The following is a 72,089-nucleotide window of genomic DNA, read 5'->3' as shown; positions in this document are numbered from 1 at the left end:
CTTGGAGCACTAGTCGTCCCCTGTTTTACTGAAAAGTACAGTTTCAGCCCCTCTAATTTGAAAATCTCGCAATTTGGGCTTTATTGGGCCGAAAAATTCATTTTTGGCCCATTATGCTTAAAAATTCACATTTTAATCCTTCAAAAGAGTAAATTTCCAGAAAATACATTTTTGAAACTGTTTTGACTCATCTCAACCATCAGAATTTTCATTTTGTCATTTTGGGCCCCTTTGAATTTATATTTTCAACATTTTGAGCCCAAAAATGGGTTTTTAGCCCAAAAATGTTCATATTGACCAACTTGGTTATTTTTATAGAAATGATTTGTGTGTAATAATATGATTTATACTTGTTTCATACAACCTAATGTAAATCTCGGTTTTAAGGACTTTTTTACTAGATCCAACACCACAATCACATAAGAACATATATATGAACATAGAAATCACACAAGGCATATATATACTCATAGATCTACACATTTGATTGTATTCCCCCCCCCCCCACAAAACTTATAAAAACCGAAAAATAGGGGGTATGAAGCTCACCTTGAGTTGGATTTCGGTTTTGGAGGAGTTTGGAAGAAGTTTGATGTTGTTTTCGGCTCTAGCAACTTCTTGAGGAGGTTTCCGAACTTAGATGGTTCTATGGAGTTAGACCATAAATTTACATGCGTTAACATGAGATGTTTGATATAACAAGGAACCTAGATCATAGATTTAAGTATAAACTTACCTTCGATGATGATTCTTGTGGAAAATCTCTTTGAAAAGCTCTTAAAGCTCGAAAATTAGATGAAGAAAGGTGAGGGTGTTCCTTGAAGGAGTTTGCTACACAAAAAGTGGATGAAGTGTGTGTGTTTGGGAGCTCTGGGCCGAGAATCAAGAAGAAGAAGAGAGAGAGATTTGAGATGACTAACCTAGACGCATGTTGGTCCATGCATGGAGGTATGGGATGTATTAATGAGGTGGCAATCTCACAAGTCAACTCTTCATCCCTTGAGTTTCGGCTTGGGCCGAGATTTGGAGAGGAAAAAAAAAGATTTTTGGGCTTTATTGCCCCTAAGCCCATATTAGAGTTAGGTTGAGTTGTTGTTGCCCCTATAAAATATATAAGTGTGATTTTTATACTTTGTTATGCTAGTTTAGGTCAATTATGGTCCATAATGGTTCATAATATTTAATTTATTTCATTCTAGGCCCAATATGGCCCAAAATGTTGAAATAAATGAAAGTGGATCCAATTAGAGCCCATTTAAGGATTCTAAGCCCAAGATAGTCAAATTGGAAGCTTATTGGTCCATTGGGCCCAATAAGGAAGTCCTAGTCCAAAATAGACCCAAACAAGAACTTCTAGGGTTTCCCATTTGCTTGTTAACTATTTGTAATGCTTGTATGGTGTATTTGATTGCAATTTTTGATGTCATAAAGTAAGCATCATACATGCTCTTAAGTTTTTGATTCAAAATTTTACTTATGTGTTGTAGTTACAAGGCATGAAATTTCTAGTTGTGACATCCCCCCATGCACTCGGCGAGTTCATCAGGCAGACAACAAAAAATCGACTTTTTTTAAATATATTGCATCAAGTAACAAACAAACAAGCCTTGGCTTTGATACCACTGATGGGTTTTGAGCATTCTAACACTTCTTAAGTGTACATGCAACCCTAATAAACCTTGGATCTATGTTTGACTAAGATACATGCAAATAGTCATTTTTCCAAGGTTCTTATCCTATCTAGCATGTCATGGGGAACTTGAATCAAATAAAGCTAGTAGAATTACTTACCTTGTAGTTGTAGTTGATTGCTTGGAGTTTTAGAGCCTAACACCAATAGTGTGGATGCCTCAAATGGAAATCACAAATCACCACAAACTTGGAACTTTGAGAGAATAGTAACTCTTCTTGAAATCGACCCTCTTGCTTTACTCACCACAACTAGTGTGATTTCAAGAACCAAAGCCTCCATTATATAGTGTGGTGGATTAGGGTTACATCCATGTAAACCCTAATACCCATGTCTCTTCATTTCCATGAGATCCATGGGTTAAAGCTCCATGGAGTATCCATGGACTTTCCATGCAAGCCTAGCCCATTCCAAATAAGCACTTGCCTACACTATATAAATATAGGAGCCCATATTTAATTAGTAATACTTTTGATCTCTAAATTTATCCTAGATTAATTATAGATCAATACTAATTAAATAATATGATCTTATATTAATATATTAGAACTTATAATATATTAAAAACTCATAACTTATACTATTCTCCAAAGATTATCCATAAATTGTTCGGGTGAAGTGCAACCCAAATGGACCATGCAGGGTCGGGTCAAGTACATACCAAATATAGTTATGGACTTCGACACTATATCCAACATGTCCGCCTGTTGAATTTTTCGAATACACTATTTGTTTCATATAAGTAAATAAACATGCAAAATCGAACAAAGTAATGCACTAATGAATATAATTGTTTCCAAAATATATTAAGATTTCAACATAAAGATAATTATATCAGATAAAATACATATTGTATAAATTCCAACACATTAAAACAAGTAAATTAAATGCAAACAAATTGATTTCTAGTCTAATATAACTCTATAATAATACCAAGATGTTATCAGCTCTACTGATAATACCTCTTCCTCTTGATACCTCATTGAATGATAGTTGTGTTTAAAGGTTTGGATTTCTCATGTGAAACTTCATCGTATTTAGTATGCCATCTAATCTCAAGATATATAGAGAATTGAAAGGTAAGTTTTGTAACAATTTTGCTCAGTTGACAAAATCAAAGAAATTGGAATTCTTGAGATTTCATTAAAGTTTTTTGTCAAGACGAATTGGTCATTCATGATTAAACATAGGTTTTATGTTTCATTTTGTATTTTTATTATAATGAAAAAAAATATCATCTACTTCCTCCTTATTTTAATCATGATTCATTATATCAAAACATATTATCATCATTTGTCTCATACCACACCCATCCCCCAACACTAACACACATAGACTAGTATACCCACACATATACACTTTTGGCCCTTTGAAAAGGATGATTATTATAAAAACTCATTTTTATACGAATGTGACCTTTTTGATCGTTATAAAACCGAAAGTGTCACAATTGTCTCAAACGTTTGTTCATTTTTCAAAAATGATCCATATACAAGATTTTTGTTTTGTTTTTCACATCTTAAGCATGTATAACACTTTTATTCTTTGTAGTATGATGACTAGAGTATTTTAGTTTAAGAATCTCACCCATTTTTGTTAAAGTTTTCGAGATTTATCAAGTTTTATATCATAATCACAACATAAACCAAGAAAATCACTCATAACATGCATAAATACATAGATCTACACATAAACACTTGTATTCTCCCCCAAAAACATGTAAAAACCGAAAACAAGGGGGTATGAACTCACCTTGATTTATTGTTCTCTGTTTTTGGTGAAGATGTGAATAGATTTTGGTCCTAGCAAGCTTCTGGAAGTACTTTAGAACTTAGATGGCTCTAAGATGCATTATTCACGAAATGACATGAGTTAATAGGAGATTTTTCAAGAAAATCAAGAATCTAAACCATGGATCTAAGCAAAAACTTATCAAGGATGATGATATTGGTGAAGAATCCTCTTGAAAGCACCCACAATCTCAAAATTTTGATGGAAGAAGGAAGAGTTTTTGAGACGGTATTTGAGAAGGTTTGAAAGTGGAAGTGTGTGTGTTGGTGTTCTTTTGGGCCGAGAGGATAAGAGGGGAGAAGAAGGGGAGTTTGTCTTATGAAAGAAATGATAAGAGTTGCCTAGATACATGATATTTTGCATGGATGTATGAAGAATAATACTTAGATGCATGGTGGGTAATCTTGAGTTGTCATCTTCTCCTTAATCCTCCCGTAATCTTTTTTTTACACATGGGCCGAGAATGGCCAAATGGAATGAAGGAAAAATAATTTTGGGCTCAAATCCTTGGCTTTGATCGAATTTCATAGGCCCAAAATTATTTTTCGGTCCATTAGGCTCTTGAGGTGGTTAACGGCCCATTATGGTATAAAGGAATGGGTTTATGTTTCATTTGGGCTAATTAATTCATTTATGGCCTAACGAGGCCCATTAAGGTTATTGAAATTCGTTGTGGTCCAACTTGGCCTATTAGAGGTAAGATGAACCATTTTAGGCCCACATGGTCCAAAATGTTAATTTTTTATGAACGTGGGTCAATTTAGAGCCCATTTAAGGGTTCTAAGCCCAAGAAAGTCAAATTGAATGCTTATTGGTCCATTACGCCCAATAAGAAAACCCTAGTCCATAATGAACTTGAACCGGGATTTTTAGGGTTTTCAACTCCCAATTGACTTTTTGAAATGTTTTGTATCGAGTTTTGAACTTTATCGGGTGAACCTTGATTGAATTTCTTGTCATTAAAATGGACATAATACATATCATCAAGTGAGAGTTACAAGTATCATCAAAGATAGTGTTTACATGAGCACATAATTTCCTAGCAAATTGCTAGTTGTGACACCATAGCCCCTCTTTGTTCCATTCTTGGTGATGTTGAAAACATTTTTGTGAGTCTTGAAAAAGAAGAAGAAGAAGAAGAAGAAAAAGAAGAAGAAGAAGAAGAAGAAGAAGAAGAAGAAGAAGAAGAAGATGAAGAAGAAGAGGAAGAAGAAGAAGAAGAAGAAGAAGAAGAATCAAGTGGATTTATAGCAAAAGAAGCTAGGTCAAGTGAAGTTTAAGTCATCTTGTCACTTCATAGCCCTATATAAGTTATAAAGTTTGGATCTTTATGGTTACATGCTTCTAGATCTAGGTTTAAAACATCTTTTGGTCCCTATTGATGATGTTCTTAGAGTTTGGAGGACTCCATAACAATATGTTTTTATTAGAATGATTTATGGACATTTTGATGATACATAAATGAGTGTTCATATACTCTCCTTGATCCGTACATGGGATTTTGCTCTTAATGCCCATATTTTGAGTTAGGTTTAGAATTATTGGTTGATTACGCTATAGATCTGGATAAAGATGGAAAATTTATCCTTTAAGATTCTTGTGTGGTTCAAATCTGGAAATTTTAGCTCTTGTTTGAAGGGATTAAGAACTTTAGGATATATGTTCTAAATAGAAGTGTGGTGTATCTTTTGGAGGTCATGGCTAGTCTCTTGAAGCCTTTCTCGACTATTTGGTCTTCTAGTGGATGTAGTGTGTCCATGAGATATGCTGCGTGTGGTGTGTTGACCTGTTGACTTTGACTTGAATTTGACTTTGACCGTTGACTTTTTTACCAGAATATGTCAAAGCATACATATGTTGAATTAAATAAATCCATGGTTGAGAAAACCAACTAAAATTTTGGGGTGAGAAATATATGGCGAATGGTGTTGAAGTTTATTGATAAGCATCGAAGTCTTTGTTACAGAGGTCACTTAGAGGGAATACTGATACTTAGAAGTGACCCCGCAACTCTTAAGGATACCAATTGTAGAAGAAAAGAAAAGTTGGTGATAGAAAAGATCACCTGATTCCTAAATTTGAAGAGACTATGCCTTAGTGTCAATGTAGAGTTCTGAACCAATGTAAGGTTAAACAATTCCTTTTAGCATGTGTTTACTTTTTGCACAAAATGTTGTATCTATTGTCACACTCCAAAACCGAGAACGACCGAATATGTTCTATGGTGGAGGACGTCATGTAAAGTATCATAGCAATGCATAATAGTAAAAGCAAGCAACAACATCCATTGCATTAATGTAATAATTATAATACAAGCGTGTTCTTTACAGTTTGTTAGACACCAAAAGTATAATTAAAATAAAAGATGAGTCTTGTATATACTCCATCTTCTCAAAAGCTTCATCTGTACCTGTCTATTGATGTCTTGAGAATACAAGTTATTTTGAAAACGAGTATCAGCATAAAGCTGGTGAGTTCATAAGTATTTACTGTCTTTGGTTGTATAAAAGTGTTTACAATCATATAATATAAAAGTTGTTATCAAAGTTTGAAAATAGTGTGAAACCCTAGAAAATCCTATATTTTCTAGTAAAAGTAGTCTTCTACCAAGACTTGGTTATTTTTGTAAGTTTGATTCTTTGAGTGTGTAAAAGTTTTCCCAATGAGACTATACTCTATAAAAATCTAGTTTTAGATTTGATTCATGTAAAGTAAATGGGTAAATAATGTTTTATCCCAGCAGTTTTACTGCCGGCTGAATTAAATAGAAATGCAGACTCCAAGTAGTGATAAGTGTACAATACACCTCTGGGAGTCTTTTTTACCTTTAATTCTATATTTATTAATTAGAGGTGCGAATGTGAACTCGTTGTAACCATGCTGATAGACGATCGTGTGGCTGATGACCCTCCAGGTCACATGTAGTGTGGTGACATTTTGTCATCCGTAGGCCTAGTCGGCTCGGACTATAGCTAGCAGTCGGGATGTGGGAGTGTCTGTCCTGTATAGATCTATACACATAATGCCCATTCTCCCTCCAGAAGACTCTGGTTACACGGTAAAGGTATAGTAGAGTGCTGTATAGAGGAATAGTGTGTCACATTCTATTCTAGTGTATTCTCTTGTATTATAGTATAATGTACCTTTTAGTATAGTGTATTGAGTGTTCTCTTCTATAGTATATAGTATTCTCCTTATATAGTATTTAACATGTAGAGACTCGTAAAAGTACTAGCTATATTAAGTGTCATAGTAATGGTAGAAATGAGCGGTAGACCTTAACTATACCTATTATAGTTAAATAGCATGTTGGTTGCATGCCTTTGATACACAAAGGTATTGAACTGAGTGAAGATTTTCATATATAACACAAATATATACAATATATAACTAAGAATTCAACGACAGTCGGACATATAACAATATACCCTAAGTCCACCATCAAACAAGAACAGGAAGTAAGGCGAGCTATCAGTCCTAAGTCCTTCAAGTGCTACTTATATAAATATATTGGTGTAGATATAGTCTGGGAACAAAAGAAGATTATAAAAAAATAGTTTGGAAATAGTTTTATAACAATTTAACATGAAGATGAGTTTGAAAAACATTTAAAGCAAATTTTGTTGATAAAGCAGTTAAAAGTATAGTAAATCCTTTTTGGTTGCAAGTTATAAATCACATGTGATTGATACTATAACTTGTTAGATTCAACTTGTATTCCCCCAGTAAAAGCATTTAAAAACATTTGAAAGGTTAATTAAGGGGTATGAACTCACCTGCAGTGAGTGGAGTGGATGAAAATGCTGGGTAGGATGCTAGGTGTCAAGTGAGGACTTGAACACACACACACACGGATCTTATATGAAGCTTGTAAGAGGGTTTTAAGACCCAAAAACACTAGTGTGTTCTTGGTGATTTGAAAATGCTTGAAGATCTAAGTAAAAATCAAAATCCATGGATGAAATGATGTATAAACACTAGATTTAGTGTTGTATAAACGAATTTAGAGAGGAAACACTTACATTTGGCGGATTTGGAAGGATGAATTTATGATAGTTGAGTGAAAAGTCTTGTGTTCTTGAGTGGAAAGTGTAGAAATGAAGGCAAGGGGAGTAAACTCATGCTATATGCATGAGTCTTGGGGAAGAGGGTGTTTACGGCCCAAACACCCCTTGTTTGGCCGTAAACACCTAGCTAAGGTGTTGGGTTGTTTTACTCGTCACACTACACTAATAAAGACCCCACTTTTAGGTAATCGTTTGTCGAAAAATGAAATTAAACACCAAATGGACTTAAATCCGGCCAAAAATGTATTAAAAATATTTTTGACTAATATTTGAAATGTTTGGATGCGGGAATTTTACAAATGTAAATTTCAGGTAGTCACATCATCCCCCCGTTAGAGGGAATTTCGTCCCGAAATTAGAGTTCAACAACTAAGTTATTACACAAAACTAAGCAAAAAGATGGGGATATTTAATATTCATTTGATCCTCGCATTCCCAAGTGTATTCCGGTCCTCGCTTGGCGTTCGAACGAACCTTCACAATTGGGATGCGGCTTAGTTTCGTTTGTTTGACCTCCCGATCCATAATTTCCATAGGTTCTTCCATGAAGGTGAGGCTCTCATTGATCTCGATCTCGTCTAGTGGGATTACCAGAGTCTCGTCGGATAGGCACTTTTTCAAGTTCGAGACGTGGAAGCTAGGATGTATGTTAATGAGTTCGTGGGGTAGGTTAAGTTTGTAAGCTATGGGGCTGATTCTAACGAGAATCTCGAAAGGACCTATGTATCTTGGATTCAGCTTTCCATGCTTTCCAAAGCGTATCGTGCCCTTCCAGGGTGAGACTTTCAAAAGGACTCGGTTTCCCACCTGGAACTCCAAGGGTTTTCTTCGTTTGTCTGCGTAGCTTTTCTGTCGATCTCTAGCGGCTTTTAATCGTTCACGAATCTGTACAATCTTCTCGGTCGTTTCTCGAATGATCTCCGGACCCATGAGAGCGCTGTCAGGAACGCGTCCTTTAGCTAACTGAGTGTCACCCACCTCAGCCCAGCACAGAGGGGATCTGCATTTTCGGCCGTAGAGGGCTTCGAATGGAGCTGCCTTGATGCTCGTGTGATAACTGTTGTTGTAGGAAAACTCGACAAGGGGTAGGTAGGTATCCCATTCCTTACCAAAGTCGATCACACAGGCTCGCAGCATATCTTCTAGGGTTTGGATAGTCCTCTCACTTTGTCCATCGGTCTATGGATGGTAGGCTGTACTCATGTCCAGCCTCGTCCCTAAGGCGTTTTGCAGTGATTGCCAAAATCTCGAAGTAAACTTACTATCTCTTTCGGAGATAATAGATATAGGGACACCATGCGGTCGTACGATCTCCCTAATGTATGTTCTTGTGAGTTTCTCCATCTTGTCTATTTCCTTGATGGGCAGGAGGTGCACGGACTTGGTCAATCTGTTGACGATGACCCATATGGTATCAAGCCCGCCCGTTGTCTTGGGTAGCTTGGTTATGAAATCCATAGTGATCCACTCCCACTTCCATTCAGGTATCTCCGGCTTCTGCAATAGACCTGATGGTTTCTGGTATTCGACTTTGACCTTGGCACAAGTAAGGCATTTACTCACGAAGGTAGCAATCTTTGCTTTCATGTTAGGCCACCAATATGACTTTTTAAGATCCAGATACATCTTATCTAAACCAGTGTGAATGGAATATCGAGTTTTGTGGACTTCCTTCATGACCAAGTCTTTGAAACCACCGCGTCGCAGTGTCCAGATTTGGTCCATGAGATATAAGGCTCCGTCACCCTTGACTTCCAAGTTCTTATCCTTTCCTCGCAGGGATTCTCCCGCCACATTTTCAGGTTTCAAGGCTTCGAGCCGAGCTTCCTTAATCTGTGCGGATAGATCTGAATGGATAGTCATTGTTAATAACTTGACTCTTCGACCAGAATGTTCTTTCCGACTTAGGGCGTCTGCTACTACATTGGCTTTACCCGGATGATAACAAATTTAGCATTCGTAATCATTGAGTAGCTCGACCCACCATCGTTGTATCATATTGAGCTCCTTCTAGTTGAATATGTGTTGTAGGCTTTTGTGGTCGGTGTATATCGTGCTCTTCGTACCGTACATGTAGTGACTCCAGATCTTTAGGGCGAACACAACCTCTCCTAATTCGAGATTGTGTGTGGTGTAGTTTACCTCGTGTGTCTTCAGCTGTCTTGAGGCGTAGGCAATGACCTTATCTCATTGCATCAGAACACAACCGAGCCCCTGATTGGATGCATCGCAGTATACCATGAAATCTTCTGTCCCTTCGGGGAGGGATAGTATTGGTGCGGTGCATAAGGCTCGTTTCAGGGTTTCAAATGACTTCTCCTGTTTCTCTCCCCAGTCAAAGGTCACACCTTTCTGGGTCAATGTGATAAGTGTGACATCCCCATTTTCACGGCCAGAAAAGACCGATTTTGTTTATACTTTATAAAAATCAGAGTACTTCTTTTAATAAAAATGTTGCGGAATTTGTTCCCAGAAAAACATGATAAATACGTTGTCAAAACATTTTCGAACAAGCGTATTTTATTCATTTTAAAATGTTTGGGATGTCATCATTAATACAGAAACATAAGCATAAACAGAACTTACATTTATTTACACTAGTGATCTACATCTCTTTAAATCTCTCAGTGTAATGTGGCTTCATATCAACACCTGTGATATAAATAAACTGAGTGGGTCAGGTTGGGTAACCTGGTGAGTAAATAGTGTTTTCAACCCACAATAATATAATTATTATGTTCAAACAATCAAACAATCAACCCATTTACCCATCCCCATTATCTTCTTTACTCTTAAGGATCTACCCTAAGAATCAACCGTTCCTCGTTCATACATTCCTAAGGATTATCCTAAGGAATCGGCACGAAGTCCATCGTCACCGGGGTTTAGGCACTAAGTCTGCATAGTCGCCAGAATTTATACAACAGGCACGAAGTCGGCATAGTCGCCAGGGTTTTTGGCACCAAGTGTGCATGATCACCAGGGTCTAGGCATCAAGTCTGCATGATCACCAAGGTTTAGAGTACACCGAGTGAACACATCGTTCACAACACTTACAGGTTGCGAGCCTGCTAGTGTTCCACTGGACTATCTAGAATAGTCCGTGGTTGTCATCCATACTCTGCTGAATGACGGGGACATCGTTTGGGAAAAAGGCTTCTCACATCGTACACCTCTCACCAATACCTCAAGGTCTATATCACCTCTCAACTCATCGTCCAACTCATATTTCATCTACTATAGCTACCCATGTTTTACCCCAACATTTTCTTAGATATAAAATACATATATAGTTTAAATTATTTAAAACATGTATTAAATCTTTCATCGAGCATAGACAACAAATAAACAGACAATATGCACACATAGTACGTAGTAAATACTTCATATTTATGTGTAAGTTGAAGGGGACCATGCACTCACTTGAAAAGTGGTGACTCAACACTCAGACAACGCTTCGATACTCTCAAAACAATTTCCTTCGATAAAACCTAGTACCAATACCACTAGGGTTTAGTCTAATGATAACCGCGGCAAATTAATAGTCTCACTATTATTATTATTATATAAGCGTTAAATAACACTCAATATAACTCATAATAATAGCCTAAATAATTATTTTAAGGACCTAATAACATTCCTATAATTATTTGAAAGCTATATTAAAAATGGCGTAAGCGTAGCTCACTTACAGCGGATTTTAACGAAAACCGGAACTTTATTTGGGGCAGCGTTTCGAAACCGTAAGACTCTTTTTCTTGAGACTCTGGGAGCCTCGGGGCTTCCCTCGGGAGCTAGGGGTTTATCTAGGGTTTAGGGGGGGTTTAAAGGAGCTACAGAGAGAAACTAGTGAGAGAAAGAATGAATTTTGGTGTGAAAAACTCGGAAAGGCTTGCACCTTATTTATAGTCCGGAGGACCTCGGATTACGCTGGGCGTACTCCTCGACTAAGACCACCAGCTCGGACCCAGCTGTCTTGCACTCCATCAGACGGATAAGAACCGAAGTACGCGGTGCGTACTTGGCCTCGAACGCGGGGCGTAATGCGAGACGACGTGTCAAGATCCGAAGTGAGGCTTTCTTTAGTGATGGACGGTTCAGAACGCGCCACGTCATCGATCAGCTTCGCAAATTCACTTTCCAACTTTAAAAATTCGTAACTTTTGCGTACGACCTCCGCTTTCGAGGTTCTTTATATCCACGCGAAGGTGGGAACGTACTCTCCAACTTTTGTTTAGACTCCGTCGACTAATTTTGAGTAGATTTTAAATTTTATATTATTAACATGCCGGGACAAGATTGGTCCGTTAAATCCTCATAACTTCTTCACCTGACGTCCGTTTTCGCCCATATTTTTCTCGTTACGCTACTCTTAACGAGATCTTCGATTCTCGTTAAGGTCGTGTCGGCTAAAAGTCATTCGATCTAATATTTGAATTTCGGGTTGTACACTACTAATCCGAAATTTCGAAAAATCATAACTTCTTCATACGAAGTCAGATTTGGACGTCTTTTTATCGATGTTCTTATTTTAACATACTATACGAATTTCGTTTAGATTGCTAAGGCTAAATCTCGCTTAGTCGTAATTTCACGATTTACGCTTCCCGGTGCTGTGCCGGTTCCGTCGTGAAACTTCAACGAGTCATAACTTCTTCGTTATAACTCGGATTTTGGCGTTCTTTATATGTACGGGAACCTTGTGACATATACTACAACTTGGTTAAGATTATTTATTCTAAATAATCTTTTGTCGAAAAGTCGTTTTCGACCCCTATTATCTCTAAATTAACTAGCCCGGATCTACGGGCGTTACAGTAAGGGGTTTCGCGATCCGAGAGAAGTTCTGAATGAATCTACGGTAGTAGCTAGCGAGGCCTAGAAATTGACGAATTTATGTAGGCGTCTTTGGTGCTGACCAGTTCTCAATAGCTTTAATCTTGGATGGATCCACGTGGATCCCTTCTTTGCTAACCACGTGCCCTAAGAATTCGACTCTTCGGATCCAAAATTCGCACTTAAAGAACTTTGCGTATAGCCTCTCCGATCGTAGGTGATGTGTGTGAAACAAACTAGTTTTAATCGTACTAAATTAGATACAAAATAAACACACGAAAGGCAGTGTACCTATCGATTAGTAATATAGTTCAAGCAAGTAGGGTATCGATCACAGGGAACGGTAAACAATTAAAATAAATGTTAGTATTATCTAAATAAAACAAGTAATAGAAAATGGATTTTCTCTAGTTTTGCAAGACTAGAAACTTAAACAATTAACTAAAATTTAAACTAAGAAACTAAGAACTAGATAAACAAAGATTCAACTAAATTCAATAACGAAGGGAACTTCTGTTTAGTTCAACTCAATTGATCCTATGGTTTATATTATGGTAATAGTGCAATGTATTAATTCTTCTATTGGCTACCGATTCAAGTGATTAGATTCACGTTCGCTGCACTAATCCTTAGAGAACAAACTAACACAAACAGTGGCCAGTTGTCTAATTTAATTCAATTTACTAGGTTATTTATTCGGGTCAATTTAGACTTGTAGTGGTTAACTAATTTGGTCCTTTAGTTAACCTCTTGTTAATGGTCATCACACAAGCTCACACATGAATTTACCTATTTTTCTTATTAATTCTAGTTTCATGTTTATTAATCCTAGACATATGATAAAGTGGTCACATAGACATATGAGGTTAACAACTAAGAGATGTTCATGTAGCTCAATTATCTTCCTATTAATAGAAAAATTGTTATCATTCATACATAAGGTTCTTTAACAAGCTAAAATCAACAAAATCACCAATATTAAATCAATCCTACCATAAAATCAAACCATAATCACAAACTCATCTTTCCTAAACAAAAGTTATGAGTTTTTAGCTCATATCTAAAGCAAATAACAAACTAAAAACATAATCTAATGATTGAAACATGCTTTATGCAAAAGATTAAGATAAAAGTAGTGTGTTATTGCCTTTGATCTTCTTCCAAGTTGATATCTAGGTTGAAATCTCGAAAGCCATAGCTTCTAAGAACCCTTCTGGCCTCCAAAAATCGTCCTAAACTTCCCCCATTCATTCGGGTTCGAATATATATATATATATATATATATATATATATATATATATATATATATATATATATATATATATATATATATTCTGAAAACAAGGGCTACTCGGCAAGTTCAGTGACCTACTCGTCGAGTCCATCACTTAAAATCCCGTGTACGACAAGGCAAAGTCAAGAATCGCGAAACTTCTGACCAACTCGTCGATTTGATGGCCTACTTGCCGAGTCCGTTTGGAATCATCATTTTCTGAAAACACGAAAGTCGTCCGGAATTGTGTCTAGTTTGCAGAACATTTTGAATCTTTTCAATCGGAGTTACGGTTCATGAGATATGGCCAAAACACTGGCAAAGGGTCAACCTATACAACAACATCCTTCTTTCTTCAAAATCCAAGATCCAAGCCTCCAATCGCCAATTCCGCTTCCTTTTCCATTCGAGCATGTCATTGTTGCTGAAAAATGAAATTACAAACTAATTAATCACCTTTTGTTCATTAAATGAGACAACAACAACATAAAGTATTAAGATAATGCATGAATTATATGACTAAATATGCCCATATCAAAATACCCCACACTTGACCTTTGCTTGCCCCCAAGCAAAACTGAATTTTAGCACACCAATATCACATACGATAATCCCAATCAAACCCAGCCATTATGCCAAGACCGCAACACATGCATTTGTGTCTAAATTTTTTCCTAAGGACCCCCCTCAATTCTAAATACTCACAATCCTCATAAACACTCACCCACTTCTTTTGAACAACGCTCATTTTATGCATCCCTCCAAATCCATCCCTAGAAAACTTTCTTATCCTCAAGTCATTTTTGGTTAAATCCCCAAGCATACATACGATAAAATAACCTAGAAAAGAAAATTACAAATATAACTTTTGATTGAATCTTTTATACTTTGTAGCTTTTCTTCATGATATTCTTCTTTGTCTTCATAGCTTTGTAGATTCTTTATTCAAACATTTCATCACTCTTTTTTTTCAACTTTTATTTTCTTTTTATTTTCTTTTTTTTCTTCTTTTTTTTCAACACACTTTTTCCATTCAAAACTAAAAACCTAGAAAAACATATGATTAAGCAAGGGAATTTAACTTCATCCGTTATTGGTTAAAGGCATTAGTCTAGTGTGCAATCACTACTTAAGCTTTCCTAGATACATGTCTGGTACACGATGCTAAACATGTTGCGATCCTCAAACTAAGCGAGGTTGTGTTTTTGTCCCATGATTTCAATAGAATAAAGGGGGCCACAAATGCACTATAACGTATATAGGCTCAACTAAACATTTGGGTCTTCATAGAATCATCAAATAGAATACTAGCATGATCCCTAATTGCTTTACCAAAATTTTCTAAATTAATGCTAGCAAATTTTATGCAAAGTTTTAAAATTTAACTAGTGTAACCAACCAACCCCCTACCCCACACTTAATTTATGCAATGTTCCCATTGCATGTCATGCATGATAAAGAACAATAAAAATAAGGAGAGAATTGGAACAAACTCCCATGGGATAGTAGTGGCAAGGTTGACATATCTTCTCTTCAGCTCCATCTTCAATTGACTTTAGACATGGGAACAGCTCATCCATGTCTTGGGTGTCAAAATCCCGTGTGGTATAGTCTTTATAAAAGCTCCAAATATAAGGGATAAACTCTTGGAAATGCTCGGAAAATGATCTTCAAAGAATAGAACCAATGCCCATATCAAATGTCATCAAATCTTCAGCTCAAAAGTAAGAAGAATGAGCGACTCGTCGAGTAAGTATGTAGACTCGCCGAGTTGAAGCGTAAATGGCAGAAGAATCGTGGATTTTCACATGGACTCGGCGAGTCTATAAGATGAACTCGACAAGTAGACCGCTGTGTGACAAAATTTTATTCTGCCCAAGTCCGTTTCTAATGTATGGGGGTTATATAAACTAATAATTTCCCTCATTTTTCTTCAGGTAATAAACACTCTATAACCTTTCTATCAATTGGACTCATAGCTTGACTCAAAACTTTGTTTCCTCTCTCGCCTAGACTCGATTTCTCGCTTCGTCAGCCTTGACTCTAGACCCTCACATGCAATCCTAAGTTTCAAACTGAAAAGATCAAAACAAAACACAAGTAATAGAAAAAGGAAAACAAAGATCAAAATTAAATTCCTAAATTACCCTAATAAACTAGAAGTTTAAAAAGAAAAAGAAAAGCAAACTCTAATAACGGGTTGCCTCCCGCAAGCACTTCTTTTTGTGCGAGTCTTGAGCTGGACTCTCAACTTAATAAACTTCTAATAAACTCAATGCCAATCCATCCGTTGCATTAAATATTTTCTTTGGACCAAATTGAAAAATTTGGCTCTTTGCTTCAAAAATTGGCCAAAGTAGCTTGAATTCATAAAACCCAAGAATATTGACAAGGGTTGGAACCGGTTGGATACTAATCATAAATGGATCATGATTTAGAACTTTCTCCAAAGTTAGAATCGTCACCCCATGCTTCGAAACACAAACCGGAAATACAGGGGGCCATGTCGTCGTAATGGTCAAACCACAGCTTGGTTCCTGCAACTCAGCTTGTTCTTGTTCTTCATCTGACCCCTCTGCCAGCAACCTTTCCAGCTCCTCCAAATCTCTTTCTGGATTAAATTCTTCATCTTGTAACTTTAGCTCTTGTGACTCAAATTGTTCTTGATCGTTAGACAAGATGTTATCTAACCATCTATCAAATTTCTTCAAATCATCATCTGAGTCATAGTCCTTATCTTTTTGCTCAATTTCCTATACTACTTCCTCAAGAAAAGCATCAAAAGCATCGAGATTTGGAAAATACATAATAAATAAAAATTAAACTATATAAAAAAAATAAAAATATATGATAACAATTAGCAAATAAAATTAACTATTTAGAACCGTTCCCCAGCAACGGCGCCAAAAACTTGATGTGTGTGAAACAAACTAGTTTTAATCCTACTCACTTAGACACAAAATAAACACACGAAAGGCAGTGTACCTATCGATTAGTAATATAGTTCAAGCAAGTAGGGTATCGATCATAGGGAACGGCAAACAATTAAAATAAATGCTAATATTATCTAAATAAAACAAGTAATAGAAAATGGGTTTTCTCTAGTTTTGCAAGACTAGAAACTTAAACAATTAACTAAAATTTAAACTAAGAAACTAAGAACTAGATAAACAAAGATTCAAAATTCAATAACGAAGGGAACTTCTGTTTAGTTCAACTCAATTGATCCTATGATTGATATTATGGTAATAGTGCAATGTATTAATTCTTCTATTGGCTATTGATTCAAGTGATTAGATTCACGTTCGCTGCATTAATCCTTAGAGAACAAACTAACTCAAGCAGTGGCCAGTTGTCTAATTTAATTCAATTCACTAGGTTATTTATTCGGGTTAATTTAGACTTGTAATGGTTAACTAATGTGGTCCTTTAGTTAACCTCTTGTTGATGGTCATCACACAAGCTCACACATGAATTTACCTATTTTTCTTATTAATTCTAGTTTCATGTTCATTAATCCTAGACATATGATAAAGTAGTCAAATAAACATATGAGGTTAACAACTAAGAGATGTTCATGCAACTCAATTATCTTCCTATTAACAGAAAAATAGTTATCATTCATACATAAGGTTTTTTAACATGCTAAAATCAACAAAATCACCAATATTAAATCAATCCTACCATAAAATCAAACCATAATCACAAACTCATCTTTCCTAAACAGGAGTTATGAGGTTTTAGCTCATATCTAAAGCAAATAACAAACTAGAAACATAATCTAATGATTGAAACATGGTTTATGCAAAAGATTAAGATAAAAGTAGTGTGTTATTGCCTTTGATCTTCTTCCAAGTTGATATCTAGGTTGAAATCTCGAAAACCATAGCTTCTAAGAACCCTTCTGGACTCCAAAAATCGTTCTAAACTTCCCCCATTTGTTAGGGTTCGAATGAGAAGTGTTTCTATGTATATTCTGAAAACAAGGGCTACTCGGTGAGTCCAGTTACCTACTCGCCGAGTCCATCACTTAAAATCCCGTGTACGACAAGGCAAAGTCAAGAATCGCGAAACTTCTGACCAACTCGTCGAGTTGATGGCCTACTCGCCGAGTCCGTTTGGAATTAGCATTTTCTGAAAACACGAAGGGTCAACCTGTCCAGCAACATTCTTCTTTCTTCAAAATCCAAGATCCAAGCCTCCAATCGCCAATTCCGCTTCCTTTTCCATCCGAGCATGTCATTGTTGCTGAAAAATGAAATTACAAACTAATAAAGCACGTTTTGTTCATTAATTGAGACAACAACAACATAAAGTATTAAGATAATGCATGAATTATATGACTAAATATGCCCATATCAGTAGGGTTTCTAGGACTCGTCGTAAATGATGGCTATGCTCCTCCTTACTTCGTGAGTAGACAAGTATGTCATCAATGAAAACAATGACAAACTGGTCAAAGTAAGGACATCACACCCTATTCATTAAATCGATGAATACCGCGGGCACGTTGGTCATTCCGAACGGCATCACTACGAACTCGTAGTGTCCGTAACGAGTTCGGAAGACTGTTTTCGGGACATCCTCCTCAAGCACTCCTAACTGGTGATACTCGAACCTAAGATAAATCTTGGAAAAGTAACTCGCCCCTTGCACATATGGAACGATCCGTCCTTCTTCTTTACGAACAAGACCAATGCTCCCTAAGGTGAGAAACTTGGTCTTATGAAGCCCTTGCTGAGCAACTCGTTAAGTTAATCGGACACTTCTTGCATTTCAGTAGGCGCTAGACGGTAGGGCGATTTGGCTACTGGGGTAGCTCCTGGAATTAAGTCGATCCTGAACTCGACCTTACATTGGGGAGGTAGACCTGGTAGCTCTTCTGGAAAGACGTCGGGGAAGTCGCATACTACGGGGAAGTCTTTTAGGTCTTTTGTTTTCTGGCTTGCATCGACGACGTGTGCAAGGAATGCACAATATTCCTTACGCAAGTAATTTTGGGCTTGTATACTAGAGATGATATGAAGACTCGTACTGGGTTTGTCTCTGTAGATTAACAAAGTTTCTTTATTCGGTAGATTTAGAAGGATTGCTTTGTCGAAGCATAGGATATCAACACGATGGAGACTCAACCAATCCATGCCCACAATGACATCAAAACTCTTGATCGATACTGGTATGAGGTCGATTGGGAATGAATGATTATCTAGCGTGAGGGTACAGCCTATGTAGATCTCGTTAGAACTCTCTGTCTTTCCGTTAGCCATTTCTACGACGAATGTTTCTTTTAGTGGTTATGGGGATTGCTTAAGTAAGTGTTTAAAGTTTTGGTTTACAAAGCTTCTTTCTGCTCCACTATCGAATAGGATACAAGCATAAGAGTTATCGAGAAGGAACTTACCCGTGACTACTATGGGGATCATGTTAGGGCACATAGTTACCAGGTCGCAGAACCTGGCCGTATAAGCCACTATGTCGGTCCCCTTCATTTTGAGGTTCCAGAATTCCTCCTCGAGTTTCTGAACTTCGCCCCTAGGGCAGTACTCTCTCATTAACAGGCCCTTCAGTGTGTCCCAGCCCATGGCGTTGGCTGTTACCAAGGAGAGTGATTTGACATGACCATTCCACCATGTCAAGGCCCTTTCGGTGAAGGTGCAGGCAGCGAACTTAATCTTGCTTTCCTCGGGGAACGAGGACATCTCGAAGACGGCTTCGTTTCTTTAGATCCATTGGGACAGTGCAATGATCCCTCCAGTTCCATTGAAGAATGTTGGTTTACAGCTCATGAAATGCTTATAGGTGCGCCCCTGTGTACGTTCGTGGATTTCACCATGTCTAGAGTTGGTGCCCATTCCGGCTCCACTTGCATCGCCATAATTCATTTGGGCCATAGTTGCAGTCACAGCTACGATTACAGCTGTCTGAAACATCACCGGATCGAACTGCAGAGGAGGAGTTGGTGGAGGTAGCGGTTGAGTCACAGGTCTGCCTTTGTTCGGGCGCTTACGGGGAGGCATCTTTTGCTGAAAATTTATGAAGATGATGACAATAGTAAGAATCGATTGTAAACATGATGAGAGTGTTTCATGGACTAAATCGACATAGTCCAACTATCCGATAGAGTCATAGCAACAGAGTAGGGAAACACAAAGGTATAAACTTTCCCATGGAGTAGGTAACTGCCAATATTACTGGTATTAGTGATGTAATATGAGTTCAGGAAAAGTCACCTAACAGTAGGTCTTACATCAAACCATAAGGGAAATGTTGGCAGCCTAGGAGCCTAGATAAGGTACTTTCAGAGTTAGAAATGTTTACAGATAAGTGCTCTACTGAGCATAGAAAAGAAAACGCAATTCCTTAAACAAAAGAGGAAGATAAGTTGACATCTTTTACTGGCGACGGGTATCCCTTGGGCGAATCCTAAGATCAGCCAGTTGACGTACAACTTCTTGAAGATGTCATTCCTGTGCTCTCTGACGCGCTCGGACTTCCATGACTTCGGCTCGGGACGCAGGTAGTTGTTGCTACAGAGCCTCATTAGTCCTCCTAGCCCTATCCATGGATTCTTCCAGCTGGCGGATACGGACAATGTTAAGGTTAGATTTGGCATCAATTTCCACAACTCTGTTGATGGCTGCATGGCTTTGCTCGACGTTTCTAGCAATCCTTCGGACCATGACGGTTAGGGCTCGATCAACTGAGCCACCCTCGCTTATGTTGTAAAAGCTTCGGTCTCCTTTGAAAGGTAAGGGTTGACCCTATTCATCGCTTGATCGATCGAAGGTTGTTGCCCACATGGGAGTGGGACCTTGGAATGTTGGACGGGGGTTGGGGTTTGGAGCTATTGGGGGTAGGTTGTTGACTTCGGTTTTGGAGTCGGAGCTATCCGAAAAGCCTTCTGCACGGTGATCATCCAAAGGGATGGAGTGATCATCTTCTGACTCTTCATCGAGCCATCCTCCAATGCCTTGGTTTGGATAGTACATATTGTCGGGAAGGCGGAAGCCAACCATGCTATCTACACGAGAATGGGGAAAGAAAAGTTAATAGACGTACTAATCTAGGATAATTATAAGATGATCATTGTTAGTCGACCCAATACCTGCATAATGCATACCAATTACATGTAATCGAGACAGGATAGACCATCGAATAAGTGATCCTAACTCTAAATCCACAACCAAACAAGGAACAAGAAATAAAGCAAATATCACAAATTATAAGTCTATAGCGTCTTAATCACATGTAACCGTAGGATATCCACTTAGCAACTATTTTCCTACACGCAACGACCCTTTTCGTTCTCACATATGTAAATCACAGAATTGCAGAATACTCCTATAGTATTCTCGTTCTAACGTTCTTGTCGTAGTGTTGGTAAGTTTTTAGATTTGTTGCAACATCACAATCACTCTTAGGCACATGCTAGTCACTCCTAGGAAGAATGTAGTTGATCACGCTACATCCAACCAGATGTGACTATATGTCTCTAAGCCCATTTGTGTTGTCTAAAAATCTTAATACTTTTGTTCTGTTCTAGTATGATACTGACCCTTTGTATTTATGGATGTGTGTGTGTGTGTGTGTATATATATATATATATATATATACTTAGTTAAATATTTTAGTATTTAAGAATATATATTCTTGGTCAGAGTGTTTTAATCCCAGTGTGTTTATAGTTCGTATATCATTTATGGGTTGATATACTTGATTCACTATAAAAAATTCTCTGATACCAATCTGACACACCCTAAAACCGAGAACGGCGGAATACGTTCTGGGGTGGACGACGTCATGTACAGTATCATAACAATGCATAATAGTAAAAGCAAGCAACAACATCCATTGCATTAATATAATAATTGTAATACAAGCGTGTTCTTTACAGTTTGTTAGACACCAAAAGTATAATCAAAATAAAAGATGAATCTTGTATATACTCCATCTTCTCAAAAGCTTCATCTGTACCTGTCTACTGATGTCCTGAGAATACAAGTTATTTTGAAAACGAGTATCAGCATAAAGCTGGTGAGTTCATAAGTATTTAGTGTCTTTGCTTGTATAAAAGTGTTTTCAATCATATAATATAAAAGCTGTTATCAAAGTTTGAAAATAGTGTGAAACCCTAGAAAATCCTATATTTTCCAGTAAAAGTAGTCTTCTACCAAGACTTGGTTATTTGTAAGTTTGATCCTTTGAGTGTGTAAACGTTTTCCCAATGAGACTACCAGCTATAAAAATATAGTTTTAGATTTCATTCATGTAAAGTAAATGGGTAAATAATGTTTTATCCCAGCAGTTTTACTGTCGGCTGAATGAAATAGAAATGCAGACTCCAAGTAGTGATAAGTGTACAATACACCTCGGGGAGTCTTTTTTACCTTTAATTCTATATTTATTAATTAGAGGTCCAAATGTGAACTCGTATGTAACCATGCTGATAAACGATCGAGTGGCTGATGACGCTCCAGGTCACACGTAGTGTGGTGACATTTTGTAATCCCTAGGCCTAGTCGGTTCGGACTGTAGCTAGCAGTCGCGATGTGGCAGTGTCTGTCTCGTATAGATCTATACAGATAATGCCCGCTCTCCCTCCAGGAGACTCTGGTTACATGGCAAAGGTACAGTAGAGTGTCGTATAGAGGAATACCGTGTCACATTCTGTTTTAGTGTATTCTCTTGTATTATAGTATAATGTACTTTTTAGTATAGTGTATTGAGTGTTCTCTTGTATAGTATATAGTATTCTCCTTATATAGTATTTAACATGTTGAGACTCATAATAGTACTAGCTATAGTAAGTGTCATAGTAATGGTAGAAATGAGCGTAGACCTTAACTATACCTATTATAGTTAAATAGAATGTATTATAGTATAATGTACATTTTAGTATAGTGTATTGAGTGTTCTCTTGTATAGTATATAGTATTCTCCTTATATAGTATTTAACATGTAGTGACTCATAATAGTACTAGCTATAGTAAGTGTCACAGTAATGGTAAAAACGAGCGGTAGACCTTAACTATACCTATTATAGTTAAATAGAATGTTGGTTGCATGCCTTTGATACACAAAGGTATTGAACTGAGCGAGTATTTTCATATCTAACACAAATATATACAATATATAACTAAGAATTTAACGACAGTCGGACAGATAACAATATACCCTAAGTCCACAATCAAACAAGAACATGAAGTAAGGCGAGCTATCAGTCCTAAGTCCTTCAAGTCTTACTTATATAAATATATTGTTGTAGATATAGTCTGGGAACAAAAAAAGTTTAAAAAAATAGTTTGGAAATAGTTTTATAACAATTTAACATGAAGATGAGTTTGAAAAACATTTAAAGCAAATTTTGTTGATAAAGCAGTTAAAAGTATAGTAAATCCTTTTTGGTTGCAAGTTATAAATCACATGTGATTGATATTATAACTTGTTAGATTCAACTTGTATTCCCCCTGTAAAAGCATTTAAAAACTTTTGAAAGGTTAATTAAGGGGTATGAACTCACCTGTTGTGAGTGGAGTGGATGAAAATGTCGGGTAGGATGCTAGGTGTCAAGTGAGGACTTGAACACACACACGGATCTTATATGAAGTTTGTAAGAGGGTTTTAAGACCCAAAAACACTAGTGTGTTCTTGGTGATTTGAAGATGCTTGAAGATCTAAGTAAAAATCAAAATCCATGGGTGAAAATGATGTATAAACACTAGATTTAGTGTTGTATAAACGAATTTAGAGAGGAAACACTTACATTTGGCGGATTTGGAAGGATGAATTTATGATGGTTGAGAGAAAAGCCTTGTGTTCTTAAGTGGAAAGTGTAGAAATGAAGGCAAGGGGAGTAAACTCATGCTATATGCATGAGTCTTGGGGAAGAGGGTGTTTACGGCCCAAACACCCCTTGTGTGGCCGTAAACACCTAGCTAAGGTGTTAGGTTGTTTTACTCGTCACACTACACTAATAACAACCCCACTTTTATTTAATCGTTTGATGAAAAATAAAATTAAACACCAAATGGACTTAAATCCGGCCAAAAATGTATTAAAAATATTTTTGACTAATATTTGAAATGTTTGGTTGCGGGAATTTTACAAATGAAAATTTATCACATCTATAAATAGGAATATTGGTATCAAATGTAACGTATTGGGCATTAAGTTATCTTATGATCAAGTCTATGTGTTTGTGCTTATAAGTTATACATATCATCATTCTTTTATATACTTTTGTTCTTAGGTTTTTTTTATTCGCATATTTTGCATTTTATAAATTTGCAATTTAGTTTATTGTTCGAGCTAAAGTATCCTAACTCAAAATTTAGTGTTAGCGATGAAGCATCGAGGGAACCAAGGATATAACTTCTACCATAGGTCAGATGGAACAAATAAACATTGACTACATGCACTTTACCCATTTATCATGCCACACTTGAACATTTCTTTTATGGCTTCCAGTTATGGAAAATGATGGAGAATGCCAATGTACAACAAACTACTAGTCAAGAATGTTATTCTTAGGACATAGATTTTACTTTTAAAATTACTTATGACATGATTCATGAAGTAATATCTAAGTACATTGTAACACCCTATTTTGTGATATTGTAGAAGTAAATGGGGTGTAGTTCTCCTTTAAAAAGAGTTGTTTGAATGATAATAATCCTTGTATATGTTGGTAAAATAATAAAATGAAAATTCATATTATTTTAAGTAAATTTTTTGACTTAGTACAAATAAGTTTTTAGGCAATAGCTGATATTCGAGACTATGAAAGCATGACAATAGAATCGGAATAGTTAAATTTAGATATGTAGACATGATAATTTAGGACACATAATCAAAAGTATCAGATAAAACGAAGTTTTTATAAGAAAGATATAGTCATTGAAAGTTTGGGGTTGAATTAGACTTAAGTTGATGGAAGGAAACTGCCTAATGTGGATTTTTGAGAGAAACACAATTGTGTAATGCAAAACAAGACAATGTAAGGTGAACGGATTGCATATACTTGATTTTTCTTGATTATAATGAAGTACAATGCCATTGTTGGTATATAGATAAAAAAAACCGTGTTTTGGGTTACACAAGTCGTGTAATATTGCCGAATCTTATAGAGCTTGATTAAAGCGTAAGTCGATCATTTATTTCCAGAGAACACTGTAAACACCTCTGAAATGTTCTAGAACAAGCTAAGAACGAGTTATTGTTGGTATTGAGCTTGGATTGAAGAAATTGGAGGAGAAATCAATTGAGAATACAATAACTAATCTTCATTGCTTGAATCAAATGTAAACCCTCTCACCTCTTTCATGAATTTTAGTTTTGATGGTTGAATGGAAAAGGGTTTATGAACCCTAACCTCCATGTGTTCTTATATAATGAAAATCTTGATAGAAAAGAACAATTAGAGAATTAATTACATAACTACTAGCTTAAAATCCTCAAACTTGTATGGAATTCTTGTTTTATGGATTTGGGGATTGGTAAATGAAACCCTAAATATGGTAAATTACTTGGAACTTAGAAGTAAGCTAATATGTTGATCAACTGATGTTAATTAAGGTTGTGGTGAGAAAAATTAAAAGAGATGAAATAATAAGTTCAAGCTCAAGTTATGTAAACATGGAATTGGTAATCAAGTTGGTTGGAAAATATTATGAAGCTAAGTTGTGTTAAGAAGCTACGTATGTGAATGAGTTTTGATACTCAAGTATCTTATGTTTTTTAACAGCATTGGAGGTTGAGGGTGATAAAGGACTCCAAGAATTAGAAACTCATCCTCAAGTAAAAACATAATGTGAGTAACCATGCATCCCTCTTTGATAATTGGTATCTAAATATGTTATTATTGTATTGTGTGAAAAATATCATTGTTGATAAACACTGTATGACATAGTAAACTTCTATAGTTGATTGTTGTGAAATAACATGATAGCTTTTATACTTGGTTGTTGTTGATTAATATGGGAAGATTTTGTGATTAAGATCCATTGTTAAATGTTATTAAACAAACATGGTAAGAATCGGTAGCTAAGAATCGTCATCAGTTGTCTTTATTAAGTACTAGTTAGCCTTAGTGGTTGAGAACCATGGTCAGCTATCTTTATTAACGCTCGATAAGCCTTGATTGCTCGTAACCATGTGGATTGTACGATCGAAAGAATGGATGAGATTTGTTATTACTTTGAAATTCTTATTTAATATTATGCGCCTCTATGTTGAATCAATGTTATGATGATTGTTGTATAATAATTGTTGAAAATCATAGCTAGTAGTTGCGAAGCAATAGTTGCTGAGAATCATAATTGATAGATGTTGAGTAGTGATTATTGAAAACCATAGGTGAGTATTTTTGAATATAATGGTAAAGTTATGGTTGGTAATTCTTGAAATTTATAATTGATAATTTCTTAAGACAATATAGGTCGTATCAGTTAGAAGAGTTAGAAGATTGACGTAATTGGAATTCTTGAAATGCTTTATGTATTTTTATACATGATATTGATTACATCTTTATGATTATCTTAGGGAGACATTTTATATATCTGATTAGCTCTAGTAGCTTATACATTATCTATTGTTGTGCCTTTCATAATCAAGTAAACCAAATAAAAATATAAAGCTAGTAGGTGAGGGATAAAAGAACCATTAGATGGATGGTAACACCCGGCTCATATCTTTATATAAACTTGTGATATATGATCCATTTGATAATTACTTGTATACTTCTAGTTAATATAAATGTACATCCAAATTATTTTGTAAATTTAATATGAAAATTTTTGGATGTACCGTGTATTAATTTGTCGGGTGTTACATCCAACTCGCTCCAATATTTTATATCTATCAACTACATGCAAGAATATATAGTCGCATCTCTATATAATATCCATCTCTTTGGATAATCAACTAAGACCCCACATCAGTCTTAATTCAATACTCTTATGAAGAATGTCCGACTGTTCAATTTTTCGAATACACAATTTGTTTCATATAAGTAAATAAACATGCAAAACCGAACAAAGTAATGGACTAATGAATATAATTGTTTCCAAAATATATTAATATTTCAACATAAAAATAATTATATCAGATAAAATACATATTGTATAAATTCCAACACATCAAAACAAGTAAATTAAATGCAAACAAATTGATTTCTAGTCTGATATAACTCTACAATAATACCAAGATGTTATCAACTCTACTGATAATACCTCTTCCTCTTGACACCTCATTGAGTGATAGCTGTGTTTAAAGATTTGGATTTCTCATGTCAAACTTCATCTTATTTAGTATGCCATCTAATCTCAAGATAGACAGAGAATTGAAAGGTAAATTTTGTAACACTTTTGTTTAGTTGACAAAATCAAAGAAATTGGAATTCTTGAGATTTCATTAAAGTTTTTTGTCAAGACGAATTGGTCATTCATGATCAAACATAGGTTTTATGTTTCATTTCGTATTTTTATTATAAAGACAAAAATATCATCTACCTCCTCTTTATTTTAATCATGATTTATTATATCAAAACATATTATCATCATTTGTCTCATACCACACCCATCCCCCAACCCTCACAAACATAGACAAGTATACCCACACATATACACCAACGTCAATTCCAACAAGCCCACATTCCAATTCCTTTGATAAATGTTATTCTTTCAAAAAAAAATTGCGAACCAAACTTTACATTGTCTATTATGTGAGCATAGATTCACCCGATCTCCCATAAGCCTTATCTATCTTAATGAAACCTAACCAGCGGTATATGTATACGTCATGTGAGCATATAGATGGATGTTCATTTAAGATGACCCTTGTTTTCAAAAACCTGCTCACCTAATGTGACAATTTGTTTTCAGTAAAAAAAAACACTATTACAACAGTGAGTTTTCCAACCATTCTCCTAACATGCCCACCTAAACTAAAATCATTAAACAGCTTATTGTCAATGAAACTAGACTGGATCATGGATTCCCCTTATTATATATAACTAAAATTCAAAACAACCCTTACAAGATAATCTTAACATGAAGGAGCACCAAGATTTGATGTGAGGCGTAACAGGTCACTAAAAACTCCACCTGCTGTAACTTCTGCTCCAGGACCCGGGCCCCGCACAATCAAAGGCTGTTTGTTGTACCTTTCTGTTGTAAAAGCAATGATGTTGTCAGAACCCGAAAGTTGCCCAAAAGAATGTTTTTTCTTGTATCTTCTTAACTCCACAACTCCTTTTTGGTTTGTTACATCCACAACCCCAACGTATCTCAACACCTGACAAAATCCAGTCTCAGTATCAGTATCAGTATCAGTATCAGTATCATTGTATATAACAAGGTAAATACATTTAAGTTATACAAGATAAAGGAAAAGCTACTGACTTCTCCTGCTTCCTTTGTAGCTTGTTGCTTTTCAGCTATGTCTGTGTCGAAAGATGGTAGCTACTGCAAAAACTCATCCACTGATGCAGTTGCTGACACTCAACAAAAAAGTTAAATCATTTATTCTTGATTTCAGATTCACAAATGTAAAATCAAGGTAAAGTGGTCATTTCACAAAGGATTTATCACGTTTCCTTAACTAGTTTGGAAATATAGTTTTAGGGATGAAAAAAAGTTGGATGTTCTTTTCAGGGACTGTTTTTGTAAAACTTGAAAAAAAGACGGAGGCGAAAAGTGTATTCGACACTGTTATTTATATTTTTGGTCCTTGTGTTAAGGTGTTCTTTTGCAATAATTGTCCTTATTTATGATTTTGATTTGATGATGTTTTTAGTCCTTTCATATAAAATAACTACTTTTCCCCTTGGGTAAATTATTTACTATTTTATCGTGCTCTTTTTCTCTTAACCATTATTTTCAATTGTTTGTTTTTATGCAGTGTATTATCATTTTTTTCAAACAATCATAGGCCGGCTATATGTGTCTTTAAACATTAATGGTGTTTTTGTAAAAAAAAAAAGTAATTAAATTCTTACCTTTAATTGATCTGGCACAAGGCTCGGGATATCTGTATCTGAAAGTTCAAGATTTAAACCACATTCTCTAACAAGAATTATCACCTGCAATATTGGTTCACCATTACAATTTATAATTTCAAATTTAAAACACGAGATTTTATTTAAATATCTGTATAGAAAATAAATAAAAATAAAAATACAAAAATACATTTCTGGCAACATCTGTCCTAGCAAGATCATCCCTGGGGTCAGGCTCAGTGTAACTTGTTGCTTTTGCCTCCATCACCACTTCACTAAAGGCTCTTGCATCAACAAAACTGTTGAATATATAACTCAATGTCTCATTGCAATCACATAAATAAATCTCTCTCTCACTTATGATTTTAAAATATAACGGAGGGTATAATGGTCTTTTAACATATATATATAAATACGAGAATTGACCTGAAAATTCCTTCAATGCGTATTAATCTTATCCCATGTTTGAAGTAAATCATGTAAAGTACGCATGATTGGAAGACCAGCTCCAATAGTGGCTTCATAAAAGTAATGAGTAAATGATTGCCTTTGAAGAGCTCTCAGCTTCAAATACTGCATTGAGCAACAAGAATGAAGAAAAAATGGAATGGAATGAGTGATTACATTTCATAGTCAATAGTGTTACCTTATCAAGTGGTTCGGAATTAGCCTTCTTGTTTAGGGTGATGAAATGGATTCCTTCTCTCAACCAGTCATGGTAGTGATCTGCTACATCAATAGTTGCCCCCAATCCTCAGGCCCACGAGAGGGGATACCCCTGTAAGATCCACACATGCGTGTTTCCCTTCGACCCATCCAAAAATCAAAATGTCATCCGGTCTGAGGGTTGACCTTCCTCCTGTCGGGTCAGTCAAGAAATTAACAGGTGCCTCTTTCTTAACGAAAACCCCGGCACACTTAAATATGTCAAACAAAACATCCCTAACCATATCATGCCTGTATTTGAACCCCGTGACTTCTTTACAGTGAACTACATGCTCTACAAAAGAGTCCAAACATGCCTTGCGACACACAGGACGAATCTCGTCAGCTAGGAGTATGGGAATCATGAGTCGATATTTGAGAATAGTACGATACTCCTTGGGAAACATGTGTTGGCGAAGCCCATCTATAGGGATAGCCAGAAGAAAATCTTGAGCATGTGGTGCACGTAAGCACTAAAAAACCGCTTTCTGCCGAGCCGTCATGTCGAGATGCACTTCCATATCTTGGACAATTTTACGGAAAGGGGCACTCGCCAGTGTATTCTGGGATTTAGGGGGGCGGTGGTGTCTTTAGTATTAAAATTCTTAATCTCAAAATCTGGAAGCTTGTTGTGTGACAACCCGGAATTTTCATTCGGTCAAACCCTAAAAGTCAATCATTTCATATGATAAGTCAAGTTCACTTTTATTAGTTTTTAGTAAATTTAAAGTTCCTTTGATTATTTTAATAATTAATCTTTAAACGAATGGGTGAAAGGATGTGCTGACTCAGATCTTGAAAATTTCTAAACCGCAAATACCACGTAGCTTAGAAGTTCACGGCCAAACTTTAATGTTTGGGCCGTAAACACCCTCAAAAACCGTAAACTCATGCCTTAAGCATGAGTTTACTCCCCAAAGTAGATCCAAGTTAGTATAACACTTAATCTAGTGACATCCAAGTTTTTGCTCAATATCTTGAATCTAGTAAGTGTTTCTAGCCCTTTCAAGTTAGTATAACACTTAATCTAGTGATTGTACATCTTTTCATCCATCCATTTATGTGTTTTGACTGGATTTCCAAAACACCAAGAACACACACTAGTGTTCTTGGACTTTAAGTTCATTTCAAGCTTCCACAAAGTAAGTACTTCTATCCTAGAGTCATTTAAAGCTTGCTATACATATTTATACCAAGGAAAAGTCCCAAGAACACTAAGAATAAGGTGTTCATGGTTTTGGGAGGCTCCCAAAACCGTAAACACCAAGTTTAGTGCCAAAGGGTGCTTTAGTGTGTCAGGATTCTTCACAATGCCTTAGGGACTTGTCTAGATCCATGCTTGATGATTTTATCACACAAAAAGCACAAAAACCTCACATTTATATATGTTTACGGTTTGGGGATCTCCCAAAACCGTAAACACCTTAAAAGTTGTATAAATGTCCCATATTCATTCCTTATGCCTAGAATATAACCTAGGCTATTACCTTGAAGTGTTTAGGACTTGAAAACACCAAAACACATAAGTCCATGAGAGTTTACGATAGTAAACTCATGGAGAAATGGTACTTAGACCGTAAACTCCATTTAGGAGTGTTTTGATGCCACACAACACTTCCTAAGGCTAAATCATGAAGTAGGAATGCTTTGAATAGCTTAGAAGACATCAAAACATCAAATGGTCAAAAGGTTAGGAGCTTACGACCGTAAAATCAAGAGTTTATGACCGTAAACTCAAGGGGTGTTGGTCTTTAGGGAGTAAACTCATTTTAGGAGTGTTCCTTGAACCCCAAACACACTAGCCTTTCCCTACAACACTTAGATGCAATCCTTGAGACTTATAACACTTGTATAAAGTGTTTAACATGTCCTAGGGTGTGTTGACTTTGTTTATTAGTTTTTTAAAGACTAATTGGATACATATATATGTGATATTATATGTTAACTAGGATCATAGAGTGTGTTCAAGACTTCACTTGACACCTAGCATCCTATTTGAGTCCGTTCATCCCAACCACTTACTACAGGTGAGTTCATACCCCTTAATCAATGTTTTAAATGTTTTTAAATGCTTTATGGGGGGATACAAGTAGAATCATGCTAGTTAGTATATCAATCACATGTGATTAATAAGCAGCAGTCAAATGATTTGCTACTCATTAGCCGTTTTACCAAACAGTTTCCTTCAAATGATTTTCATAAACATTTTATATGTTTAAAACTCCTTATTAAACTGTTCATTTTACACTGTATGTTTCATATCAAACTCATTTACAATTGTGCTTCAAACAAATGTTTCTTTATACTTAAACTGTTTTGTCAAACGCATGCTTTCAACCCGTTTTATAGGCTGACATCATGTCGACCTTTTCTTACATAGTAATCATGTTCAAAAGGTTTTACAAAACTTATTTTATGCTTTTATATTGTCAATTGCATTCCTATATATGTATAGTTATATAAGAAATGTTTAAAGGACTTAGGAAGGCTATCCGTCCTATTTCCTTTTCGCGCTTGAGATGTGGTCTGGTGGGCTATCGGGTACCCGTCCGAAGGTCGTTTAACTATTCGTGATATATCATGTGTACATATATAGTCATAAAAGGTTCTTCCATTCAGTTCAATACCCTTGGGTAGCAAGGGTATACATCCATGTTCATACGTACCAGTTATATTACTAGTAAGCTACCATATGGGTAGTTTAGGAAGATACTAATACTAATACTAGAACAATGAATCATACAAAGAGTCAGTTCATACATGAGTCATAATACATAGTGAAGAGAAACAAACATAATACATAGTGATGAGAAAAAAACATAATACATAATGAAGAGAAACAAACATAATACATAATGATGAGAAACAAACATAATACATAGTGATGAGAAACAAACATAATACATAGTGATGAGAAACAAACATACATGCTAGATAAAGAGAGAACACACGATACAACTAGCACACACAAAACATTACAATACACTACTATACTATTACATGATTACGATTACATGAGTATGTTTACGTAGAGACGTTTACATGAGTGTGTTTACATATACGATAATAGAACAGACATCACTAGGTGCTATAGCATGGAACGATTTCAGGATCTAACTATACCAATGAATCACAACGCATTGTGATAGTTATATTGGGTATAAGTGATCATAGTAATGTGGATGTTCATGGCTTGCAGTTATGCAGGGGTCGTGTATGGGTCGCAAAATCCCTTTGACAGGGGAGCGTCTAGCCTGGGATTTAGCTATCACATTATGCCTTATCCCTCAAATAAGGCAATACTAGTATAGAAGTAGTCACTTTTTACAAATACTACAGTACTTACAAAATTACCATAGACTTAAGGTAATTAGTACGGTTGTAGTTCGATACTACACCATAGTACTATTCATTTTCCCATTACATTCACTTCGTGAACATTCACACGATGCACGGTAATGTAGAAACTATATTTTTGGTTAATGATAGTCAGATTTGGGAAAATACACACTCTTACAAGAGACACACACACAGATACTAGATGCCTTGGTAGAAGGTTACTTTTAGTAGGAAATATATGGTTTTCTAGGATGTTCAAAACGTTTTCATACTTACAGTTCATATAGATACAAATACTTACATTTTAAATACATACAAATACTTACATACAAATTAAGACACTAAAATACTTATGATCTCACCAGCTTTAAAGCTGATACTCTCTTTCAAAATAATTTATATCCTCAGGTCAATAGTAGACAGGTACCGATACAAGGTTTAGAGAAGATGGAGTTTGTTCAAGACTCATCTTTCATTTTGATTTATACTTTAGTGTTTATCATAATTTGATAGAACACACTTGTAATAAAATTATATTATTAATGCAATGGATGATGTTGTTTCTTGTTTACTACTTTTCATTGTTGTAATACTGTACATGACGTCCTCCACCCCAGAACGTTTTTGCCGTTCAATGGTTTTGGGGTGTCACATATTGGTATCAGAGCATTGTTTATAGTGAATTAAGTATATCAACCCATAAAAGATATACTAACTATAAATACATTGGGATTAAAATACTCTGACTAAGAGTTTATACTTTAAATATTTAAAATATTTAATTAAGTATATGTACGTGCATTCATACTAAAATCAATGTCACAAAGACAGTACAAAATTATTACGATTGTCGCGCAACACAAGTAGACTTAGAGACATATGGTCAACCTTGGGAAGATGTAGCCTGATCAACTACATTATCCGAGAGGTGACTAGCATCTGCCTAAGGATGGTTGTGAGGTTGCAACATGTCTAAAAACTTATCAACACTACCACAATAAGAACAGTAGAACATAACATTAAACTTAAAACACTATAGGAGTATTTGGTGTTACTATAGGTACTTTATACTTGAGAACTAAAACGGGATCTTCATTACTAAGTTGATAGTTGCTAAGTTGATACAATAAGGCTATACGTAATTAGGATGTTTTAGACTTAGAATCTGTGAAAATTTTACTTTACCCGTATTCTGTGTGAATTTGGAGTTAAGGTCACTTATTAGAAGGCCTATCCTGTTTCGATTACATATAACTGGTATGCACTTCACAAATAGCGATGTAACTAATAAAGATTTTCTAAATAATTATCTAGATAGTTCGTCTAATAATTATTTTTTACCCCAATTCTCGCGTAGATAACATGGCTGGACTCCATCCCCACGACAACCAGTATCTTCCGAACGAAGTCATTGCTGGTTGGTTTGGAGAAGAACCAGAGAATGATCATCCTATCCCTTTGAATGATCACCATGATGAAGACCTTTCGGACGGTGCTAACTCCGAACCCGAGGTTGAGAACCTTCCCCAGGCAGCTCCTGTTCCAATTCCTAACACTCGTCCGGCTTTTCAAGGCCCGACGCCTCAGCGGGTGGAATGCTTGGAAACATGGAGCCAAGGACAAGATCAGTCCATGACATTTAATGGCGACCGAAGCTTTTATGACCTAAGCAATGGGGGCTCAGCAGACAGAATCTTGCCAATCTTGGTCCGCAGAGTAGCCCAAAATGATATTCAAGGCAGGACAGCCCTACATCAGATCACAGAAGTTGTCGTCGATACGAGAATGCATACCCTCCGCACCATTCGTCTAGAAGATGCTCGTGAGAGATCTGAGAGAAACCATGAAACCCTACTGCAAGCACTGGTTGAATCACGAGCCGAAGTCATAGAGCTCCGAGTACGCCAAAGGGTGTACAAAAGACACCTACTTCATGTGGAACGTCAACTGGCTAAACTGAGAGTTCACCAGAGGGATGACCGTCGCCAGTAGTAGATGCTTTACGTTGTTTTCCTTGTTTAAAAGAAAATCGTTTTTCTGTCTATGCCCGATGTGGCATTTTCTATGAAACTATCTTGTACTATAAGTACTTTTGGTTAAGTCTTTTATGCTGTCAAGGACTATCTTCTCTAGATATGATGTCAGACCTTTTACAAGGTCATTCTCCCGAAATTTTACGTCATGATTATCAAAGATATTGACAGTCGGCTAACTTCTGTGTCATTCTTTATTCAAGTACTCTTATCATACTTTCATTGGAGTCTATCTGAAACATGCTTTAGTCAAGGCATTGCACTATAGTAATCTAGCTCCGGAGACATTTCCAAGTCTCTCTTAGTGGTTGGATCATGTTATTCACCAACCAACGATACCTCGGCTTGAACGACAAACGTCTTGAGATCATTCTACGAACTTACTTCCACTCATTACTAGGACTGCATCATAGGGATGTAGGTCAAACTTTCGAGAACATACTCTTACTCTTTACTTGAGCAAGCGAAGTACATCTAGGGTCAACCAGAATCGCTCACAAAATCCTTATCTTTCGTGTTAACAGAATCATGCCGTCATCCAGAAACAATCAGCCGAACAACGACACCTCTGCCTTTCCTATGGACGTCGCTACTTTTCAAACCGCAGTTACAGCTACCGTGATGGCTGTCATGACAGCTGTCCTTGCGCATCGTAGAGCTATTCGCAAAATCAAAGCTGCCGAAGGGGTTGAAAATCCCGATTGTGGTATCGATCCAGGAAGTCATCAAACAATAACAGTCGCAGGCTCACAAAGCCACAACTCAGAGCTCAAGAAACGGAAACGTCAAGCCCAAAAGGGATGCAAGCAATATGAGGGAACACTCCCGAAGTGTAGCAAGTGTAGATATCATCATAATATAGCCTGCCGAGTGTTACAATGTATTAATTGCACCAGATTGGGACACATTTCCCGTTACTGTGGAACCACCACCACTAGAGCCAGCCAAGGTTGCTATTATTATGGTGAGACTAGGCACTATAAAATAAATTGCCCAAAAAGAAAGAAAAATGAAAACACCTGCGTCCCCATAACTCCTACTCAACACTTCACTTCCACTACCGAGGTTGGCACTAGCCAGTTATGTCATTTATGTGGGGAGATGGGAAATCTCAAGAAGGACTGTCCAATAACAAGGAACTCGGGCACAGATGGGAAGATTCTCAGGATCACAGCTGCAGGAGAACCTGCTCCGGAACCACATTAATGTAATTTAGGCGTTTTACTGTAACAGACTTATAAACCATCCAAAACTAGTGCAACTAGAGTCTTATATTTTGCGAGATCCCGTCCGTTTACGGATGCTCGTGCTGCGTATACTTGTCTTTTGTAGTATACCTCATTCGCAGCAATGGTCTTGTAGTAAGTCTAAAGTACTGTAACTCTGTTGATGGTTGCACGGTTGTGTGTTTGTCTGTAACGCCTTATGTTCAAATCTAATATCTTTAATTTTCCTTATGATTCCAACATTATCATACAACTAGGTTCAATTTGATCCGCACCATACCAGCTTCATAAGTACATCTCTTTCTTAGTAAACGTCTTTTTAACGAAGCCGTCATATCAGAACACAGAAGTACTCATGCAAGGAGTACCTCATAGTTCTTTTCCTTTCCGAAGAAATCCCTGCAGTACCACTCGTATAGTACATCAAGTTCAATCCAAAGATCCATACAGTTGATCTGTCACTGAAGAATGTATACATAAGAGTGATATATAATCAAGGTTCTACAGGTTTAGAAATGATGATTCCACTTTAACTTCTTTTTCTTCGATGGGATGTGAGCTTAAAGAAAAATCAGTTATTCGACTACCTTTTCAGTCTTAATTATATACGACTCGTATACACGAGATTGTGATAGTGAAACCATGTATGAATTCTAAATGTGAACTTCAGGACGGACAACTGCCCAAGACTACGAGTAATCGCATCGTCATGTGAACAAAATTAGAACCCAGTATGATTTTTGTAAACAGATTGCCCTATAGTCTAAACACCTACGGAGATACAAGAACAACCCAGACAACATAGCGAACTACACAGAAAAAGAATTGGAAGACTAGACTTCTCACCTAGGAGAACTCCGGTCTTATTCTTCCAGAGATCGACGGATTGCATCGTATGTACCTCGGCTATCGAGGACTCCATCAAGATTTTCCATTAAAAGTCGTTGTCTCTGCCTCACATAGATGAATTGGTTGAGCAAACGCAAAGAAAAAATTATTTTCATAAATGGATCTGAGATCCGAATATCACCAGTTCGATTGTTAGGGAAGGATGTCCTGAAGACTACCTTCCGAACTCGATGCGGACACTTCGAGTCCGTAGTGATACCCTTCAGATAAGACCAATACGCCCATAGTATTCATGAGCTAAATGAGTATGGTACGTCTTTCTTACTTGGATCAGTTCGTCATTTCTCCATGTAATGACTTACTTATCTACCCTCGTAGTAAGAAGGAACCCATGGAGACATTACCCTCGGAGATACTTTTCGCAAAATTCTCTGAACACGAGTTTTGGAATTGAAGAGTCAAAATTTCCTAAGACACACTATTAGTGATGTGGAAATTCTTGAGTACTTTGTCAATTTATCAAAACTGTCGAGAATTTGTCGACACCAGAGATGCCGACATAAATTCGCCAAATTCTAGGTCTTACAGACCTACTGTCATAGTTCATCCAAAACTCCTCACAAATCACAGAAACCCTTACAACTTTGACCCAGCAGGGGGTGGGCCTTGATTGGGAAGTTAAGCAAGAAAAAGAAACCTTTGAGATTCCAAGTGAGAGACCAAGTTCTTTAGGAAAACTCACTCTGGGAATGGATTAATACGCTTCGTAAAGCATGGAAAGCTAAATCTAAGATAGTTAGGACCTCCGAGATTCTTACTAGAATCGGTCTTGTACCTCACAAACTAGACCTACTCCGCGAACTCAGTAACGTACATTTTACCCTTCGCGTCTCGATCTTGAAACTGTACCTTTCCCTTAGGACTCTCGTAAGACCACTCAACGAGATCGAGATTAACGAGATCCTCTCCTTCGTGAAAGAACCGTAGTGACCCTGGACCGAGAGGTCAAGCGGACGAAGCAACGTCGTCGCCCGCTAGTGAAGGTTCGTTGGGATACCAAACGAGAACCCGAATTCACTATTGAGCGTGAGAACCAATCGATTAGGAAGTTTCCACCTCATGACTCGATCAGTCATACCTACTTCCTTACCTAAATTCTAATTTCGGGACAAAATTCCCTTTAACAGGGTGACAATGTGACAACCCGGAATTTTCATTCGGTCAAACCCTAAAAGTCAATCACTTCATATGATAAGTCAAGTTCACTTTTATTGGTTTCTAGAATATTTAAAGTTCGTTTGATTATTTGAATAATTAATCTTTAAACGAACAGTTGAAAGGATGTGCCGACTCGGATCTTGAAAATTTCTAAACCTCGAATACCACGTAGCTTAGAAGTTCACCGCCAAACTTTTATGTTTGGGCCATAAACACCCTCAAAAACCGTAAACTCATGCCTTAAGCATGAGTTTACTCCCCATAGTAGATCACTTTTCATTTTTACCCAAAAGAGTAAACTCCAAAAACTCTCTCAAGTATCATCCAAGTTTTTGCTCAATATCTTCAATCTAGTAAATGTTTCTAGCCCTTTCAAGTTAGTATAACACTTAATCTAGTGATTGTACATCTTTTCATCCATCCATTTATGTGTTTTAACTAGATTTCCAAAACACAAAGAACACCAAGAACACACACTAGTGTTCTTGGACTTTAAGTTCATTTCAAGCTTCCACAAAGTAAGTAATTCTATCCTAGAGTCATTTAAAGCTTGCTATACATATTTATACCAAGGAAAAGTCCCAAGAACACCAAGACACACGGTGTTCACGGTTTTGGGAGGCTCCCAAAACCGTAAACACCAAGTTTAGTGCCAAAGGGTGCTTTAGGGTGTCTAGACACTTCACAATGCCTTAGGGACTTGTCTAGATGCATCCTTGATGAGTTTATCACACAAAAAGCACAAAAACCTCACATTTATATGTGTTTACGGTTTGGGGAACTCCCAAAACCGTAAACACCTTAAAAGTTGTATAAATGTCCCATATTCATTCCTTATGCCTAGATTCTAACCTAGGCTATTACCTTGAAGTGTTTAGGACTTGAAAACACCAAAATACATAAGTCCATGATAGTTTACGGTAGTAAACTCATGTAGAAATGGTCCTTAGACCGTAAACTCCATTTAGGAGTGTTTTGACGCCACACAACACTTCCTAAGGCTAAATCATTAAGTAGGAATGCTTGGAATAGCTTAGAAGACATCAAAACATCAAATGGTCAAAAGTTTAGGAGCTTACGACCGTAAACTCAAGGGGTGTTGGTCTTTAGGGAGTAAACTCTTTTTAGGAGTGTTCCTTGAACCCCAAACACACTAGCCTTTCCCTATGTCACATTCCAAATCCATTGAACGGCGGAAATGTTCTGGGGCGGAGGACGTCATGTACAATATCACAACAATGAAAAATAGTAAACAAGCAACAACATCATCCATTGCATTAATAATATAATTTTAATGCAAGTGTGTTCTGATATGTCTAATAGACACTAATGTATAAATCAAAATGAAAGATGAGTCTTGAACGAACTCCATCTTCCTTAATCCTTGCATCGGTACCTGTCTATGATGACCTGAGGACACAAGTAATTTTGAAAGAGAGTATCAGCTTTGAAGCTGGTGAGAGCATAAGTATTTTAGTGTCTTAATTTGTATGTAAATACTTGTATGTATTTGAAATGTAAGTATTTGTATGTATACGAATTGTAAGTATTGAAAATGTAAAGGAACTGTATGTATGAAAATGTTTGTAAAACAACTGTAAACGTTTGAAAAGTCCTAGAAATCCCTATGATTCCTATTAGTAACAAAAGGAGTCTTCTACCAAGACTTTAACTGTTCTCAATGTAGTCTTCTACCAAGATTTAACTGATCTGAATGTAGTCTTCTACCAAGACCTAACTGTTCTGAATGTAGTCTTCTACCAAGACCTAACTGTTCTGAATGTAGTCTTCTACGAAGACCTAACTGTTCTGAATGTAGTCTTCTACTAAGACCAAGCTGTATTAGTATTACCCTTTGGAACAAGGGCAACTAACAATGTTAACTGAAGACATTCGTAGATGTACATTTACCTCTGTTGCTAACAGCTGGGTATAGGAATAGTCAGTCCCCAAAAGTATACCTGTAATGGTATCAACCGTTGACATCCGTGGATGTGCTTTTACCTCTGTAGCTAACAGAGATTCTAGGAATGGTCAATCCCGCAATGTATCCTTTGGTACTAGGATATTAAATCCAATCTATCTCTTCGATTATGTGATTGAATCACAAGATAAAGATAAGAATGAGCATTATATAACCGAATCTATACATATAAAATGTACTAGTAATCCTTGTAAGTGTACTCATGTAAATGTGATCATGTGACCATATCTATTGTAATAGTTTGGTAATGTACTTTAATGTTCTAGTTGTACTATACGTGCTCTCTATCTAGCAAGTATAGTAATGTACTGTAATGTCCTAGCAAGTATTGGCTCATGAATGAACTGACTCATTGTATAGTATCGCGTTCTAGTAATAGTTCTTGTATCTTTCTAAACTACCCATCTGGTAGTTTAGTAGTAATCTAACTGGGTCGTATGAACATGGATGTATAACCTTGCTACCCAAGGGCATTGGATGAACTGGAAGTACCTTTTATGACTATATATGTACACATGATATATAACTAATATTTAAATGACCTTCGGACGAGTACCCGATATCCTATCAGACCACATCCAAATCGAGGAAAAGGAAACAAGGTGGATAGCCTTCCTAAGCTTTTTAAACATTACTTATATAACTATACATATAGAGGCATGCAATTTATAATATAAAAGCATAAAATAAGTTTTGTAAAACCTTTGAACATAATTATTATCTAAGAAAAGATCGACTTGATGTCAATTTATAAAACGTTTTGAAGGCATGGGTTTGATAAAACAAATTTAGTATAAGGAAACATTTGTTTGAATCACAATTGTAAGTAAGTTTGAAATAAAACATATGGAGTAAAATGTACAGTGTAATAAGGAGTTTTAAACACATAAAGTGTTTATGAAAAACATTTGAAGTAAACTGTGTGATAAAACGGCTAATGAGTAGCCAACCATTTGAATGTTGCTTATTAATCACATGTGATTAATATAATAACTAGCATTATTCTACTTGTATCTCCCCCCATATAACATTTGAAAATAGTTAAAACCTTGATTATGGGGTATGAACTCACCTGTAGTGAGTGGTTCTGATGAAAATGATGGATCGGTTGCTAAGTATCAAGTGGTGACTTGAGTACACCCGCGAATCCTATTTAGCATATATTGGCACATATATGAATATAATTAGTGTTATGAACAACTAATTAATGAATTGGGACCACCTTAGGGACTAGTGAACACTTATATTGAAGTGTTACAACCATAAATGCTTGTACGAAGGGTTAAAAGGCTATACAAGGGAGTGTATGGCCAAAATACCCACTATATGTGTGTGTGCAGCTAGGTGTGCGGCCAACACATGTGTGCGGCCAGGTGTGCTGCCAGAAGCGTGTGCTGCCAGAAAACATGGTGTTCTTCATGTTCTTCGTGTTCTTGGTGTTCTTGGTGAAAGATGTTACCTTTCCGGATGATACTTGAGAGGATTTTCGAGTCCTAGCTTTGCAAGAGTGTAAGAAATGATCAAAATGACCAACGATAGTACTTATAGGGGGTGTGTGCAGTTGAAGGTGTGTGTGGTTGGCCTGTGTGCAGCTGGCTGGCTGCACACTCTAGTGTGCGGCCGCACACACCAAGTTTTGTGTGTTTGGCCCATGTTTCTAATGCTACTCCCAAACCAATCCATCCTCCGACATGTAACTCAAATATACCAAGCTTTAAGCACTCTTTTAGACCCAAAACTTCATTATAAAATAGCAAAACGAGGCTAACTTTAATTACAATGATGAATGTAAGTTAGAAATTTCGGGTTGTCACATCATCCCTCGGTTAGAGGGAATTTCGTCCCGAAATTATAATTTAGGTAAGAAAGTAGGTACGAATGATCGAGTCATGACGTGGGGAACTTCCTAATCGATTTGTTCTCGCGCTCCTAAGTGAAATCGGGTCCTCGGTTGGTATCCCAACGAACCTTCAGTAACGGGCGGCGATGTTGCTTCGTCCGCTTGACCTCTCGGTCGAGGGTCACTACAGTTCTAATACGAAGGCATGGATCTCGACGAGTGGACTTACAAGAGTCCTAACGGAAAGGTACGGTTTCAAGATCGAGACGCAATGGGAAAAATGTACGTTACCGAGTTCGCGGAGTAGGTTTAGTCTGCGAGGAGTTCTGGATGAACTATGATAGTAGGTCTGAAAGACCTAGAATTTGGCGAATGACTGTCGGCGTCTCTGATGTCGACCAATTCTCAACAGTTTTGACAAATTGTATGAGTACTCAAAATTTCCCTTCTCACTAACAGTGTGTTTCCATGGATTTTCTTCTCACTACGAGGATTGATAAGTAAGTCATTACATGGAGAAATGACGAACTGATTCAAGTAGGACAGACATACCCTACTCATTAGTTCATGAAAACTATGGGCATATTGGTCCTATCCGAAGGGTATCACTACGGACTCGAAGTGTCCGCATCGAGTTCGGAAGATAGTCTTCTAGACATCCTACCCTAACACTCGAACTGGTGATATTCGGATCTCAGACCCATTTCATCTATGCGAGGCAGAGATAACAATTTCTAAGGAAAATCTTGACGGAGTCTTCCATATCCGAGGCACATACGATGCAATCCGTCGATCTCTGGAAGAATAAGACTGGGGTTCTCCAGGGTGAGAAACCTAGTCTTCTAAATCTCTTTCTGTGTAGTTCGCTAAGTTGTCCAGGCTATTCTTGTATCTCCGTAGGTGTTTAGGCTGTAGGGAAATCTTTACAAAAGTCGTACTGGGTTCTAAGTTTGTTCACATGACGATGTGATTACTCGTAGTCTTGAGCAGTTCTCCGTCCTGAAGTTCATATTAGAATTCATACATGGTTTCACAATCACAATTTCGTGTATACGAGTCGTATATAATTAAGATAGAAAAGGTAGTGGAATAACTGATTCTTCTTTAAGCTCACATCTTTCTGAGGAAAAAAAGAAGTTAAAGTGGAATCATCAATTCTAAACCTATAGAATCTTGATTATATATCACTCTTATGTATACATTCCTCAGTGATAGATCGACCGTATGAATCATTGGATTAAACTTGATGTACTGCACGAGTGGTACTTCGGGGATTTCTTCGGAAATGAAAATAACTAAGAGGTACTCCTGGCATGAGTACTTCGGTGTTCTGATATGATGGTTTCGCTAAAAAGACATTTATCGATAAAGAGATGTGCGTATGAGGCTGTTTTTGTGAGGATCAAATTGAATCGAGTCGTATGATAATGTCGAAATCATACAGAAACTTACAAACATTAGATTTGAACATAAGGCGTTTACAGACAAAACACAACCGTGCAACCATGAGCAGAGTTACAGTACTTTAGATTTACTACAAGACCATTGCTGCGAATAAGGTATACTACAAAAGACAAGTATACGCAGCATGAGCATCCTTTTACTGACAGGATCTCGCAAAAAGGTAAGACTCTAGTTGCACTAGTTCTGGATAGTTTGTAAGTCTGTTACAACAACACGCATAAATTACATTAACGAGGGTTCCGGAGTAGGCTCTCCTGTAGCTGTGATCCTGAGAATCCTCCCATCTGCGCCAGAGTTCTTTGCTATATGGCAATCCTTCTTGAAGTGCCCTATCTCACCGCATTGGTAGCATGACTGGCTAGTACTTGCATTGGTGACGGGATTGCGGTGTTTAGCCAGTGTTATGTGGACACGAGTGCCTTCCTCATTACTCCACTTTGAAAATTGCTTTCTAAAGCGTTCTACTGGAGTTGCCACTGGTGGCTGTGGCATGGCAAGTCTTTGGGATCTCTTGCGCTCCTTTAGGGCTTTACAATATCGTCTCTTCCTTTCAGTCTTTAGGCTTCGCAAGTCCATTACTGTTGCCACTTGTTGGTTTCCCGGTTTGGTACTACCATCGGAACTCTCGGCTCCATTGTCAGTCTTGCTTGTGTTGCCCTAGTTGATGTGCGTAAGGAAAGTTGTCACAGCAGCTGCTACCGCAGCTTGTAATGTAGCGGCGTCGATATGGAGGATAGGGGTTTCATTGCTCAGCTAATTGTTTCAGGATGACGACATGATTCTGTAACACGAAAGATAAGAATTTTGTGAGCGATTCAGGTTGACCCTAGATGTACCTCGATTGTTCAAGTAAAGAGTAAGAGTATGTTCTCGAAAGATTGACCCACATCCCTATGATGCAGTCCTAGTACGGAATGGAAGTGTGTTTATGAAGGGCTGACCTACATACCTATGATGCAGTCCTGGTAATGAGTGGAAGTAAGTTCGTGAAATGGTCTCAAGGCTTTTGTCGTTCAAGCCAAGGTATCGTTGGTTGGTGAATAACATGATCCAACCATTAAAAGAGACTTGGAAATGTCTCCGGAGTTAATTTACTATAGTCCAATGACCTGACTAAAGCATGTTTCAGATAGGCTCCAATGAAAGTATGATAAGAGTACTTGAATAAAGAATGACACAGAAGCTAGCCGACTGTCAAAATCTTTGATATTCATGACGTAGAAGTTTGGGAAAATGACCTTGTAAAGGTCTTACATCATATCCAGAGAAGATAGTTCTTGACAGCATAACGACCTAACCAAAAGTACTTACAGTACAAGTTAATTTCATAGGAAATGCTACATCGGGCATAGACAGAATAACGATTCCATTTAATAAGGAAAATAAAGTAAAGCGTCTGCTACTGGTGACAGTCATCCCTCTGGTGAACTCTCAGTTCAGCCAGTTGACGTTCCACATCAAGTAGGTGTCTTTCGTACACCCTCTGGCGTACTCGAAGCTCTAAGACTTTGGCTCGTGATTCAGCCAGTGCTCGGAGCAGGGTTTCATGGTTTCTCACAGATCTCTCACGAGCATCTTCTAGACGAATGGTGCGGAGGGTATGCGTTCCCGCATCGGCGACAACTTCCGCAATCTGATGTAGGGCTGTCCTGCCTTGAATCTTTTTTCGGGCCACTCTGCGGACCAAGATTGGCAAGATTCTATCTGCTGAGCCCCCCCCCCCCCATTGCTTAGGTCATAAAAGTTCCGGTCACCATTAAATGGCATTAGCTGATCTTGTCCTTGGCTCCATGTTTCCAAGCATTCCACCCACTCAGGCGTCGGGCCATGAAAAGCCAGACGAGGGTTAGGAATTGGAAGGGTGCCCCTTGGGGTAGGTTCTCAACCTCTGGTTCGGAATTAGCACCGTCCGAAAGGTCTTCATCATGGTGATCATTCAAAGGGATAGGATGATCATTCTCTAGTTCTTCTCTAAACCAACCAGCTATGACTTCGTTTGGAAGATACTGGTTGTCGTGGGGATGGAGTCCAGCCATGTTATCTATGCGAGAATTGGGGTGAGAAAATAATAATTATTAGACGAACTATGTAGATAATTATTTAGAAAATCTTCATCAGTTACATCACTATCTGTGAAGTGCATACCAGTTATATGTAATCGAAACAGGATAGGCCTTCGAATAAGTGACCTTAACTCCATATTCACACAGAATAGGGGTGAAGTAAAATTTTCACAGATTCTAAGTCTATAATATCCTAATTACATATAGCCTTAGTGTATCCACTTAGCAACTATCAACTTAGTAATGAAGATCCCGTTTTAGTTCTCAAGTATAAAGTACTTATAGTAACACCAAATACTCCTATAGTATTTTAAGTTTAATGTTATGTTCTACTGTTCTCATTGTGGTAGGGTTGGTAAGATTTTAGACTTGTTGCAACCACACAACTACACTTAGGCACATGCTAGTCAACCCTCGGATAATATAGGTGATTAGGCTATATCTTCCCTGTTTTGACTATATGTCTCTAAGTCCATCTGTGTTGCCCAACAACCGTAATTCTTTTGTACTGTCCTAGTGACACTGATTTTAGCATGAATGCAGGCACGTATACTTACTTAAATATTTTATTCTTTAAAGTATAAACTCTTGGTAGAGTATTTTTAATCCCTTATGTATTTATAGTTAGTATATCTTTTTTGGGTTGATATACTTAATTCACTATAAACAATGCTCTGATACCAATCTGTCACACCCCAAAACCAAGAACGGCGGAAACGTTCTGGGGCGGAGGACGTCATGTACAGTATCACAACAATGAAAAGTAGTAAACAAGCAACGACATCATCCATTGCATTAATAATATAATTTTAATACAAGTGTGTTCTGATATGTCTAATAGACACTAATGTATAAATCAAAATGAAAGATGAGTCTTGAACGAGCTCCATCTTCCTTAATCCTTGCATCGGTACCTGTCTATGATGACCTGAGGACACAAGTAATTTTGAAAGAGAGTATCTGCTTTGAAGCTGGTGAGATCATAAGTATTTTAGTGTCTTAATTTGTATGTAAATACTTGTATGTATTTGAAATGTAAGTATTTGTATGTATACGAATTGTAAGTATTGAAACTGTAAAGGAACTGTATGTATGAAAATGTTTGTAAAACAACTGTAAACATTTGAAAAGTCCTAGAAATCCCTATGATTCCTATTAGTAACAAAAGGAGTCTTCTACCAAGACTTTAACTGTTCTCAATGTAGTCTTCTACCAAGATTTAACTGCTCTGAATGTAGTCTTCTACCAAGACCTAACTGTTCTGAATGTAGTCTTCTACCAAGACCTAACTGTTTTGAATGTAGTCTTCTACCAAGACCTAACTGTTCTGAATGTAGTCTTCTACTACGACCAAGCTGTGTTAGTATTACCCTTTGGAACAAGGGCAACTAACAATGTTAACTGAAGACATCCGTAGATGTACATTTACCTCTGTTGCTAACAGCTGGGTATAGGAATAGTCAGTCACCAAAAGTATACATGTAATGGTATCAACCGTTGACATCCGTGGATGTGCTTTTACCTCTGTAGCTAACAGAGATTCTAGGAATGGTCAATCCCACAACGTATCCTTTGGTACTAGGATATTAAATCCAATCTATCTCGTCCATTATGTGATTGAATCACAAGATAAAGATAAGAATGAGGATTATATAACCGAATATATACATATAAAATGTACTAGTAATCCTTGTAAGTGTACTCATGTAAATGTGATCATGTGACCATATCTATTGTAATAGTATAGTAATGTACTGTAATGTTCTAGTTGTAGTGTACGTGCTCTCTATCTAGCAAGTATAGTAATGTACTGTAATGTTCTAGCTGTAGTGTACGTGCTCTCTATCTAGCAAGTATAGTAAGGTATTGTAATGTTCTAGCAAGTATTGACTCATGAATGAACTGACTCATTGTATAGTATCGCGTTCTAGTAATAGTTCTAGTATCTTTCTAAACTACCCATATGGTAGTTTACTAGTAATCTAACTGGGACGTATGAACATGGATGTATAACCTTGCTACCCAAGGGCATTGGATGAACTGGAAGGACCTTTTATAACTATATATGTACACATGATATATAACTAATATTTAAACGACCTTCGGAAGAGTACCCGATATCCTATCAGACCACATCCAAATCGAGGAAAAGGAAACAAGGTGGATAGCCTTCCTAAGCTTTTTAATCATTACTTATATAACTATACATATAGAGGCATGCAATTTATAATATAAAAGCATAAAATAAGTTTTGTAAAACCTTTGAACATAATTATTATCTAAGAAAAGATCGACTTGATGTCAATTTATAAAACGTTTTGAAGGCATGGGTTTGATAAAAGAAATTTAGTATAAGGAAACATTTGTTTGAATCACAATTGTAAGTAAGTTTGAAATAAAACATATGGAGTAAAATGTACAGTGTAATAAGGAGTTTTAAACACATAAAGTGTTATATGAAAAACATTTGAAGTAAACTGTGTGATAAAACGGCTAATGAGTAGCCAACCATTTGAATGTTGATTATTAATCACATGTGATAAAAATAATAACTAGCATTATTCTACTTGTATCTCCCCCCATATAACATTTGAAAATAGTTAAAACCTTGATTAAGGGGTATGAACTCACCTGTAGTGAGTGGTTCTGATGAAAATGATGGATCGGTTGCTAAGTATCAAGTGGTGACTTGAGTACACCCGCGAATCCTATTTAGCATATATTGGCACATATATGAATATAATTAGTATTATGAACAACTAATTAATGAATTGGGACCACCTTAGGGACTAGTGAACACTTATATTGAAGTGTTACAACAATAAATGCTTGTACGAAGGGTTAAAAGGCTATACAAGGGAGTGTATGGCCAAAATACACACTATATGTGTGTGTGCAGCTAGGTGTGCGGCCAGGTGTGCTGCCAGAAGCGTGTGCTGCCAGAAAACATGGTGTTCTTGGTGTTCTTCGTGTTCTTGGTGTTCTTGGTGAAAGATGTTACCTTTCCGAATGATACTTGAGAGGATTTTCGAGTCCTAGCTTTGCAAGAGTGTAAGAAATGATCAAAATGACCAAGGATAGTACTTATAGGGGGTGTGTGCGGTTAAAGGTGTGTGTGGTTGGCCTGTGTGCGGCTGGCTGGCCGCACAAACCGGGTTTGGTGTGTTTGGCCCGTTTTTCTAATGCTACTCCCAAAACAATCCATCCTCCGACATGTAACTCAAATATACCAGGCTTTAAGCACTCTTTTAGACCCAAAACTTCATTATAAAATAGCAAAACGAGGCTAACTTTAATTACAATGATGAATGTAAGTTAGAAATTTCGGGTTGTCACACCCTACAACACTTAGATGCAATCCATACTTAGATGCAATCCTTGAGACTTATAACACTTGTATAAAGTGTTTAGCATGTCCTAGGGTGTGTTGACTTTGTTTATTAGTTTTTTAAAGACTAATTGGATACATATATGTCATATTATATGTTAACTAGGATCATAGAGTGTGTTCAAGACTTCACTTGACACCTAGCATCCTGTTTCAGTCCGTTCATCCCAACCACTTACTACAGGTGAGTTCATACCCCCTAATCAATGTTTTAAATGTTTTTAAATGCTTTATAGGGGGGATACAAGTATAATCATGCTAGTTATTATATCAATCACATGTGATTAATAAGCAGCAGTCAAATGATTTGCTACTCATTAGCCGTTTTACCAAACAGTTTCCTTCAAATGATTTTCATAAACATTTTATATGTTTAAAACTCCTTATTAAACTGTTCATTTTATACTGTATGTTTCATATCAAACTCATTTACAATTGTGCTTCAAACAAATGTTTCTTTATACTTAAATTGTTTTATCAAACGCATGCTTTCAACCCGTTTTATAGGCTGACATCATGTCGACCTTTTCTTAGATAGTAATCATGTTCAAAAGGTTTTACAAAACTTATTTTATGCTTTTATATTGTCAATTTCATGCCTATATATGTATAGTTATATAAGAAATGTTTAAAGGACTTAGCAAGGCTATCCGCCCTATTTCCTTTTCGCGCTTGAGATGTGGTCTGGTGGGGTATCGGGTACCCGTCCGATGGTCGTTTAACTATTAGTTATATTTCATGTATACATATATAGTCATAATGGTTCTTCCATTCAGTTCAATACCCTTGGGTAGCAAGGGTATACTTCCATGTTCATACGTACCAGTTATATTACTAGTAAGCTACCATATGGGTAGTTTAGGAAGATACTAATACTAATACTAGAACAATGAATCATACAAAGAGTCAGTTCATACATGAGTCATAATACATAGTGAAGAAAACAAACATAATACATAGTGATGAGAAACAAACATAATACATAGTGAAGAGAAACAAACATAATACATAGTGAAGAGAAACAAACATAATACATAGTGATGAGAAACAAACATAGATGCTAGATAGAGAGAGAACACACGGTACAACTAGCACACGTAGAACATTACAGTACACTACTATACTATTACATGATTACGCTTACATGAGTACGTTTACATAGATACGTTTACATGAGTGTGTTTACATATACGATAATAGAACAAACATCACAAGGTGCTATAGCATGGAACGATTTCAGGATCTAACTATACCAATGAATCACAACGCATTGTGATAGTTATATTGGGTATAAGTGATCATAGTAATGTGGATGTTCACAACTTGCAGATATGCAGGGGTCGTGTATAGGTCCCAAAATCCCTTTGACAGCGGAGCGTCTAGCCTGGGATCTATCCATCACATTATGCCTTATCCCTCAAATAAGGCAATACTAGTACAGAAGTAGTCACTTTTTACAAATACTACAGTTCTTACAAAATTACCATAGACTTAAGGTAATTAGTACGGTTGTAGTTCGATACTACACTATAGTACTATTTCATTTTCCCATTACATTCACTTCGTGAACATTCATACGATGCACGGTAATGTAGAAACTATATTTTTGATTAATGATAGTCAAATTTGGGAAAATACACACTCTTACAAGAGACACACACACACACACACAGATACTAGATGCCTTGGTAGAAGGTTACTTTTAGTAGGAAATATATGGTTTTCTAGGATGTTCAAAACGTTTTCATATTTACAGTTCATATATATACAAATACTTACATTTTAAATACATACAAATACTTACATACAAATTAAGACACTAAAATACTTATGATCTCACCTGCTTTAAAGCTGATACTCTCTTTCAAAATAACTTGTATCTTCAGGTCAACATTAGACAGGTACCGATGCAAGGTTTAGAGAAGATGGAGCTCTTTCAAGACTCATCTTTCATTTTGATTTATACTTTAGTGTTTATCATAATTTGTCAGAACACACTTGTATTAAAATTATATTATTAATGCAATGGATGATGTTGTTGCTTGTTTACTACTTTTCATTGTTGTGATACTGTACATGACGTCCTCCGCCCCAGAACGTTTCCGTCGTTCAATGGTTTTGGGGTGTGACATGTTGCGAAGGGAAGCGAAGGCACAATCATAATCTGAATCCATACCATGTAGACCGTTATCCCGTAAGATGTGGTCTTGCAATACCCAAGATTGGGCCCTTAAGGCAACAAAATGTATACTGTTATCCCGTAAGATGTGGTCTTGCAATACCCAAGATTGGGCCCTTAAGGCAACAAAAGCATAGGAGGTAGCCTTTACTACCGAGTATAAACCCAAACCCCCAAACCTAATGGGTAAGGAAGCAATTCGACATTGTATGTCAGCAAAGAAAGGGCCCCACAAACCATAATTTCCTCAATCGCCCCACGCAATCCATTGTCAAAGAATATTGCTGTCTCCTCCATGTGAACGGGTTGGCATGTCCTCAACCGAAAGAAAAGCTTGGCAATACCCATACAAGACCAAAGAAGAATGAGCTCACTCTAGGGGTCAGACAATTGTGGAAGAAGTCACATCAAATTCACAGCGTTTTTGGCTCTCTTTATGGCTAAGCTGCGAATGAAACTAACATCTCTACTAACAGCTCCCCTAAGAAGTTTCACCCCCAAAGGCGGCCTCCTGATGTCCGACGGAAATAGCCCCTCTCGTAACTTCTTACCATCACATGAGGGCCAAAAGAGCTCGGTTTTCTTGATATTCAGCTGAAGGCCCAATTTTGGGCCAATCATCGTAATGATGTCCAATGCTTTGGCCACCTCCTCTGAATCTCCGATAAGTGTGCAATCATCCAAGTATCATGCATGGAGAAAAAACTTCCAATTGTTTCTAATCTTATGCAAGAGCGGGTGCAACACAATGGCAAAAAGAAGTGGTCCCAAGGGGTCTCCTTGCTGAACCCTAGTAGAAGACCGAATATGTGTGTTGCCTAGATGTAACCTTGCTGCTTGACCATATAGGAATTCTACCCACAAGGAAATAGAGGGACACCTCAATCTGACCTCATGAAGTAATGTGGATCTGTCAACAAGGTTAAAGGCATTAGAGAAGTCCACGGTAAGCATGGAGAGAGATTTTTCATTGTGGCATTCACTAAACAACCTATTGGCGCTATGTAAAACGGCCTCAGCGCTACCCGACACCCCTACTCCGAACTGAAAATCATTGAGATATTTGGCCATTTCTTTACCGACCCCTTTCATGGCTAATTTGGAAACCAAATGTCTCCATATAGTACCTACTACAGTAGGTCGTATTCCCTTGTCAGGTTTTAAGAGCGGCGTGAGAGGAGTAGAGGCAACAAATTCGGCCATGCTCGAAGGGCATCTTCCCCCTAGCCATAGATTAACCACAGATGTAATAGCACGTAGGAAGTCTTTGGCTATAGCTGAACCTTCTCCACAAAGGGCATCTAAAATGTGTTGAGCTCTTAACCCGTCCCTCCCACACGAGGTACCTTTAGGGAAGGATTTAATTCCCCCAAGGACATTGTCAACATCCACTACCAGAGGAGGTTCTGAAAATATGGTGTTGGGCATGGAAGGCGGTGTCTTGTATGGATGCTTATCCTCTAATGTCTTCGTGGTATCAGCCCCAAATGGAGCAACCCCCGAAGAACATAAAACTTTCATTGCTATTGTAAATTGTCCATCGGCAACCTTACAAAGACATTGTCTGACATTGGTGCTGCCAAGTGTTCTTTTCTCCTGAATGTACTCTTCTTTTTTATCTTGTTGCTCCAGAATTGCATTGTCAACTAAGTTTTTAACTAGCTTGGTGATACCGTCTTTAGTCCCCCAAGTAGTTAAAGCACTCAAGATATTACGATGTTGCAAAGACTTCCTATTGCCAGACCTACTTTCTTGCCTGTTCTTGGGCCTGAACACGTGAAGAGTATACCTAGGAAGAATTCACAAAGCAACCCACGCTTCAACGGATCCGGGATGAGCAACTACCTTGGAAAGGTCTGCTTTCAAAGCCTGAGAGAAAGTCATACGAGATTTATGAGGGATGCTTTTGATAGTGGTGATAGGCAGCTTAAAAACATAATCAAGTAGTTGAGCATCCATCACCAACCCATCATTGAGGTTGGTTTCCGGTTTGTTGGGTACCCGCTTTGGAATGCCAACAATATGCATGCTCATGTCATCAGTCCCGTCCATAAACTTAATCAAGCCACCCGGGTAGTGACATGAACGACTCAGGGCATGAAGCTTCATGCAATCCCCACATATCCATTGACCAAACTCCTTCAAAGTTGCTGCCACAGAAATAAACAATCCAATGTTAGAAGTAATAGCCTCCCATAACACAGCTCTGCGTTCATCTGTATGGAGGTGTAAGCTCTTGAGATGAGATATCATACGAGAAATCCCTTTACTTCCAACAATGCCATTTGGGCAACAGTGAAACCCCCGAAAAGGACACGACCAAGCCCTGCTCTCAAAGGAATGAGAGGACACCATAAACCAACAAATAAAGTTTATTTAAGCCTCAAGGTGAGACCCGAAATTAGAAGCACTAACCCAAAAGAAAAAGTGACACTCCAACAAAAGGCTGGAGTGTGCACAATGGAACCCACACCGGATAGAATCTCTACATCAGTTGGAGTCGAAAATTGGCAACAACTCTTGAAAAACTCATTTAGGCATTTCATCAAACACTAGGCGGGCAGAAAAAGAAACACCTTGTTTACATCACCAAGCCTTAATTTTTTTTCCCAAATGCAATCTTGAAGCCGGTAGAAAAAGAAACATTTGTTCTTGTTGATTACAAAATTACGATACAAAGAAAAGATAAAGCGTAGCCTCAATCAGAAGCTTGAAGGTGAAAAGATAACTTAAATCTATATCAATAGGCGTAAAAACCCTAATTATGAAATGCAAGCGTGTCAAATGGAATTTAGACAAGAGATACACTTACATGTTTGAATTTGATGCTTTAAATAAATAGATGTTGGAATTCTTTTGGTTTGATGTTCAGTTAGTGATGGTACGAGATCAGAAAGTGATAATGAGTATAATGAAAGAGGATTCAAGTCGTTCATCTGGTAGGATTCTGTCGCTGAAGGGTTCTGTGATAGGATTCGAACATCGAGTTAGAAAATTGAAGGAGATGGTCCAAGGATACCCATCAAACGTAAATCTGTGTTGGATTTTTCTTTTAGCACTGCTGCCTGAAAAGATGTAAGTTATAAATGTGTCACATCAGCGCCAACTTAGCATATTTCTACTATAGTAACCCTTTTTTAGTAAGATTGTTTATGAGTCCGGTCAATTTAGTTTTCTATACAAATCAATATAATTCAAGTAACTAAATAGTGTGTAATTTTTTTACATATGCGGTGGTGGTTTATTTATAGGACAAAAATATTAGAATGACATAAACGTTTTAAATTCATTAATTTAGAATTATAAATGAGTGCTACAAGAATTTTAATTATTAATATTAATATATTTCAAAGTGTCGCCAAATTTCGAACTTTCTCTTCTTTACATTTATCTAAACTTTAAAAATACATTTTTTACATTTCTAATATCAAATATATCTATTTGACACTACGTAAAACTAAATAACAACTTCTATTCTATTTTAATTAATAAACTAAATGATTAATTTCAAAAAATACCTTATATTTTGTAGTTTTTCTGGATTAAACCTCAAATTTTTTTTACTTAAAAAAACTTTGTATTTTTTTCATTTTTCTTGATTTGACCCTTTTAGTCGTTTTTGCCAAAAAATGGTAAAATGTGAGGGTTTTTTCAGGAAAAACTAAAAAAGTTGAGGGTTTATTTCGAACCATTTGAAAGGTCAAAGGTTTTTTTCGTAAAAAAAAATATACAAAGTTGAGGGCTTTTTCCGAAAACATAAAAAATACAATATTTTTTTTGAGGCCAAAAAAAAATTTAAGGTTTAGTCCGGAAAAAAAAACACAAAACATAATGCTTTTTTTTTAGATTAACACTAAACTAAAAGAATAAAAAAAGTTGGCCCAGCTTTCAATTTTACAATCTAAAAGAAAGTCGTTTGTTGAAAAAGCTCTCATTATAAGTAAGAAGCTCTTTCATTGTTATTTTCAGAATGAAAAAACCTTAAAAAAAACAATGTTAAGCACTTAAAGTTAAAATATAAAATATAAAATATAAAATATAAAATATACCTGTTCTCTAAGCTGATTAAGTAAAGTAGCACCAATAAGCCCAGGCCCAATAATACCCACAACTATTGATGTTGTACTCAGAGCACCCTTGTGCTGTAGCTCTCACATTAATATTAGTCTGAATTTCAACATTTAATGAATAAATATCATGTTATATTATAATCTATATGTATGACTTAAATTAAAAAAGGTGTTACCTTTACAAGTGCATTGAATAGAGTTGCACGAACACCTAGAGTACTTGCCATTTTCTGACAAACTGCTGCAAGAATGCTACAGTTTGGAATCACTGCCACCTGTCACAAAAATGAATTTCACTATTCCTAGGGATGGGAGGAAGGGATTATATTCATTCTTTTTTTCATTAAAAAAGACCAAAATACCTTTGTTATGTTTTAGTAGAGGGAGATAAATACCTAAGAAATCATGATGAGCTTAGCTCCAACATATTTTACAGCACCAAAATTTGCACTTGCTATACCCGGAACACCAGCCATTCCAATTATGATGTAAAAATCAATAAATAAATAAATAGTAAACAAAAAATGATGAAGTGGACACAAAATGCAAGAAAAACTCACCCCTCAACATTGACAAGGGCCAAATTGTCTATGGTTGCAAAACCTTTTACATATGTTACCAAATTCTTTTGGTCTTCAATTTCATTAATAGGTGACCTTGAAATCTTTGTTCCTTGTGCAGATAGGTTGAAGATGTTTTTTATAACAATGGGAATGTCAAATCGCATCGATGGAATGATAGTTCTTGGATGTAAAACATTTGCCCCAAAACATGACTGCATCATCCAAGTTATAAACAAAGTTAACGGGTAGTTGTGTCCTTTTTTTCACATTAAGTCATGTATGGAAAAACTAGTAATGATGTCACCAGAAGAGAAAAAAGAAGGGCAGATAGGTAAAGAATTAGTGTCTGAACACATTAAGCACATAAGGTCAAATAGAAACAGCTTCTAAGAAGACCCAAAAAGGGTATGATTATAAAACTAAAAGAGAAGAATAAGTTTTTACCATTTCCCATGCCTCTTGATAAGACAATTTATTCAAAATCACAGCCTCACTAGCTGCAAAAGATTTTGTTTGTTCTTGAGAAACATTTGAAGCGATTTTATTATTCTGAATAAAAAAGTAAAAATATTCTGACCTTTTCTAGGTTCTTCACTATAGACACCATCAACATCTGTCCAAATGGTGACTTGGTGAGCCCTAAATAAAGCACCCATGATAGCAGCAGAAAAATCACTTCCATCTATTTTTTAAGTTGTGGGGATATTTTAAGGGCTTCTAGCTATAAAACTAGTAGCAACAACCGCCTTTGAAGGATTTTGTGAACACCACTTCTCAAGTCTTTTTTCTGACTCAGTGTAATCAGGGTCAACTTGATTAGCTCCAGTAGGTGTCACAATTAGGACATCCCTTGTGTCCATCCAATTACAATCTACCCCACCCTGATAGAGGAAGAAATATTTTTTTTTAAAATAGAGATTTTCACTACAAGAAAAATGACTTACAGTCACACCAAAAAATTGTGACCATATGCGTATAGTGATATTTTATTTTTTCACTGAAAGTGTGACGGAAGGTGACGCCATCGTATGGGTCTTATGGTCACTTTAAAATGTAGTGTCTGTATGATATGAAAATATATTGCCGTATTATAAAATTGTGGTAAATGTGTACGAAATTTTTTTCCTTAAATATCCAATATTGTAGCGTTAAACCGTCAGTAGACACATTGATTTAGTAACTGTGGTGACTATATATCACCAACGTGCGACATTCATGATGTTTTAGTGTAGTTGTTTTCTTTTATATTGTCACATTGTTTAAATTTTATTAAGAGTATTGTGTATCTTTTGTATACATGTAATTATGGTGAGCACGACCATGTTTGCTAAATGGCCACATATAATTAATTCCATAAGTGGCAAATTGCTAATAATTAGTCACAAAAAACAATCAATATTTGTGACTATAGCCTATCGTATAGAGACACACAATTAAGTGAAATACAATCATAAGTATTATAAAGACACACATTTTGTTAAAATTAAGGACTATTCGGTATCGTATTAAGAATATTGGGTATATTTTAGACACATATAATTATGGTGAACATGTCAATGTTCGGTAAATGGACACATATAATTAATGATGTAAGTGACGATTTGCTAGTATTAATTCTCAACAACAATCAATTATAGTATTTATTTGTCACATAAATTGTTTTTCATGTTGTTATTGTTTAACTTAGTCACAAAAAAATTTAGAATAAACATCATTTTAAAACAACTATAGACTCATAATTCTTGTATATTATGGCTATTGTTAACTATTTAGACACACGTTAAAAAGTAATATAAAGTAACCATTGCATAATTTTTAGAGACATTAAAAACCTATAAAACATAGCCAAATTTATATTAAAGCCACAATAATTCAATTTTTATTGTTACTTTTTCTACATTGTAGACACATCAAAATAATTTAAATTTAAGTAACCAAACCCAACAATATGAAACAATATCAAAATTCATAATTTGATATTACTAATAACTGAAATCCAAATCCGTACATTAAATTCCTAATTAAAATACCAAAAAAAAGAAAATTGTACTAATTGCAAGTATTTAACTTATGGTTAAAAAAGCAAACACAACGTAAACTGAAACCTAGATATAACTAGGAATTCATCTTATTGGTATTGCTCCATGTCTTCTTGAGAAGGGTATCAGATGATATGTAAGTTGGTTTCCTTTTCTTTGAGTTTTGAAGTTGATGGTCTTGATGTGATATAATATTTGGTACCTATACCAACAACATTGAAACAAAAAATGAGTTCATTAAAAACTTAGCATGCTAGTTTATGAAGAAAAAAAAGTGTAATGCACAAAGAAGTTTACATAAACATACCTTTGAATCGGCTTGCACAAGGTATTTTGGTCATGGAACAAAAATTTATATGCCTCCTCAATTGTTGTGAATTCTCCAGTTTTAATATACAATCTTTCTACCTAGTTTTATCATTATCACAACAAAAAAATGCACAACAATGATGTAATTTGTTCTCTAACCCTATCAAATGATGCTCCATTAGCATACACTTACAAAAACCCAAAAAATAGTGGATTAATTTATAAACTGTAAACATAGACCAACCTATGAAAAAGATGGTCTTGATAGTTCATTCGCCTATTCAAGAAAGATGGATAAGTTGGTTTTGAATTATTAGTTTAAGGAAGAATGATTAAATTAGAGTAATTGTAATTAATAGTTACCATATTAGATATAGTTCCTTAGAAGAAACTATAACGAAATCAGCAACACAAATGATTCAAGCTCAATGATAGCATAAGAAAAAAAAACCATATAAGACAATGAAAGAAAACTATACCTTCTATTGCCTCTAAAAACTCAGAATGAAACCTAAAACAACATAAAAGAAATCGAAGAGTCCAACTCCTGAAACAGAAAAACAAATAAACTAAACAAAAATTAGAAATTGGAATGAGAAAAAAAACAGACATAAAATGGACTAGAAATCAGATAAAAAAAACAGAAAAGAGATACAACCTGAATTCGATGACCAGTAGTCTGTTATTTACTATTCAGAAATAAAAAAAATATCAACTTCTTCTGACTTTAGGCTACTAGTTACCTGTTATTCATAAATTAGATAAAAAAACAAACTCAATATCAGAATTCAGAACTCAGAACTCAGAAAATAGAATGAGAAGTACAGAAAATGAGAAAAGAAAAGAGAATTATAGAAACTATGAAGCTAAGAAATCGACAAGATCAGAAATTATGAACCAGAGAATGAAAATTCAGAACTCCTAACTTACCCAAAACCAAACTGGAACTCAAAAACACCAAAATTCCTCAGATTTTCAGTGATCCTATCACTTTATTCTTCAGAAATCACAATACCAGGAAGTTTATAGTAGAGAAATCCCAGATTAGTATGCAAAGTAAAGAATCAGCTGGCATTAACAAGTAGGTTTAGAAGAGTTACAGAGAAGTAGAGAAATTATAATGATAGGTTGAGAATGATGAAGTTACCTGATAGTTCTAACAATCAGACGGAATCGATAAAAGAGACATCGGCGTCTCTAGTCTCCTCGATCTTGGCAGTCGACGATTGGTTTCTCAAGATGTTGGCGGCCATGCTTTTTGTTTCCTTAGTCCATCTCATTCGTCATTCCTCAAACGCATATCAGTAATCAGTGATAGATTGTATCCAACTTTGTCAGTAGGTGTCGTCTAGAGATGGAAATGAACATGGCGACGATGGTGAACATTAAATATTGATGAGCAGGGTCAACGAGAAGAATGACGGGAAGAGGAGACATTAGGCTTTAGAGTCTGTGATAGCAATAGTTGAAGGTCGGAGATGGCGGCAGTAGACAGCCGATGATAGCGACGACAATAAACATGGAGCGAAACAATGAATGGCGATACGATGAGAGGTGTGCTCGTGAATCTAAGATTGAGACAATAAGAGTCTGTTGGGCTTTAGGTAATTAGTGCTAAATGCTTAAGTGTTTAAAGTGGTGAAATGAAATTTTATAGAAGCTCAAATTTTGGGGAAAATAAACATGGAGGGAAAATGATTTTGTAAAAATGTATAAAATAATATAATTTTAAATAAATATATTAATATATCTATCTATTTGTAATTATGTTTTTTTAAATGTGAAATTTTATAAAAGCAATGCTAGAAGATTACACAATATAACTAAAATATCTAAGAGAACAACACGAATCATACCAATTTATTTTTACAATATATATATTACAAGTCAATATAGTTTTCAACGGTCTTACATAAAAATTAAATAATATGTTTTATTATCAAACAATAATTAAACCTATAAGCCATAACCCATTAGCAATAAGTTATAAGCCATAAGCTATAAACCACAAGATACAATCCATAAGCCTTAAACCATATGCCTTAATCCCTAAACTCTAAACTATAGGCCTTAAATCCCAAGTTAGAACCCATAAGTTTCAAACCGTATACCTTATGTCCTTAGCCATATTCCATATTCCATAATACTTAAGCTATAACCATAACACATAAGCCATGAGCCACAAGTAATAATTCATAAGGTATAATTTGTAAACCATATGCAATGACACATAAGCCATACACCTTAATACCTAAGCTCTAAGCAATAAGCATAAACCATAAGTTATAAGCCTAATTATGTTCTAAGCTCTAAGTTATAGGCCATAAACCCTAAATCCATAAGCTATAAACCTAAGCCCTAAGCCATATACATTAATCCATAAGCCATAAGTCATAAGTCAAAAGCAATACACCACAAATCATGACCCTTATGTATTAAGCCACAAACCATAAGCCGTAAGCCATAAGTCACAAGCCATATTCCATAAGACCAAACCCTAGATCGCCATTCATAGAAGGATAAGAATAGATTCACCTTCCAAACTTGATCTTGACTTTTAGTTCTCCTCCCCTAACTTGGTTCTTTAAAAAATTAACCCAGACTCCTATTTCAAGCTTCAATGGTTGATCATAGAGTTCTCCCCATATTGAAGTCTCTCTCTCTCTCTCTCTCTCTCTCTCTCTGATATGGGAGAACGCTCACTTAAATATTTCCCTTACTATTGGTTATTATCATAATTCGTCCATTATTAGTTTTTTTTTTGGAAACGGAAAATGATATGACTGAAGCCTCTACCCAATATTCCAGAGTAGACCCTGAGTTTGAGATCCGCAAAGCGGGCAAACCCAACCCCCGATGGGATTTCCAGGGAAAATTCCCACACACATAGGGCATATTTGCAAGAGGCACACATATTGTGCTTTACCGGGTTTGAAACCCCGACCTCAAACCAACATGGGGTTGGAAACCCAACATATTATATAAGATTCAAGTCATATTTGGTCAACAAGAATCAAATTTCAACTTTCATAAACGAGCAGCTTCAATCCTTCTAACATGATTTAATAAATTCGACTCTAATTAATAAACTTCTATTTGATTTTTACCACTACATTTATTATCAATATCTATTTTATTATATTTATTGATTGATTTTAGTTATGTTTTATTATTTCAAAATTTTATTTTACTAAGATTGACCTAAAGTGCTAGGTTTATGGCTTTGGACATAAGGAATGAACATTTTGCATTTATGTCATCACAATGATAAATACTAGTAAAATAGTCATTTATATTAATAAATGTTACTAAAAATCATAAAATTATGTCATATAATAAATTATAATATATACCACGAAATGTATATTGTGATTTATCTCATTTATAAAATCAATAAAAATTAATAAACTGACATTTTATTTTTTAATTTTCAAATCTGTTTTACCTTATTTAATCACATCCATTTGCATCGCTTCCCGCTTAATCCAAAAATTGACTTAAATTTTCCCTTGAACAAACTTAATTCCACCCACCCCTAAAATCCCTCCATCGTGCTTTAATCTACTTAACTCCTTCATGCTCCAAGCCGACTTTCTCTCCCGTGTGCACTTTCCACCGCTGGTGACTCTATCTGCCACTAAAGTTTTTTCAAATCGTTGATGTGTATATTGTAGTCGTAAACGAAAATACAAGAGGGATATTGGGCGCTTATGAATTACAATCTACTCTTGAAATTCAATTCCCTCAATCCCAATTTTCATAAAATCAAACTTCAGTTCATCACTTTCCAAAAATATACATGAATGCCCTCCTAATTTTAGTTTCCTATATAACCTGATTTGTTGATCACTTCCATACCGACCCCTTCTTAATCCCCGATTTAATTTTTTATATATATATTCTTTCGTTTGAGTAATTACTTGTGTGAGCACGGCCTTGATTTGACTTCATCTTAATATTGCTTTGCTTTGGTTTTGTCAAATATCTAAAATTTCGTTATAGGTAGACGATAGTATTATATTAGTTTCTTACAAAGTGGTCGATGATATTACCCAGTGAAATGTTACTTCATTGAAAGACAAAAGATCACTATTTAGGTATCCTATATACCCTGGACTCCAAAAAAGTTCATAAAACCACGTCAAATGTTACTTCATTGTATTTAAGATCATCATCACCAGTCGTAAGTTGTGATTAACAAAATGGACAATTTGCTCATTTTATACAGGTTAATAAAAAAATCAGGATTTTGGTCATTTAGTACTTCAGAATTTAGGTCCAAAGTTTTCCATTGGGACTGGTTTTGTCATTTTGACTACTTAGGATGTTGTTTGACCTGTTCGTCAAAATGACCATTGTGGTCATTTTCTCGATATGATTAGCTAGTAAAACAGAAAATAAAAACAGTACCTTGCTTATTTACAACTTTGTATTTCAAGTTTTTTCTCATTTATCAATTTTTGTGTTAAATTATTGATTTTCCGTTGGGCTTATACAGGTCTTCACAGTCCTAACAATTTCTTTCCATTGCCTTCAGGCTCTCAAAGTTCATGCATTAAAAGTCATAATTTGCATTTTGTTGTCTGATGCTTGAAACACCAAACTTAGTTGCCTAAATGAGAAAAAAGGTTTCTTGGAAATTTGCTTGGAACTACAGACTAGTAGCTACTGGTTCTCCTTAGGAAATATTGTGAATTGGTTGATGTCTGTTTTGAATTGGAAATTCTCTATCTGATTGGTGTTTTGGCATAAAATGACAATAATACTCTTATTATTGAACTGTTTTTTTAACAAAATGGTTGTGAGATCTATTTATAAGATTGTACATTATATTTATTTCCTTGTAATCGTATTATTCTCAGTTTTTTGTTGGCATTTTTATTTGATAAAATTTATTTCCTATTCAAATTATATAAATTTATATTTTTTCTCAGTTCTTTGTAATTTATCTCTTTGTAATTTATTTCCCATCTTTATATTTATTTTGACTATTTTAGAAAGGTGCATGGAGTTTAACTATTAAACATTGAGTATCAGTGACAAAAAAGTACTTATGGTCATATTTTATTTTCTTTTATCATATAAATTCTTCATTTTTTGACAGGTATAAGAATTAAACTCTGACAATGAAATATTGATAGTCATACACTTCTTCTTTTAGTACAGAGCTTGTTTACTTTCAGGGGCATGTAAAAATTTAAACCGTAATCACATTTGTTATGTTACTGATTAGACATTATTGTTCTTTTATAACTATATTTACATATAGACACATATAATAACTGTAATTATAACTAAATGCTACCTACACTCATAATATTTGTTTCTTCTCAAAGCCAATTCATCATATTTTGACACACATAATAAAAGGTACATGACCATAAACAACCAATAATAATTTGTTTTATTGCGTTTAATAAGTACACCTAGTACAAAACCGCCCTTTCGACATAAAAATATTTAGTGTGACCATATGTATCACCTTTTAGCTACTTTGTCTGTTATGTGGCTAAAAAGGAACTGGGTTGTAGACACACATACAACTGACTCATGTCACAATACGTTTATCTATTGTCTCTCATAAAAAAGTATGACAATCTTAATCGATACCTGTGGTTGATTGAGACATATGGCCTTAGTGTTCGATTGTGACTAATATTTGTCACATTTGGTATAATTAACTGTGGTTAAAGTTTTGATTATCTATATAATGGCCACACAAACTAATTTAAATGTATCCAAAAACAGGCTTTAAATTTTTTTAGTGACCTTTGGCCACACTTTTAATAAAAAGTGTTACAGGCTGTTTTTTGGAAAATGTGACCGTAGGTCTTTTCTGTACTAGTGTTTGATGGAATTATGGAAATGGAATTCAAGATTCCATTCCATGGCAACGGAAATCGATTCTGTTGATTTCGTTTAAATTCTATGTTCAATGGATCTGAACATTCTGAGGGGTGGGTGGAAGGAATTCAATTATTTTTCCTTCTTTTATTGAAAGACCAAAATGCCCTTAGGTGATAATCACAAAAGGACTAAAATGGTAGGGTTCCTATAACAAATTTACCACCTTTTTGATCCTTGTAGCAAAATGACCACTCATTTTGCAATATAGATTTTGTGAATTGAGATATCGTTTTATAAATCGTCCCCACCACAAAAAAAACACCAACACTTCAAAAGAAAATTTAAAGAATCATATTTTGTGAAATGTATCATAATTTACAAAATGGTGATACCATTTCATATAATAAAAATCGAAAACAACTTTTTCTTAAAAAGGGATCTTGTAGCTTTTGTAAGTAAAAGTAATTTCGCAAAATTTTAAAAATTCCACAAATGTCTCTTTGAAATAAGAGGTCTTTTTTTATATTGGCCAAAAAGGTGGCAGATTATTAAATGGGCCAACCAATTTTGGTCATTTTTTGTAATTATCCTTAGATATAATGAAAACTTCAGCTATAAGTAAAACTTTAGAAATGATTCGGTTCTTATTATTACATTCATTCCATTTCTTGCCTTCCAAATGTGTCATAGGTTACAATTCCTTCATATTCCAATTTTTTTGGACAGATTTTGTTCCTTCTAAAAGCATTCTGCCAACACCCCTCTTATATTTCAAGTATATTCAACAGAAAAAATAAAAATAATATAAAAATAAAAATAAACCTCACCTTTCTGAGGACATATGACAATATCTGAGCAGACCATAACTCTCTATGACCAACAACAAAATCGGAAAAAGATTTTGTCACGTGTCCAGCTGAACAACTAAAAAATTATTATTAAACAATTTTTGAACACAAAAAGAAAGGAAATTAGCAAACTAGGTAAAAAAAGAAAAAACCTATATAAATAGCACGTACCATTGCTTTCAGATTACTGATGTCAATGCTCAAAATAGACAAGAAACTAGCAAGCTCCACCCCATCAAGTAGATCAAGTGCAGTTGCCTTGTGTTTTTCAAAAACAACATCAAGTGCCAATTCATATGAATCATCACGCGATTGTGCTTTTTCAATAAGATCATACATCATATCTGTAACTTTAGACATTGCATACACAACAACCAGTTTTCTTTCAGAATTGTCTTCTGTAACAATCTTGGCACCATTATAGATTCTTTCAGAAGTTCCCACACATGTGCCACCAAATTTATGGATTGATCAAGTGTCACCCTTGACAACTGAAGGTGGGACAGGGAGTTCGGGTGTTGAAATATCTGATAAAGTGATAAACAGGAAAAAAGAAGAAATGAAATAGGCGAATAGAAAACATGTAAACTATGTGTGAAAAAGTTGGATGAAAGGTGGACCTGTTGTCACCGAAGCAGAAACTTTGAAGTTGAAGGACTCTCTTTTTTCCAAATGTGAAGGAAAAGTACCTACTCTGAATTGCAAGTTACATGCATAACTTTAGAACTTTAACAACAGCTAAATGGGAGATTAAAGGGAAGTGAAAAAGAAAGTGTGTATAGATTATATAAACACTCAGAATGAGGTTGAAGAATAATTTATTAATAAGTGCAACAAAATCTATTGCCAAAGCATGTCTTAAAGTGGCAAAAAAACTCACATATGTAGAAACGACCTTAATTAGCTTGAGAATTGAGATTATACTCATATCAAGAACAATGAACACTTGAAAATATGAATTGGTTTGTGATGCAAATTCCAAAAGTAGCCTTAAGAGAATGATATGCACCTAAGGGGTATGAATAGGTCTTTTTTTCAAAAGGTTACATGCATAATTTTAACCTGAGAAACACCTATGTAACTAGTTCTTTGGTTGCACTTATGTAGTAAGATTTCTCCATGATTTTCTAGTATCAAATAACAAAGTCATAAGTGAAATACTTACTTGTAAGTCAAAGTGCATTGAAGGAGAGAGGATGCATTCGATAAGCAAATTCTAGACTTTGTCTCTGAGGTTTCTTCATGTGTTGATAACTAAGAGTAGACTCTAGGTAAATATGATGATGAAATTGGAGTCGAGAATGCCTTTCATTCTCAACAACCAAAACTATAACAAGAAGATAAGAAGCTGGAAGTGAATCAGTAAGGTATTGTTTGGCGATTGTTAGATTGAGGTTGTAGATTACTAAGAATGCACTTTCAACTACCGTTAACAAAAGCCCGATCAGAGGAAGATGATGTGACAACCCGAAATTTCTATCTTGTAAAATCATTCAATTCAATCAAAGTCAGACTTGTTTCTGCTATCTTTTAGCACTGTTTAGAGTCTGTTTGAGTGTTCTAAGCCTAGTATATTCAAGAATCGGGTGTTAGGAAATATCTGCTTGAATCCATTGTACCTTAACCAAGCTTTAAACCCATTATCAGGAGTTTACGACCAAACCTTCATGTTTGGGCCGTAAACTCATGTTAGGCTGTAAACCCTAATTAAGGGTGCAAATGAGGCCTAATCTCTTCCTAAGCCTTGGACAGGAGTGTAGAACACTTCATTATAACTTATAAGACTTTAAAACATAAAATGGTACAAAATACCATGAGTTTACGGCCATAAAATCTTTGGAACATAAACTCATGGTCATGAACTCCCTTGATCATGCCATCATGGCCGTAAACTTCTAAGTGAGGCCATACTTCCCTTATATGTAACCCTGTGTAGTTTAACACTTGATAACAAGTGTTTCCTAGTCCTTAAGGTTGTTCCAATTCTATATTAGATGTTATATACACTAATTAGATACATATATGTGTCATTATATGCTTATTAGGATCCGTGTGTGTGTGCTCAAGTCTTCACTTGACATTTAGCATCTTTACCGATCTTACAGTCGCATCACTCACTACAGGTGATATCATACCCCTTAATCTACATTTTAAATGATTTTAAATGCTTTTAGGAGGGGGGATACAAGTTGAAACATTATAGTTATTATATCAATCACATGTGATTAATAACTATCAAACAAATGGATTTACTATACTTTTAATTGTTTTAACAAACAAAATACTTCAAAATGTTTATCAAACTCTTTTACAGCCTAAACTCTTTAACAAACTTGTTCATATATGCCAAACTACTTTTAAATCGTTTTATAAATTGACATCAAGTCATCAATATTAATTACTAAACTCTTCAAATGTGTTACAAAACTTCTTTTTAAACTTCTATATTGTCAAATGCATGTCTACATATGTATAGTTATATACTTAGTGTTTAAAGGGCTTAGGACTGATAACTCACTTTATTTCCTTTTCCTTGTTTGGATGTGGCCTGAGAGTATTGACTATTTGTCCGAATGTCGTTTAAATATCAGTTATATATTATGTATACATATGTAGATATAAAAGTACTATCAATCAGTGCAGTCCCTTTGGGTAGCACATGCATAGCTTCATTCATTCAAACTACAGAAATTACTAGTAAACTATAATAGGTATAGTTTAGGAGAATACTATCATATACAAATACCAGACAAAGAATACTAAAACAGAGAATAGTATAACAGAGAATACTATAACAGAGAATACTAGACAGAGAATACTATAACAGAGAATACTATAACAGAGAACAATAGACAGAGAATAATAGACAGAGCATACTATAACAGAGGATACTATAACAGAGAATACTATACATAAAATACTATTACTATAACAAGTATACTATAACAAGATTCAGAGATAACATAATGTGAGATACTACTTCATGACACATCGACCATTTCGTTCTGTCACGTTTTGTAACCAAAATCTCCTGGGAGGAGAGCATGAGTTTGCTTATAGATGTATATAGGATTGACTATCCTACACCTTGTTGTTCGCTACAGTGGGACTTGCAAGTCTACGGGTGCCAAATGTCATTTCTTCCGATGTCTTTCATCGTCGTGTTATAGTCGATTTAGTATGGTAACAATCATATCACATTTTGCTTTGATTAAACCATTGGTTTTAAGGTAGTTATTACTTCAGTTGTTAATACAAATAATACTGCAGTACATATATATCATCCCATTATATTCAAAATGTGATCTTCTCACATAAAGGGTAATATAAAACTATATTTTGGTAATGATAGTCACACTTGGGAAAAACAGCCACTTTTACAGAGAAACAAACATACAAAATAGTCGGGTCTTGGTAGAAGACTACTTTTTATACTAGTAGAAAATATAGGATTTTCTAGGAGTTTTCAAACTTATACAAACATGTACATTGAACATTTACAAACTTTTTCTTCAAACTTATACAAACATTGACACTAAATACTTATGAACTCACCAACTTTAATGCTGATCTACGCTATCAAAATAACTTGTATTCTCAGCTCACCAATAGATAGGTACAGTCGACCAACTTTTATTAATGTAATGGATGATGTTGTTGTTTGTTTACTATTTTGCATTGTTATGATACTGTACATGACGTCCTCCACCTCTGAACGTTTCCGCCGTTCCGGTTTTGGGGTGTGACAGATTGGTATCAGAGCATTGTTTATAATGAATCGAATATATCAACTGATAAAAGATATACAAACTATAAACACATAGGGATTAAAATACTCTAACCAAGAGTTTTTACCTTTAAGTACTAAAATACTTAACCGAAAGTATACATAATTACATACCTACATACTTACTATAGAATAGTGTCATACTAGAACATAACAAAAGTATTTAATTGTTGGACACAACAGTCAAACCTTGGCAGTTATGTAATCGTATCCGGGATGAATATAGCCTGGTCAACTATATTTATTTGAGATACAGTGAACGTGTGTAAGGAACGATTGGGGTGTTGCAACAAACCTAAAACTTACCAAATTACACATATAAATCTTCATATATAGAAGGACATGAGAACAAAACATAAAGTAAAATACTATAGGAGTGTTTTAGACACTATTCATTCAAAGAAAAAACTTATCAGGAGTAGCAGTAAGTTTCTCTTATAGAAACTTTTTATTTGTTTATCGGTTTGTTTTAGAATTTTTAAATAAAATCCTTACCCTTATTTCTCGTCTAGATAAATGGTTGGATTCCACCTCCTAGACGACCATTACTTTCCCAGCCAAGAGAATGGAGGAGGGCTAAATGCAGAACCAGAACAAGAACCTGCAATCCCCTTAGGCGAGGACTTCGTTGAGAACTTTTCGTAGGATTCTGACTCCGAGCCTGAAGTCAATAAGCTACCCCATGTGGCTCCTGTCCCAAATCCTAACTCTCGTCCGGCTTTTCAAGGCCCGACGCCTCCGTGGTTGGAAATCTTGGAAACATGGAGCCAAGAGCAGAATCAGCCCATGCCATTCAATGGAGACCGAAGCTTTTATGAGCTGAGCGAAGGAGGCTCAACAGACAGGGTCTTGCCAATCCTGGTCCACAGAGTTGCCCGGAATGAAATACAAGGCATGACAGCTCTCCATCGAAATACGGAAGTTGATGCTAATGCGAGAATGCATACCATCTGCACCATTCACCTTGAGAATGCTCGGGAGAGGTCACGAGAAACCACAAGGCCCTGCAGTAAGATCTTGCTGTGACTCGGGCTAAAGTCATAAAACTTCGGGTTCGCCAGAGAGTTTATGAACGACACCTTCTCGACATGGAGCGTCAACTGGCAAGTTTGAGGGTTCACCCGAGGGGTACCCACCACCGGTAGAAGACACTCTACTCATCCTCTCTTTTGGCTTAAGGAATAGCCATCCTATCTATGCTCCAAGTAGCACTTTTCTATGTAACTATCCATGTACTATAAGTACTTTTTGGTTAGGCCTTTGTTCTGTCAAAACTTTTCTACTTCAGATATGATGTAAGACCTACTCCAAGGTCAAATTTCCCCAAACTTATTACATCTTAAATATCAAAGATATTGACAGTCGACTAATCCCTGTGACAATCCTTGTCCAAATACCTTCATTCTACTATCGTTGGAATTCTATCTAAATCTCGCTCTCGTCAAATTATTGAACTATGGTAATTTAGCTCAAGGATCACTTCCAATGCTTGTCGAAGGTTGGATAATGTTATCCACAAACCAATGATATCCTAGTTCGGAATAACAATCGTCTTGTGACCATTCTATGAACTTACTTCTACTCTTTACCAGTACTGCATCATAGGGATGTAGGTCAAACCATCGAGAATAGTTTAATAAAACGAAAACTTTACATTTACAAGAATGATTAGAAAACATCTAGGGTTGTCCATAATCGCTCACGAACTCATTTTCTTATCATATAGCAGAATCATGTCGTTATCCAGAAGTAGTCAGCGAAACGATAAAACCCCGATCCTGCATATAGACGCCGCTACTTTCCAAGCCATAGTAATAGCTGCTGTGACAGTTGTGTTAGTACAATCCAACGCTGATAATGCAAACAAAGATGGAAAAGGTGTTGACAGTTCAAATTGTTGTAACAACCTAGGAAATCTACTAATGACAGTAGTCACAAACCCCAAGCCCACAAATCGGAGAATAGGAAACGAAGGCGTCAAGTCAAAAATGAGCGCAAGCGATCTCAAAGACCTGCCATGCAACAACAACAAATGGCGACCCCTGCCACTTCAGCACCGATAAAACATTATGAGGGAAAACTCCCGAAGTCTGACAAGTGTAAATTTCATCATAACGGAGTTTGCCGTGATTTACAATGCAACAATTGCAACAGAATGGGGCACACTGCTCGTGTTTGTAGAATTCTAGCACAAACCTGTTGGATTACTATCTAAGTCCATAACTATAATTGGTATATTTTTGACCCGACCCGGCATGGTCCATTTCAGTTGCATGGCATCGGAACACTTGGGTAGACCTTTTAATGAGAAGAAGATATTTGTCACATATTAATATATTATAAGTTCTAATATACTAATATGAAATCATATTATTTAATTAGTATTGATCAAGAATTAATTTGGATTTAATTTATTGATCAAAAAGAGACTAATTAAATATATGGGGATTGATTGTGTAAATCATTGATTCTTATATACGTCGGCTTATGATCCATGATTCCTTATGTTGAGTTTAACCCATGTGGTGGCCCATGGATGTTAAAACCCATGGAGCATAAGGAATGGGTAAAGTCATAGGTTACATGGTGTAACCCTAATGTGCACACTATATAAAGACCCCATTGGTTGGTGAAATTGGAACTAGTGCATAACATAGAGGGCAAGCCGATTTCATAGAGTAATAAGACTCATATCTTCTCTCATGGTTATTCCAAGTTGTTTATGGTGCTGTGCATTTGAGGTGTCACATTTGGGGCACTAGGCGCTTGAGCTACATGGAATCAAGCACCAATAAAGAGGTATGTAATTCTACTATCTTTTATATTATATGTACTTTATATTATGCTAGTTAGAATAATACCTTGGAAAATTGATATTTACATTTATAATAGAGAAAACATAGGTCCAAGGTATTTAGGTTGCATGTACACCATAGGAGTGTTAGAATGCTCAAAACCCAACAGTGGTATCTGAGCCATGGGTTGTTTTCTATTATATTTGATGCAGATCTATTTTTTTTCAAGTTGAAGAAAAAAAAAGAAAAAAACATGAAGTTTGTCAAATTTTAAGATAATTACTCGATTTTATGAAAAACTAATTATTTTTAAAATTTGAGTCACCATGCTACAAGAGTTGAATTAGGTCAATTTATTAAAAGATAGAATGATATGATTATTTTATTTGTTTTAAAAGTTTGATCTAAATGTTTTTAAGGAGTTACAAATTTTCTCATAAAATTTTGGATCTCAAAAGTTTTTTTTTTAAAAGTTATGATCTTAAGAGTTTTGAAACTTCCATAAGTTATGGATGTGAAATGTCTCATTCATTAACTCTTTAGGTTATGAAATCCAAGAGTCTTCAAAGAATAATTGTCAAAGTTTCAAGATTTGTATTAGTTTATACGATTATCTAATTTCTTGAAAATTGTTGATGCAAATTATCTTTACTTATAAGTTTAATCTAGATCATAGAAAAATTATTTGATTATTGTGTAAATTGGAATATTTGCTCTTAATGGTTTTTATGAACTCCATAACTTGTCCTCAAGTTATGGAAAGTGAAGAGTTTTTTTTAAGTGTCATTAAGTCTCATAGGTTATGAAAATGGAAGAGTCTCTATTTTTAATGTCATTATAAAATGATTTAATGTCTTCCATAACTTGTCCTCAAGTTATGGAACTTGAAAA

General features: G+C 35.8%; 1 protein-coding gene across 1 annotated transcript; it reads right to left on the bottom strand.

Annotated features, from left to right (window-relative positions):
* Positions 1–27,700: 27,700 nt before the first annotated feature.
* LOC145099198 (bifunctional aspartokinase/homoserine dehydrogenase, chloroplastic-like) lies at positions 27,701–64,976 on the bottom strand. The gene is made up of 15 exons (XM_079036790.1): positions 64,769–64,976; positions 64,596–64,684; positions 56,317–56,454; positions 56,018–56,122; positions 55,878–55,919; positions 55,630–55,785; positions 55,187–55,285; positions 54,990–55,082; positions 54,839–54,890; positions 52,757–53,090; positions 51,932–52,708; positions 28,843–28,951; positions 28,653–28,736; positions 28,057–28,116; positions 27,701–27,949 (listed from the first exon to the last, which is right to left on the bottom strand). The coding sequence occupies exons 1-15, from the start codon at positions 64,974–64,976 to the stop codon at positions 27,701–27,703; spliced, it is 2,595 nt and encodes an 864-aa protein (XP_078892916.1).
* Between the last annotated feature and the right edge of the window lie 7,113 nt (positions 64,977–72,089).

This window comes from Lactuca serriola, chromosome 4 (assembly GCF_051521515.1).
Source record: "Lactuca serriola cultivar US96UC23 chromosome 4, Lser_US96UC23_V15, whole genome shotgun sequence".
In the NCBI taxonomy this organism is placed as follows: domain Eukaryota; kingdom Viridiplantae; phylum Streptophyta; class Magnoliopsida; order Asterales; family Asteraceae; genus Lactuca; species Lactuca serriola.
Note: the sequence above shows the minus strand (reverse complement) of the source record. Positions and strands in the feature narration are given on the sequence as shown.

Coding starts and splice junctions, on each gene's coding strand:
- LOC145099198 (XM_079036790.1), bottom strand. CDS start 64,976: ATGTCTAAAGTTACAGATATGATGTATGATCTTATTGAAAAAGCACAA. Junction 55,083..55,186: donor TATTCAATGCACTTGTAAAG/GTAACACCTTTT, acceptor TGAGAGCTACAG/CACAAGGGTGCTCTGAGTAC. Junction 28,952..51,931: donor GTTTTACATAGCGCCAATAG/GTTGTTTAGTGA, acceptor TATATTCAACAG/TTTTGTTGATGCAAGAGCCT.